We start from the raw sequence: 60,948 nt of genomic DNA on the forward strand, positions 1-60,948 counted from the left end.
CAAACTATAAGATTTCTTATACAAATATCTTGTCAATAAACTTCTCGACTTGTTGTTTACAGTTTCAAAGACTGCATACTGCCTTTCTGCAAATGATGAAACAACATACGTTAGACACGAAATGGTAAGAAATAAGTCTAATACATGTTGGCGAAATGAATGATTTAAACTATGCCGCCCTGATATTTCATTATTGTCAAAGGTCATGATTATAATAAATGACAATGTTCTGTTCAATTGAATGCGTTCAGATATTATTTTTATTGAAGACCTATTGACTACATGCCATGCATGGATGCACCATGTATCACGACCTGTATATGGTCAATCAGCAAGATGGCTTTGAAGGCAATACAAGGAATAGGAAAAATAGCCAAACTGTAGGTTAGAAACTTTTTTCCATAACATGTATGGGATTTCAAGGAATACGATATCTAGACCCATTTATTAATGTGGGGAGTGCAGTGCTTACTAATATAACTTCTGTCCACAGCCCTTCTGTGTGTTACGCAGACATCTGTCAAGATAGGAGCTTTGATCGACCAGAGAATTTAATGGAGATCATGAAGAATTATTCTCTAAAAACAGGTATTGTAAAGCTGATCAAATTCAAACACTGAACATGAGTTGCTTTTATTCCATTTGGGATGTTTTTAAGGTCTGTTATATTCATGCCTCTGTGAAACAAAAAGCACATATTTTTAACCTTGTGTGGAAAATAAAAATGTTTTATTCTATTCGTTTGTATTATTTTCTATTCTAATATACAGTATTGTATTTCATTTTGATTTACATAGCGTTATTCTATTCTATTACATTTAATAACTGTTTTGCCCTCCTTTTTACAACCAGGTATTCACATGGACGCTTTGAAAGTCTCCCTTGGTGAGGAGCTGTTCCAAACGTGCTTCGACGAGGACGGCCATATTCTGCGGGTAGTGGGGGGAGCCCTCAGCGACTTCCTGAACAGCTTCAATGTCCTGTTGAAACAGAGCTGCAGCCCAAACCCGCTAGCACCAGCCGCTCTGCAAGCCGAACCAGACAGGAGAACAGATTATGTCAACAATGAAGAAGCGTCGGTGTTGTGCCTGGACAAGGATCTGGGTCTGCTCACCGTCTACTACTTCAACCCTAGGCAGACCACGGAGCTCTTCTTCCCTGGGGTCATCAAGGCGGCCGCCCGCCTGCTCTACGACACCACAGTGGAGGTGTTGATGGACATGGAGATGGACCTTCAAGGAGGCACCAAGGAGAGCGTAGGCCCCTTGCAGTTTCAGGCTGGGCCCCGGCAGCCCAGCCTGCTCTACTCGGTGGTGGTGAAGAACGCCAAGAGCCTGAGCCCCAGTCCCATGAGGGCCACGTCAGCTGGGACCATGCCCACCTCGCTCTTCTCCTCCACCTTCCCCTTCCACCTCTTTCTGGATCAGGACCTGGGCCTGTTGCAAATCGGGGATGGCCTCCGGAAGAGACTTAGCCGGAAGGACGGCCCGAGGCGGCCCACTGCCTTCCTGGAGCACTTTGCCATCGTCACGCCCCAGATCAGGTGCACCTTCCAAGGCATCTTGACTATGCTGAACACACAGTTCATCATTCGGATAAAGCACCAAGGTGGCTCCATGGCCGATGACACAGGGAGGGTATGACCCTATTTCGACTGAATATCAGACCTGTGTTCAAATGGTATTTGAAGTCCTGAGTGATGCTTCATTGAGCTCACCTGGTTCAATGGAACAGTCCCAAAGGTGCAAACCTGCCCATTTGGCAGTACAGTCATGTTTAAGCTAACCTAACGTAGCAGCCGTAGAAAGACGACTGAGCGGAGTTCCCACTATCGTTTTTCAGTGGAAAGTTAGGTGGAAAAGACTATATCCTTGAAACATCTACTTTCTGTCTGGCTCAAGCTAAGACTCAGTCTTTGATTTCCAAAACCATTTGAACTCAGGTCTGCTGGATATGATCCTTTGGAGTTGAGACGAATGACTCACATGGAATCGAAGGTTGTCTAAATGTAGATTTAGAAAGATTCAGAAAGGCAAAATGCCACATTGTTAATTCTTATGTGCTAATTAGCGGAATGCTCCCCCTGAGGTAGAGAACAACATAAGCCCAGGATGGAATTGGACAGCCGGGTCTCATAGACTAGATTTAATATAGTAAATTGAAATCCGGGACACTCAAATTAGTATGATTTGGTTACATAAGACATATGGTTACTTAAGGCAAAAAAACAAAAGTAGGGTGGTTGGTCAGGCATATAAAGCAAATGTCTAGCAACCCAAAGGTTGCGAGTTCGTATCTCATTACAGACGTTAGCTAATTAGCAACTTTTCAACTAGTTACTACTTTGCAACTACTTAGAATGTTAGATAACACTTCCCTTAACCCCTTTAGCTAACCCTAATCATTTTAGCTAACCCTAATCATAACCATTTAACCTAACACCTAAACTTAACTCTAACCTTAACCTCCAACCCTAACCCCTAGCCTAGTTAATGTTAGACAGCTAGCAAATGTTAGCCAGCTCGCTGGAATTCGTCACACCTCATACGTTTTGAAAATTTGTAACATATTGTACATTTACAAATTCGTAACATAACATCAATTGGAGAATTTTGTTCACTTTGTGCTATCTAGCTACATAAACTACAACGCTTTCGGCAAACTCACCCTTGATTAGTAATTTGGGCAATTATATGCCATTCAATGACAGATGATTTAATCAGATCTGTTTTCTTTGTGTACCTTGTAGTAGTGTCCAGAGCCTGAACAACTAAAGACAATACTTACAGTCATGACCAAAATGATTGGCACCCTGGACAAAGATGAGCAAAATTGTATAAAGTAAATACACTGAAAAAAATATAATAGCAACATGCAAAAATTTCAAAGCTTTTACTGAGTTTATACATTTTTTTACCATTATTTTACCAGGTAAGTTGACTGAGAACACATTGTCATTTACAACAATGACCTGGGGAATAGTTATGATGATGATCATGCTGTTTAATCAGCTTCTTCCCACACCTGTCAAGTGGATGGATTACGTTGGCAAAGAGAAATGCTCACTAACAGTGTAACGCACTCTATGTGTAGTGGGTGCTGAGTCAGGCGCAGGAAGCAGAGGGTAAAGAACAATGTTTTATTCCGGCGCAGGTAAAATGGTCACGCCAAAACACCAGGCGCAATAACAAGACCGATCCAAAACCAGAGGACCCAACCAGTTCGGAGAAAAACAAAGGAGATCGCACAACCACTAACATGAACAGAGGGGGGGATAAGCCCGCACAAAGAGCAGGCAGGCATTACCGGCTTAAATAGCCCAACTAAAACCTAAACAAGAAACGGGTGTAACCAATAAGACAAAACCAAGAGAAAAGGGAAAAGGGACCTCCGAGCCCCGCCCGAACAGGAAGACGAGCCAACTTCGGTGGGAGTCGTGACAAACAGGGATGGAAATAAATTTGTACACAAAATCTGAGAGAAATAATACTTAGCTATATTGTATGCATATTTTTTTTGTGAAAATCATATTATTTTATACTAATACAATTGCTCAGAGAAATAATTTTTGTTTAACAAGTAATACAAACAAATCATAAAAAGATAGGGGTCCAAGTTATTGGCACCACTGTTTTCCATACTCCGCCACCCTCCCCTTGCGAGGATAATGGCTACTGAGACTTCTTCTTACATGTTTTATGAGATTGAACACATTGGGAGGGACCTCAGACCATTCCTCCATATAGAATATTTCTAGACCATTCAAATCCTTTGTCTGCGCTTATGTACAGGTTTTCAATGGGGTTTATGTCCTGAGATGGCCATTGCAAAAGACTGAGATGGCTATTGCAACATTTTAATTTTGTGGTCAATCAACCTTTTTTTTGTGTGGATTTTGATGTGTGCTAGGTGTTATTGTCTTGCTGGAAGATCCACTTGAGGCCAAGTTTCAGCCTCCTGGCAGAGGCAACCAGGTTTTTGGCTAAAATGTCCTGGCACTTGGTAGTTCATGATGCCGTTGACCTTGACAATGGCCCCAGGACCAGTGGAAGCAAAATATCCCCAGTATCCATACTACAGTACAGGTACCATTGGAAACCTGTGGAAGGAATTGAAGGCAGTCCATAAGAGCAGATGAAGGTGTCACGATCGTCGTATGGAGGGGACCAAAGCGCAGTGTGAATACATTATTCTTTATTGAAATGAAGAACAAGAACACTTAAACAAAAAAACAATTACAACGACCGTGACCACTTTATAAACAATGTGCAAACGTGCAACATAACATAGACAATAACCCACAAAATACCCAAAGAAGATGGCTGCCTAAATATGGTTCCCAATCAGAGACAACGATAAACACCTGCCTCTAATTGAGAACCAATCTAGGCAACCATAGACCAACATAAACACCTAGATGAAAACAACCCCATAAATCTACAAAAACCCCTAGATAGTCCAAACACCATAGAAAGAGACAAAAACACACATATCACCTATGTCACACCCTGACCTAACCAAAATAATAAAGAAAACAAAGAATACTAAGGTCATGGCGTGACAGAAGGATATCAAGGATCTGGAAAGATTCTGTAAGGAGTAATGGTTTAAGATCCCTCCCAACAAGTTCTCCAATCTCATTAAACATTTTAGAAAAAGGCTTTAAATGACTTGTTAAACCAAATCTCTTTCTCTGAGCAATTGAATTTGAGAATACAAAATAGCTCAGTATTTGTATTATTTATTTTATATAGTCTTTTTTGCTCAACTTTATCAAGTGTGCCAATAATTTTGGACCTGACTGTGTATGTACCATTTAGCATGGAGAACCTAGACAAAGACATTTATCTAATGCCTTGTTTCCCTCTCTTCTAGCTCATGGACCTGAAAGGCCAGATGATCTACATCTCAGAGTCCAATGTCATCCTCTTCCTGGGCTCCCCATGCGTAGACAAGCTGGAGGAGCTGACTGGCCGGGGCCTCTACCTGTCTGACATCCCCATTCACAACGCCCTGCGCGACGTAGTCCTGGTGGGCGAGCAGGCCAAGGCTCAGGACGGCTTGAAGAAGCGCCTAGGCAAGGCCAAGGCGGCCCTGGAGCACGCTCACCTCGCCCTGGAGGAAGAGAAAAAGAGGACAGTGGATCTGCTTTTCACCATTTTCCCGGGGACGGTTGCCCAGGAACTTTGGCAAGGCCACACGGTGGATGCCAGGGAGTTTGAGAATGTCACCATGCTGTTCTCTGACATCGTGGGCTTCACGGCCGTGTGTTCACGCTGCACCCCTATGCAGGTGGTCACTATGCTCAATGAGCTGTACACACGCTTTGACCACCACTGCGGGGAGCTGGATGTATACAAGGTGTGTGTTACAGCAAGGCCCAAGGAAACTCAGGGAACTTCTTAATCAAAACTGGATTTACCAGATAAAACTAAACATTGTTTAGTGGTTACGCTTTATTTTGCAAAGTGCCTGGTAATTACTTGGACTGATAAAGGTGAAACTAAATTCAGAATAATAACCACTGAATGTATTTTTTATGGGGATCGATTGAATTAATTGAAACACTACGCAACATTTGGTACAATGCAGTTATCAATTGTGTGGAATTAAGTACCAGAAAGTAACAGGATATAATATAATTTCTCAGTAAAACACCAGTTAAACAGCAGTTGAAATGAAACAGCAAAAAGTGCCTTAGAGTTTAATAGCTAAAATGAACATTATTGGGAAAATGGACTCCAAATGTGCCCAAAATGTTTCTTTAGTCTTATTCCACATCCCCTGTTACGGGATTAAATAGGTAAGGCAGTCTATATAATATTATGTTTATATCAACAGATTATTTTTAGAACAACAATTTATGTTGTTGACTGCAGACCCTTGCTGGCATTCCCATATTATGTTCATCCCATCATGAATATGGCTTAATTTGAATGAATTTAGCCATGGAGGTAATAAGGTTAGATATGCCTTATGTTACTCTTCGATAGCATTTTATAAGAATGTGTTAACTGATATTAATAATTTGAGAGTGGAGGCTTGTTTACTTCTTTCTTTTGCATAATTTCGCAATAATTCATCAATGTATTAATATAGACAATACTTAGCAGTTATGTCTTGACCAAAGCAATTTAGAGAGAATAATAGTTGTGCATTCTTAACAGTCCATCAATAATTAAAAGGTCTACTCCAAAATAAGAGTCTGCAATATAAAAGAGATGCACATTCTCCAAAAAGGGGAAAGACCATGGTTGCTTTTGACCTCGTCAGGATAAGACTGTTATGTGATTTAGGCACAAAAGTACTTTAAATTCATGGTAGAAAGTTATTTCCGCTGCGTTCTCTCATAGATTACACAAGTCTTGGGCAAAAATGACACAATTCCACCATTTTATCTAGGTTTAATATTTCTTCAAGAACAGACTGTACTTGTCTCATGGCCAAACTTGCTTGCTCTCAGCCAACTGTCCTGTAATCTGCGGGGAGTTTGGCTAATGTAATCAGTGTGTCACTGAAGTATAACAGAGGAGAGCAGCATGTCTGACGGATCATTCGTAAAGTACTGGGAAGTCAGAGGTTCCTTTAGGACCTCTGTTTCCATTCCCGGTCCAAAAATAGATTTGGCTGCTTTCCAAATGGCACTCTATTCCCTTAATTGTGCACTACAATTCACTATATGGAGTGCCATTTGGAACATCAAATTTGACCTCACATTGTTCACTGTCGAGTGCTCTCCTGCTCCGGAGTAAAACATAAACAAACACCTCCCAGAAGAACTATTTTGATGCTAATTCACACTGATTAAATTGGCCCTGATGATTGTTTTAATGTGTTTGTGTTTGAATGTGTCAACATCTACCTGTAGGGGAAGACTGTGTGACAAATTAAAATTGGTACAGTAGTTTTTGCTCACTTGACGTGTTTTCCATTATTTGTGCTTTTCATTAGGAGTATATGAATTGGAATGGTCTAACGCACAAATAAAGGAATTAAGAGGGCTAGAAAAACAATCCTCCAACTTAAAGTCCTATGCATACATCATACAACTATTCTCTCTCTGTACAGTCAATGTAGAAATTAAGATCAGAGGGTCTGTAGACAATGGGGGCACATCTTTAAAAAAAAAAGTTGAATGGTTCCCCCTCTCTGATCTATGCTATCTCATATTATACAAATCTTGTGATGAAGTTAACTGTATGCCATGTAGTTTGTCTATGGGATATTAAACTATTCTTTTCGACTGTATCTAGGTGGAGACTATCGGTGATGCGTACTGTGTGGCCGGTGGCTTGCACAAGGAGAGCGAGACTCATGCAGTGCAGATTGCCCTCATGGCGCTGAAGATGATGGAGCTGTCCGATGAGGTCAGGACGCCCACTGGAGAGCCAATCAAAGTGAGTGTTACAGCTTACCTTCTTCACAGTGTGAAACCATCAATGGAAAGCCCTTTTCAGAATGGCACTGAGTAGCACAGGAAGTTGCCTGACAAGAGAGTTTTGTACACAAAACTGATTTTCAGGCTTTTCTACTGTTACGCCATTTGCTCAAGATGTAGACAAAGTTGTTCCCTGGTAGCTGGTTTTTGTTTATATCTAGAATGACAATATTGTTCATCTGAAAGAGAGTGACTCTCCGTTTGTGCTGATCTATGACACACTAGCACCTCCCCCGTTAAGAGGGGGATGAGGCAACCTCAAGAGTTACACACAAGGAATTTTATTCACACACACAGACGGAGATGTACATGGGGATAAAGAATGGTAATGGTTCTGAAACAGGAGAAACAGAGGTAATGAATACACTGTACACAATGCAATAAGGGTTCCCAACATTTTCCCCCAGGGCCCCCCTTTTCACATTTGATTAATTCATGTTTATTGAGATAGCCTATATTAAATACAGCTTTTATAATTGATTTTGTTTAACTTGACGGACCTAGGACAATGTTGTAGTTTTGAAGCTCATTTCCTGTAATTCTACGTAGTTTAACAAAACCCATTACATCTTTTCGGTAGGCTAAATAATAATACTACTAATAATAATGGATATGGAACTCTAGACCCGATTTACCCAAATGTTTTTCCGCTACCAAATATGTTTTATTTATAAAACCCTCAATTTAATGATACATGTTCTTTTTCAGAAAGTGAATAGATCAATTGGTAGCGACAGTCACACATCGTATAGGATTACTTCCCAAGCAAAGTCCAATTTCTTTGACTCCTCGACTTTAGAAGGTTGTAGCTCAACTTCTGAATATCATAGAGACGAACAAAATATATTCCCATTGGCATCAGAGTCGTGTCTTCCTCTGGCATTTCACAGCTTGTTTCTTGCCAAAAGCATCGAAGACTTATGCATAATCTTCGATTGGTATAAACAATCGTGAATTGTAAATGATTATTATTACTATTGTTATTTGTAGTAATTTCTTTTACCCCCCGCAAAACGCGTTGGTGCCCCCCAGGTTGGGAACCCCTGCAAAAAGTGATAGCACAAGTAGAGTAACAAGGTTATTAACAAAGGAAGGACCGTATGAATGTATATGCTACCTGCACATATTATAATACAGCTATAGACAAAGGCAGCATATAACAACTATAAGAACATCAAGCAGGAATTATATACATGTCACAGTATATGAATGTCACACTCACTTTGGTCATGCACACCAACCCACAAGTCCAGAGATATAGTATGAATGAGTCCAGTTGTTGCTGAGCAGAGACAGAGATGTTGTGGGAGACTGTGTATTGTGTGACCTGCAGAGTCAAGAGGATGGGCAGATGTTAGGTCAGCTAGTAACCTCCCTAGCAACCTGACAGTGTCTCATCAACATCTCAAATTTGGAGATTATAATGAGAAAGCTTCAGCTGTTCCTGTCTTTATTTGTATATATTAATTGACATTTGACATTATATTGAAAGCTTAGAGGTAGTTGACCCAATTTTATGAATACCTAGAACACAGATTATGGACCCAAACCATGATTTGGATTTGTTCACTTTTCTACAGTTTAGCATTAGCATCATTGAACACAAAACAAGGGGTATACTACAAAAGCAGGACCAAGGAGTTAGCCAGCTCTTTAGGAAGATAAGCTTTAAATGTGCACTGTCTTATATACTAAACAACCAAAAACACATCTAAGTTTAGCTTTCCTCTAATGAACTAGAAAATCTATAGTTATTTCAGGTTGATTTTCCAAAGTAGCTGGCTAACTCATAGATCCTGCTTTGTATACCCCTCTGGTTAAAATGCTCCAGAAAGCAGGCCTAAATCACATTCAAGTAACTTCTAAAATACAACTTTGTGTTCTGGGTGGTCAAGCGGTCTAAGCCGCTGCCTCTAGAATACACAGAGAACACACATATTATGTAATGTTGTGAGCAGGGGTTCAAATCCAACGCTCTCTGCTGTCAGTTATGCGGCTGCCCTACTCCTTCGGATAGGACGTTAAACGGATATCTTGACTCTGTGGTGACTCTGTGGTCATTACAATTTCATGGCACTTATCGTAAGAGTAGGGGTGTTCTGGCCCCATTTCCATCATGGCCACCTAATCATCCCTATCATTCCTAATTGGCATATATCACTCTTCACCTCTACACCATGCTACCTGATGGTTGCCTTGCATGACCAAAGTGGGTGCCACACATTGATGGTGGTGGATGAGGTGAGTGTCCTCCCTACTATGAAAGCAGCATCTGGAAAATTGATATATAAATTCAATCAATAAATCAAAGTAATAATTTGGCTAAGTAATCCATTCAGAACTAGAACATGTGGATAAGGTTCTATCACATAACATTTAAGACATTTACATTTAAGTCATTTAGCAGACGCTCTTATCCAGAGCGACTTACAAATTGGTGCATTCACCTTATGACCTCCAGTGGAACAGTAGTGCATCTAAATCTTTTCAGGGGGAGGGGGGGTGAGAGGGATTACTTTATCCTATCCATAAAGCATCACAGTCGATAGCATGGGAAATGTTCTTGAATTATTGTCATCAAATTACATTTAAATTATATTTACTACAGTCAAAATGTGATTTCCCAAAAAAGATAGGAGTTGCAATGACTTGATTGTGATTTCCAAGACAGTCTTTGAAGAACAATCACAATTTGTTGTTCCTTTAAGTCACCTTGGTGAACTTTACTTTTCGAATACACAAACATTTATATTTATATTGGATTAAAGATGATTTCACCTTATAGCTGTCACTTCAAAGGAAAACGTAATATAATCAATGAAGCTTTGATTTAATGTTGCAATTTTTTCCTTCAATGCAAGCTATCTTTTTTTATATTTACAGATGAGAATTGGCCTGCACACTGGCTCAGTTCTGGCCGGTGTTGTTGGCGTGATGATGCCGCGCTATTGTCTGTTTGGCAACAACGTCACATTGGCAAATAAGTTTGAGTCCTGTAGCGTACCTAGAAGAATCAACGTTAGCCCCACAACCCACAGGTGACTTAACACTTCTGCACTACCAAAATATTTTATAGTTAATTTCACTGCCAGATCTCCCTAAGCTCAGCCACTAGCTAATGTTTTATATTTAAAAAAAAATGTTTTGAAGAGTCTTGTGTTTACACTTTGCATTGATGATCACATGTATCATTATGATCTGGTTATAATGCATCGTTGGACATGTCATTAGCATGTATGTATTTATAATGTCTTTATTTGAACGTCTCATTCATTTGGATCACACTGTTTATCACAAAAGTCACACAGTAAATGATGTGTGGTGTTCTTCAAATGACAAGCTAACTATAACTCACCGTAATGATGAAAGATGCACTGGCATCCATCAGAAGAGAGACCATAAAACCCTATAGTGTCAACAGGTCTTGCCTGGATCTGTACTATTTAGTCTTGGTTCTTACACTACGTCCACTGTTGGGCATAGAATTAGAACCCTGATTTGGCTACCCAACATTTCTCATAGTCAATAAAGCCAAGGTCTTTTACGACACACATTCTAGGATGTTCAGTGTGGTCTCTTTAGGGGCACAGTTGAAAACAGTTTCACAAAACACTTGATTGGCCAGAAAGTTCACCCACCTGGTTTCCCAAGTCTAAATCTGTCCCTGATTGGAAGGAAAGAATGAAAACCAGAAGGGCTATGGCTGTTCTCTCGGACTGTAATAAGATAGCCCTGGTGTAGGGCCTCTGAAATGTGTGTCCAAAACATTTATGGGTATTTGGTAGCACTTTCAATAAAGTCCTTCTTGCACCTGTGTAATAACACTGTAATTACTACATTAACATTGTTACAAATTTCTGCGTTGCTCTTTATTATTAAAATGCAGTTACTAAAGTAAGATGTAAAAATAAGTTAATACATTGTTATTACTAGTGTAATTGCAGTGTACTGGTTGATTATGTTACTGTATATTTTTTGTAAGGAAGGCAAAACATTGTTTGTGTGTTTCAAGAGAACGTGCTTAACTTCCTATCCAGTTGTTGCTTTTTGGTTTCAGACAGTAACTGTGTTATACAATAAATTCATACACACATTCTCACAGTACAAGATAAATTGTTTATGTGGTCTTGCACAGGAAACGGGATCCAATGTTGATTGAATAGAGAGCCCCGTAGCCTCCATTTCTATCTGCAGCACATACTAAAACGTTGTATTTACATTCAAGATGGTTCATTTGTCCTTTTGGGTTTCCAGATTGCTGAAAGATTGTCCAGAGTTTGTCTTCATTCCCCGGACCAGACAGGATCTTCCGCCAAACTTCCCACCGGATATTCCTGGTGTTTGTTACTTCTTGGAGGCTTTTGATCAATGGTCGGGCAAAACCACAAGTGACTGTGAGACCGAAGACCCATGCTACAGCAATACAAACTTCATGGCTGAGCAAACATAGATGGTATGATGAGACACAGCAAAACCTGGGTTCAATTAATATTTTAAATCTTTGAGCGTTTGATTGAGCCTGCCTGGAGCACCAAATGGGCAGAGTTTGCACTTTTAGCAATATTCCATTGGATTCATTGCACAATGCAAGCTCAATCGAGCAGAGCTAAAGTATTTGAAAGAAAACTAATATTTGTACCCAGGTCTAAATACAGCTAGCACCCGTTGCTGTAGATTTCTTTAGGTGATGTAGAAATGTTGATTATTCTCTTACAAAATCGCTAGATGTACATTTTGTATGCTTTCACTGATTTATTCACCTCACCAGATTCACATAATTTCTTACACTGTAATTACTCTACAACTGCCTATGTAACTACCATGTAAATACATAGGAATTAATCACACATTGGGACTTAAAGGGATAGTCACCCAAATTATATATCGGTTTCCTTACCCTGTATGCAGTCTGTGGACAAGGTAAGAAAGCAATCCATACTTTCATTTTAATTAACTGCTCTCCAAATGCAAGTCAATATCCCCACATTTTTCCTCTCTCACCTTGTCCTTAGACTGCATACAGGCTAAGTGCCAAGCATATGTAATTTTGTAATTTGGTTAAACTATCCCTTTAAAGAGAATTACACAATAACTAATGTCACGGCATGGCTAGAACACAATGAATTCCATTACAATTAGCATTTATTACTGTGATTATTTTTGTATTGTCCAAGCGACAATAAATATTGTGATTAAACAGGTTTGTGTGTCTACACTTCTACTACTCTGATGTTTGGAATATATTTTCAGTTTTCCTGCGAGCATAGTCATAGTACATGTAACTGCCAAAATAAAGGAAACACCAACATAAAATGCCTTAATAGGGCATTAGGCCATCACGAGCCAGATGCACCCTGGCATAGATTCCACAAGTGTCTGGAAACTATCCAATGCGACACCTTTCTTTCACGATACATTTGATCATTTTATGTTATGTTGATGGTGGTGGAAAATGTTGTCTCAGGTGCCACTCCAGAATCTCCCGTAAGTGTTCAATTGGGTTGATATGTGGTGACTGAGCATATGGTTGACATAGGTTTCATGCTCATCAAACCATTCAGTGACCAGTCCTGCCTTGTGGATGGAGGCATTGTCATCCTACGGAGCATAGCCATGGTAGCCAAAATAATGGCCTGCCCCACATTTTTATACATGATGGGATGTTAATTGCTTTATTAACTCAGGGACCACGCTTGCATGGAAGCACCTGCTTTCAATATACTTTGTATCCCTTATTTGCTCAAGTGTTTCCATTATTTTAGAAGTTACCTGTAGATTGTGTCGTGGAAAATGTAATCAATAATGAGGAGAGACAAGGTCAATCACCAATCAGGATATTTCTTTATTCAAAACATATTAATAACATTGATTAATTATTGCAATAATGAAGCTGGTCGACGAACTACCCTTAGATGATTAATTGAGAGCCCAACGAGCTGATTTGAGCCACAGCATTTTATAGTAAAGTACATCCTCCTGAATGTTCATGACAACCAACAGCTGTGTGGAATGGGTCACAAGGTTAGGATTTATATGAAAGAAATGATTAATTCACAGCAAATATCTGCTGTAAAGACTGTTCTCATTTTGTGGAAACCAGGGTCTGCCCCCCAAAACAAAGTTCCTCTCATCATTATCCATACCCTAGCCATCTCCACCCCGGTACCTCCCAGCACACAAACACTAACTATGGAATGCGGTCTTTAGGTTTTATCACCAAAGGCATCGTAAATCCACTGTCAGCATTAAGCTCCCAGAGGCCCAACTCAGAAGACTATGCACAGATGAGTGTGTTCTAAGAACCCTATTCTATTCCATAAAACAACCATTTGATGCAATAACAGTATTATAACATAATCTTGCAATTTCACTCTCACAATTGATATTACACTGCAACAATGTGAGCTCAGGAAGGAGCTCAATTTTCACAGGAAGGAAATTGTGTCCAAAATGGCACTCTATTCCATCTCTGGACCTCAAAGCCAGGGACTGATTTAGGTGAGTGTAATTAATTATCTGCCTTATTTGACGATGACCAGTTGTTGTTGGGGGTCAACTGCCTTCCTCAAAGGCAGAACAGCAGATTTTCCCACCTTGCCAGATCAGGGATTCAAACTAGAGATCTTCCTGTCCAAACGCTCTGAACCGCTAGGCTACCTGCCACTAGTGGCCCTGGTCAAAAATAGTGCACTACAGTACACAGAGAATAGGATGCCATTTCAGACACAGATTTGGTTGTAACAGTTGTGATGGTAGGCCTAGAGGAGATCAGATGCAATTCGGCCTATGTTAATAGAGTGGATGGGGGTCGAGAAAAAGGTAAGGAAGAATACATTTATTGTGTTATTTTCTATTATTACAATCATGAAGCCCTTGGTCATTATAGGCTCCACAACTCGAAACATGGATCAGTAAACAGGAGGTAAAACCTGTCCACCCCTCAACATGAATAAAAAGCTACAGAAACACTGATAGCGTCCCAAACAGCACCCCATTACCTATATAGTGCATGAGTTTTGTGCACTGTCCTGAAACTACAAGGCCCATCCAAGTTTACCTGTGAGTCAAAACCAGTGCAACAGCACAGCAGCTTTGGCTAAATGAAGGGGATTATGTGTTCTTTGTTCTTTTTGGAACATCACAGAGATTCACAAGCTATCTCAAAACAGTAATAAAAGCTTTTATTAGTGGACATTTGATCAAATGTTTGATTCCAAAAGGACATGTGACATGATAAGAATGGGCTTATATCTAAACATTATACAAATATATATATACAGTATATATATATGTATATATATATATATACATACATACATACAGTTGAAGTCAGAAGTTTACAAACACCTCAGCCAAATATATTTAAACTTAGTTTTTCACAATTCCTGACATTTGATCCTAGTAAAAACTCCTTGTCTTAGGTCAGTTAGGATCACCACTTTATTTTAAGAATGTGAAATGTCAGAATAATGGTAGACAGAATTATTTATTTCAGCTTTAATTTCTTACATCACATCCCCAGTGGGTCAGAAGTTTACATACACTCAATTAGTATTTGGTAGCATTGCCTTTTAAATTGTTTAAGGTGGGTCAAATGTTTCGGGTAGCCTTCCACAAGCTTCCCACAATACGTTGGGTGAATTTTGGCCCATTCCTCCTGACAGAACTGGTGTAACTGAGTCAGGTTTGTAGGCCTCCTTGATCGCATATGCTTTTTTCAGTTCTGCCTACACATTTTCTATGGGATTGAGGTCAGGGCTATGTGATGGCCACTCCAATACCTTTACTTTCTTGTCCTTAAGTCATTTTGCCACAACTTTGGAAGTATGCTTGGTTTCATTGTCCATTTGGAAGATGAATTTGTGACCAAGCTTTAACTTCCTGACTGATGCTTGAGATGTTGCTTCAATATATCCACATAATTTTCCTGCCTCATGATGCCATCCATTTTGTGAAGTGCACCAGTTCCTCCTGCAGCAAAGCACCCCCAGAACATGATGCTGCCACCCCCGTGCTTCACAGTTGGGATGGTTTTCTTCGGCTTGCAAGCCTCCCCCTTTTTCCTCCAAACATAACGATGATCACTATGGCCAAACAGTTCCATTTTTGTTTCATCAGATCAGAGGACATTTCTCAAAAAAAAAATCCCCCATGTTGCAAACCTAATTGTGGCTTTTTTTATGGCAGATTTGGAACAGTGGCTTCTTCTTTGCTGAATGGCCTTTCAGGTTATGTCGATGTCGGACTCGTTTCTGTGGATATACAGTTTAAGTCAGAAGTTTACATACACTTAGGTTTGAATCATTAGAACTCGTTTTTCAACCACTCCACAAATTTCTTGTTAACAAACTGTAGTTTTGGCAAGTCGGTTAAGACATCTACTTTGTGCATGACAGATTATTTCACTTAATAAATCACTGTATCACAATTCCAGTGGGTCAGAAGTGTACATACGCTAAGTTGATGTCATGGCTTTAGAATCTTCTTATTTTGAAGATACTGATATTAATTGACATCATTGGAGTCAATTGGAGGTGTACCTGTGGATGTATTTCAAGGCCTACCTCCAAACTCAGCGCCTCATTGCTTGACATCATGGGAAAATCAAAAGAAATCAGCCAAGTCCTCAGAAAAAAATTACAGACCTCCACAAGTCTGGTTCATCCTTGGGAGCAATTTCCAAACGCCTGAAGGTACATCTTTAATCTGTACAAACAATGGTACGCAAGTATAAACACCATGGAACCACGCAGCAATCATATCGCTCAGGAAGGAGACGCGTTCTGTCTCCTAGAAATGAACGTACTTTGGTGCGAAAAGTGCAAATCAATCCCAGAACAACAGCAAATGACCTTGTGAAGATGCTGGAGGAAACAGGTACAAAAGTATCTATATCCACAGTGGGTGGAAGCATCATGTTGTGAGGGTGCTTTGTTGCAGGAGGGACTGGTGCACTTCACAAAATAGATGGCATCTTGAGGAAGTAAAATGATGTGGATATATTGAAGCAACATCTCAAGCATCAGTCAGGAAGTTAAAGCTTGGTTGCAAATTTGTCTTCCAAATGGACAATGACCCCAAGCATACTTCCAAAGTTGTGGCAAAATGGCTTAAGGACAACAAAGTCAATGTATTGGAGTGGCCATCACAAAGCCATGACCTCAATCGCATAGGAAATATGTGGGCAGAAGTGAAAAAGCGTGTGCGAGCAAGGAGGCCTACAAACCTGACTCAGTTACATCAGTTCTGTCAGGAGGAATTGGCCAAAATTCACCCAATTTATTGTGGGAAGCTTGTGGAAGGCTACCTGAAACGTTTGACCCAAGTTAAACAATTTAAAAGGCAATGCTACCAAATACTAATTGAGTGTATGTAAACTTCTGACCCACTGGGAATGTGACGAAAGAAATATAATCTGAAATAAATAATTCTGTCTACTATTATTCTGACATTTCACATTCTTAAAATAAAGTGGTGATCCTAACTGACCTAAGACAGGGAATGCTTACTAGGATTAAATGTCAGGAATTGTGAAAAACTGAGTTTAAATGTATTTGGCTAAGGTGTATGTAACCGTCCGACTTCAACTGTATATACACATACTAATCAGGGGGAATGGGAACCAGGTGTGCGTAATGAGACAAGACAGTCCGGGTTTGGTCGTAATGATCCAGTTCAGTGAAGCCTAGAAGGCCGGTGATGTAGACCTCCGGAGCTGGTGAACGGAATGAGCAGCAGTACCGGGGAAATCCGGGACAGCAACACTCCATCACACTCCTTCTTGGTCAAAAAGCCCTTACACAGCCTGGAGGTGTGTTTTGGGTCATTGTCCTGTTTAAAAACAAATGGTAGTCCCACTAAGCGCAAACCAGATGGGATGGCGTATGGCTGCAGAATGCTGTGGTAGCCATGCTGGTTAAGTGTGCCTTGAAATCTAAATAAATCACAGACAGTATCACCAGCAAAGCACCCCCACACATCAAACCTCCTCCTCCATGCTTCACGGTGGTAACCACATGTGCGGAGATCATCCATTCACCTACTCTGCGTCTCACAAAGACACAACGGCTGGAACCAAAAATCTCACATTTGGAATCATCGGACCAAATTACAGATTTCCACCGGTCTAACGTCCATTGCTCGTGTTTCTTTATCCAATCAAGTCTCTTCTTCTTATTGGTGTCCTTTAATAGTGGTTTCTTTGCAGCAATTAGAACATGAAGGCCTGATTCACGCAGTCTCCTCTGAACAGTTGATGCTGAGAAGTGTAATTTACACTGCAATTTCTGAGGCTGGTAACTCTAATGAATGTATCCTCTGCAGCAGAGCTAACTCTGGGTCTTCCTTTCTTGTGATGGTCCTCATGAGAGCCAGTTTCATCATAGCGCTTGATTGTTTTTGCGACTCCACTTGAAGAAACTTTCAAAGTTCTTTAAAATTTCCAGATTGACTGACCTTCATGATGGACTGTCATTTCTCTTTGCTTATTTGAACTGTTCTTGGCATAACATGGACTTGATCTTTTACCATATAGGGATATCTTCTGTATACCACCCCTACCTTGTCACAACACAGCCAATTGGCTCAAAAGCATAAAGAACTTTTAACAACGCACACCTGTTATTTGAAATGTATTCCAGGTGATGACCTCATGAATCTGGTTAAGAGAATGCCAAGAGTGTGCAAAGCTGTCAAGAAAAAGGGTGGCTACTTTGAAGAATCTCAAATATAAAATATATTTCGATTTGTTTAACACTTTTTTGGATACTACATGATTCCATGTGTTATTTCATAGTTGTAATGTCTTCACTAAAAATAGTAAAAATAAAGAAAAAAAAACATTGAATGAGCAGGTGTGCCCAAACTTTTTACTTAAGTCGTTTTTGTGTTTGTGTGTGTGGGGGGTACTTTACTTTACTATTTATATTTTTGACTAATTTTACTTCACTACATTCCCAAATAAAAATAATTGACTTTTTACTCCAAACATTTCCCTGACAACCAAAAGTACTAGTTACATTTTGAATGCTTAGCGGGGCAGGAAAATGCTCCAGTTCACGCACTTATCACGAGAACATCCCTGGCCATCTCTACAGCCTCTGATCTGATGGACTCTCTAAACACAAAATGCTTGTTTGTAAATTATGTCTGAGTGTTGGAGTATACCCCTGGCTATCTGTAAATACATTTTTAAAAATGGTGTCGGTTTGCTTAATATAAGGAGTTCAAAATTATTTATACTTTTACTTGCAATACTTAAGTATATTTAAAACCAAATATTTTTAGACTTTTACTCAAGCAGTATTTTACTGAGTGACTCAATTTTACGTGAGTAATTTTCTATTAAGGTATCTTAACCTTTTCTCAAGTATGACAATAGGACTTTTTCCACCACTGCCCATTCCATGATGGAGCTAGAAGCCACGTGAGTAAGTGTTAGCTAGCTACTGATCAGAACATTGAGCTAGCCAAAACCAACAACACAAACAAATGGACTATACAGCTTCAAGTAGTGAGTGGAGTTACAAACGGATTATACTAAACAAGTTAAATGTCTTACCTGTGATTAAATGTTTTCAACACACATATACACTCTCCCATGCCGAATAGCCTGAAGCCACAGGGCTCTTCTTGCGATCTCTATTCCCCTACTTGGGAGCATTGTGAACCATTGATCGTGATTTCTGACCTGGTTACATGTACATTGAACAACACAGTAGCTTTTTGGCATGTTTGTTATTTCTGTATAACTAAAAACCATTGTAAAATAGTAGGCTAAAACACGACGCAATGCGGAGTGCCTGGATACAGCACTTAGCCGTGGTATATTGGTAATATACCACAAACCCTTTAAGGTGCCTTATAGCTATTATAAACTGGTTACCAACGTAATTTGAGCAGTACAAATATTTTTTTTGTCATATATATAGTAAACGGTCAGATGTACCATGGCTTTCAGCCAATCAGCATTCAGGGCTCGAACCACCCAGTTTATAATCTATTCTACCAAATATTTGTTTCTATCATTTGATTGTGGAATTTAAATAGGTTGGTTTCGTTCTGTAGTCTTTCTTTTGCAGTGGATAAATAAAACGTTTGATGGGACTGTTTTCATAAACAACGCTGTCTTCAACGGTCAACCCTCACTTCTTCCTAGGTGGTCAGTTGCCGAGTGAGTATTTTTTTCCTTGAGCTCTCATTGGACATATTCGACGTCAATTTGGGGAATGTTTTCAGGAATGAAGACGCAACGTAAACATCTGCAAACTGTGAAGGTGCCGTGATAATTGAGACATAACAGTTTACTTACATTACAAGGGAATCGGGAAGAACTGGTCGTAAAAATGGTATGTAAACATCGACATATTAGATTCCACGGCGACATTTGATTGCCTTGGCTATTTTGATGTGTAGTGGTGTGTTTTCCGTATGAGAACGAGCTATCAGCCTATGGCTACAATATTCGTTCACCATGCTAACGTTACTTAATGTAAATTACCACTGAAATTCGTTATTCGACTGCGATTGTATCGTTCTAATAATCATGCTGCATCAATTAACGCATGATTTGCTGTTGTACAATTTAAGCATACTTTCCTTGCAATTGCAATGGAATCATAACACTATCATCACTCTAAGGCATTTATTTACATACTTGTTATTCCCAGTATTTTCAGATTTATGTTTCTCTATTCTTTCGGTATTCTGTTTTATTTCTGTTTTAGTATGGTTTTGTCAACCACGCCTTGGAACTACTTGTATTAAGAAATTATGGCGAAGAAGTGTGGGAAGACATCAAGTAAGTATTTTGATTTATTTTGTATTTGTGAATGACACAGGGAATTTGCATATCATAATTCAAGCAGAAAATGAGAATAAAAACTCAATGTGGCCATGTTGCAAAAGCAAAACAAAGAATTAGCAGATATGGTCATTACATAGATATGTTATTAATGCTTCACATTAAGTTGCTCCTATAACTGTGTATTAACACTGTAGTAACACGCATGACACAGGACACATTGATTGTGTATTGTGGATATGTGGTAGGAGAGTAGTGGCCTGAGGGGCAGACACTTAATGTGTTGTGAAAAGTGTTATGAAATGTAATGTCATGTAATATTTTAAATTGTATATAACTGCCTTAATTTTGCTTAATGAATACAAAAGTACAAAAAGCAAATTACACTACTGCCTATGTAATTACCATGTGATAACAATTGCTGTTACTTTACATTGCTATTACACTTTCATTTTGTTTACTACATTGTCTTGACCACAACCGTATATAACCTACTAATATGACAGAAAAATATGTCCTAAAATTATGTCCATTAATCATATTATAGTTTTGAAATCAATAATCTCCCCCTATTGCTAAACAGAGTGGATAACGAATGGCCATGTCAAGATATTCCACTGATGATACATGACCAGCAGATATAGTGGTAGTTGGCCAATCTGTAACTTAAAACATGTGACCATAAATCACCAGCAAACACAAAAGAAAACAATATATAATTAATCAATTCATTCTTAAATTACATCACCCTTATGCGAAGGCGAGCCATATTTTTACTCCATCATTCATTTTCATTAGCCTTATAATAGTGGTGATAATGAGAGGTTGTGAATGTTGTTGCATTATGATAACAATCCCCTCTTTTCAAAGTGCTCAAATATTTGGCAAGATCCACATGTATTTTTCTTCCTCGGTCTTCGCTTTCCAGGACCCAGACTTTCATCCCATCCTATAAGAACAGATGCACAGCTGCCTCTCCGAAAAACATGTTTTGAGGAATCTCCCAAGAAATATTGCAGCAAAATGTTATCTTAATGTTATCTCAACCTTATCTTGGCCAACGTTATTCAACATTATTACATGCCTAATTATTCAAGCTATGTTATACTTTCAGATCTTGCAGCTCAGGGCAATTGAAAAATGAAATCTTATTTTCACTACATTTTTACATTACTTGGTGTGTTTGTTCAGCTGATTACATGCTCAGAAAAAGTGGTTGCTAGCCAGCACAGCAAATCAGTATTGTTTTCTCAGATCAACTCAGTAATCAGGTCAAATAGACCTCATTAGGATATATAACAGTCTTGTTTATTAGCATGCCAAATACATTTTCTCATTGTAACTTCTAAATATAGATAATCCTACAATGCAGTTAATGCTCAAAGGTAGTTTAATGGTACTGCAACATTCATGAAGGTGTCATGACTGGTTTCATAACGGTGTTATGAATGGCTTATGTATACCCCCCTACAGTAAAGTGTTACTGATTGTTTTTGTTTGGACCCAATAAGTGTAGGTATCACTTTACTGAATGCCCTTTATGTATGCATTCATTAAGCCTTTATAACAACTATATAAGACGCTAATACTGTCAGTCACAGGCAGAAACAACAGCCTACAATGTTATGAAGCTAGTTTTAATGGATACTATGGAGGACAACACATACGTTGTCATGTGCTCTTGGCAACAGCCTCTTTATTACATAGGTAATAATCACATTAATATGATATCTAATAATTATATTTTCTTCTTACTTGTTATCAGGAGGGAGGCGCAACTCGATGTAGAGGGTCAGTTCCTTGTCAGAATCATATATGAAGATGCCAAAACATACGACCTTGTTGCTGCTGCAAGCAAAGTTCTCAGTACGTTTTTTTTAATAATGTTTTGAGATACAAGATATATTATTTGAACCAGTTTATTCATAACATAATTGTACGGCAACAAATTTAAAATATGGTACCCTTTATAAAGGATAACTTATTGTAAAGTGTTACTAATGGGACTGAGATGGTGTATGCAACAAGTGGATACATTTTTTTTTTTATCTTGCAGAGATTGATGCAGGGTGTATCCTACAGATGTTTGGGAAGATGTTTTTTGAGTTTTGCCAAGAATCAGGGTATGACACCATCCTGCGTGTTTTAGGCTCCAATGTCCGTGAATTCTTGCAGGTAAGCATTCCAGTTCCCTTCTTAATCTTTCTTCAGTTAACAGAAACTAATGTAAAACAATGTACTCTTCAATGTCATGAATGCTTCAACGTAAGTTAAATATGACCTGTATTTTAATTGTACAGTGCCAAAAAAATTCTGTGACCGCCCTCTCATCTTTGGATTTGGGGGAGGTGACCTTGTAATTCAAATGTATTTATTTATTTTATTTAACTTTGATTTAACTAGGCAAGTCAGTTAAGAACACATTGTTATTTACAATGACGGGCTATAAAAGGCAAAAGACCTGCTGCGGGGACTGGGACTTGGGATAAATATAAAAAAAGATATATATAAAAACAGGACAAAACACACATCACAACAAGAGAGACAACACAACACGACATAGAGAGAGACTTAAGACAACAACATAGCAAGGAAGCAACACATAACAACACAGCATGGTAGCAACACAACATAACAACAACATGGTAGCAACACAACATGGTAGCAGCACAAAACATGGTACAAACATTATTGAGCACAGACACAGCACAAAGGTCAAGAAGGGGAAAAATACATCACACAAAGCAGTCACAACTGTCAGTAAGAGTGTCCATGATTGAGTCCTTGAATGAAGAGATTGAGATAAAACTGTCCAGTTTGACTGTTTGTTGCAGCTTGTTCCAGTCGCTAGCTGCAGAGAACTGAAAAGAGGAGCGACCCAGGGATGTGTGTGTGCTTTGGTGAACTTTAAAAGAATTTGACTGGCAGAATGTGTGTTGTATGTGGAGGATGAGGGCTGCAGTATATATCTCAGATAGGGGGGAGTGAGGCCTAAGAGGGTTTTGTAAATAATCATCAACCAGTGGGTCTTGTGACGGGTATACAGAAATGACCAGTTTACAGAGGAATATAGAGTGCAGTGATGTGTCCTATAAGGAGCTTTGGTGGCAAATCTGATGGCTGAATGGTAAAGAACATCTAGCCGCTCGAGAGCACCCTTACCTGCCGATCTATGAATTATGTCTCTGTAATCTAGCATGGGTAGGATGGTCATCTGAATCAGGGTTAGTTTGGCAGCTGGGGTGAAAGAGGAGCGATTACGATAGAGAAAACCAAGTCTAGATTTAACTTTATCCTGCAGCTTTGATATGTGCTGAGAGAAGGACAGTGCACCGTATAGCCATACTTCCAAGTATTTGTATGAGGTGACTACCTCAAGCTCTAAACCCTCAGAGGTAGTAATAACAGTTGTGGGAAAAAGGGCATTCTTCTTACCAAACCACATGACCTTTGTTTGGGAGGTGTTCAGAGCAAGGTTACATTCTTGAGGTGGAGTAACTCTGCAAGATCACGGTCGAACCAGGGGCTGAACCTGTTTTTAATTCTCATTTTCTTTATGGGGGCTTGTTTGTGAACAATACCTTTGAAAATATCAAAAAAGAAGGTCCAAGCGTCTTCGACAGAGATCAAGCTCATTCTATACCATTTTATAGAGGCCAGTTCATGAAGGAAGTTTGATGAAGGTTTTTTAGCAAGCGTCTATGACAAATCAGGACAGGACATTTCACTGAGCAGCCATTACGAACACAGGCTGTAAAACAGTGATCACTATGGTCATTACAGAAAACACCAGACTGGCTTCTAAAACAGCTTTTACCCCCAAGCCATAAGACTCCTGAACATCTAGTCAAATGGCTACCCAGACTGTTTGCATTGCCCCCCCTCCCTCCCCTCTCCACACCACTGCCACTCTCTGTTGTCATCTATGCATAGTCACTTTAATAACTCTACCTACATGTACATACTACCTCAACTAACATTTACATTACATTTAAGTCATTTAGCAGACGCTCTTATCCAGAGCGACTTACAAATTGGTGCATTCACCTTATGACCTCCAGTGGAACAGTAGTGCATCTAAATCTTTTCAGGGGGAGGGGGGGTGAGAGGGATTACTTTATCCTATCCTAGGTATTCCTTAAAGAGGTGGGGTTTCAGGTGTCTCCGGAAGGTGGTGATTGACTCCGCTGTCCTGGCGTCGTGAGGGAGTTTGTTCCACCATTGGGGGCCAGAGCAGCGAACAGTTTTGACTGGGCTGAGCGGGAACTGTACTTCCTCAGTGGTAGGGAGGCGAGCAGGCCAGAGGTGGATGAACGCAGTGCCCTTGTTTGGGTGTAGGGCCTGATCAGAGCCTGGAGGTACTGAGGTGCCGTTCCCCTCACAGCTCCGTAGGCAAGCACCATGGTCTTGTAGCGGATGCGAGCTTCAACTGGAAGCCAGTGGAGGGAGCGGAGGAGCGGGGTGACGTGAGAGAACTTGGGAAGGTTGAACACCAGACGGGCTGCGGCGTTCTGGATGAGTTGTAGGGGTTTAATGGCACAGGCAGGAGCCCAGCCAACAGCGAGTTGCAGTAATCCAGACGGGAGATGACAAGTGCCTGGATTAGGACCTGCGCCGCTTCCTGTGTGAGGCAGGGTCGTACTCTGCGGATGTTGTAGAGCATGAACCTACAGGAACGGGCCACCGCCTTGATGTTAGTTGAGAACGACAGGGTGTTGTCCAGGATCACGCCAAGGTTCTTAGCGCTCTGGGAGGAGGACACAATGGAGTTGTCAACCGTGATGGCGAGATCATGGAACGGGCAGTCCTTCCCCGGGAGGAAGAGCAGCTCCGTCTTGCCGAGGTTCAGCTTGAGGTGGTGATCCGTCATCCACACGGATATGTCTGCCAGACATGCAGAGATGCGATTCGCCACCTGGTCATCAGAAGGGGGAAAGGAGAAGATTAATTGTGTGTCGTCTGCATAGCAATGATAGGAGAGACCATGTGAGGTTATGACAGGGCCAAGTGACTTGGTGTATAGCGAGAATAGGAGAGGGCCTAGAACAGAGCCCTGGGGGACACCAGTGGTGAGAGCACGTGGTGTGGAGACGGATTCTCGCCACGCCACCTGGTAGGAGCGACCTGTCAGGTAGGACGCAATCCAAGCGTGGGCCGCGCCGGAGATGCCCAACTCGGAGAGGGTGGAGAGGAGGATCTGATGGTTCACAGTATCGAAGGCAGCCGATAGGTCTAGAAGGATGAGAGCAGAGGAGAGAGAGTTAGCTTTAGCAGTGCGGAGCGCCTCCGTGATACAGAGAAGAGCAGTCTCAGTTGAATGACTAGTCTTGAAACCTGACTGATTTGGATCAAGAAGGTCATTCTGAGAGAGATAGCGGGAGAGCTGGCCAAGGACGGCACGTTCAAGAGTTTTGGAGAGAAAAGAAAGAAGGGATACTGGTCTGTAGTTGTTGACATCGGAGGGATCGAGTGTAGGTTTTTTCAGAAGGGGTGCAACTCTCGCTCTCTTGAAGACGGAAGGGACGTAGCCAGCGGTCAGGGATGAGTTGATGAGCGAGGTGAGGTAAGGGAGGAGGTCTCCGGAAATGGTCTGGAGAAGAGAGGAGGGGATAGGGTCAAGCGGGCAGGTTGTAGGGCGGCCGGCCGTCACAAGACGCGAGATTTCATCTGGAGAGAGAGGGGAGAAAGAGGTCAGAGCACAGGGTAGGGCAGTGTGAGCAGAACCAGCGGTGTCGTTTGACTTAGCAAACGAGGATCGGATGTCGTCGACCTTCTTTTCAAAATGGTTGACGAAGTCATCTGCAGAGAGGGAGGAGGGGGAGGGGGAGGAGGATTCAGGAGGGAGGAGAAGGTTGCAAAGAGCTTCCTAGGGTTAGAGGCAGATGCTTGGAATTTAGAGTGGTAGAAAGTGGCTTTAGCAGCAGAGAGAGAAGAGGAAAATGTAGAGAGGAGGGAGTGAAAGGATGTCAGGTCCGCAGGGAGGCGGGTTTTCCTCCATTTCCGCTCGGCTGCCCGGAGCCCTGTTCTGTGAGCTCGCAATGAGTCGTCGAGCCACGGAGCGGGAGGGGAGGACCGAGCCGGCCTGGAGGATAGGGGACATAGAGAGTCAAAGGATGCAGAAAGGGAGGAGAGGAGGGTTGAGGAGGCAGAATCAGGAGATAGGTTGGAGAAGGTTTGAGCAGAGGGAAGAGATGATAGGATGGAAGAGGAGAGAGTAGCGGGGGAGAGAGAGCGAAGGTTGGGACGGCGCGATACCATCCGAGTAGGGGCAGTGTGGGAAGTGTTGGATGAGAGCGAGAGGGAAAAGGATACAAGGTAGTGGTCGGAGACTTGGAGGGGAGTTGCAACGAGGTTAGTGGAAGAACAGCATCTAGTAAAGATGAGGTCGAGCGTATTTCCTGCCTTGTGAGTAGGGGGGGAAGGTGAGAGGGTGAGGTCAAAAGAGGAGAGGAGTGGAAAGAAGGAGGCAGAGAGGAATGAGTCAAAGGTAGGCGTGGGGAGGTTAAAGTCGCCCAGAACTGTGCCCCCGCACATTGACTCTGTCCCGGCACCCCCCTGTAAATATTGTTATTTTTTTTACTGCTGCTCTTTAATTACTTGTTACTTTTATATTTTATTCTTATCCATATTTTTGAAACTGCACTGTTGGTTAGGGGCTCGTAAGTAAGCATTTCACTGTAAGGTGTTGTATTCAGCGCATGTGACTAATACAATTTGATTTGATATCTATCACGATTATTTGTGAAGATAATATCGAGGAGAGTAGCCTTTTCTGGGTGTTTGGAGTCATACCTTGTTGGATTGGTCATAATCTGAGAAATATTTAGGGAATCCCATTGCTTTAGGACCTGGTCAGGTGGTTTAACCGCATAGTCCACCAATACCGTATGCGGGTTCGTGACTAGGGCTCAAGCTCATTAGCATAACGCACAATGCGAAAAAATATTCCTAAAAATATTTAACCTCCACACATTAACAAGTAAAATAGCTCAAATGAAAGATAAACAAGTTGTTTATCTACCCAGCAAGTCAGATTTCTAAAATGTTTTACGGCGAAAACATAGCACATATTTATATTAGATCACCACCGAAATAAAAGGCAAGCGGCGGCCATTTTGTCCCAGAAAAAAATAAAATTTAAAAGTAGGATTAAAAAATAAATAATTCACTAACCTTTTGAAAATCTTCATCAGATGACAGTAATATTACATGTTACACAGTAATTTTTTTTCAATAATATGCTATATAATATCCATAAATCTCGGTTGACAACATTTAAAAAAAAACATGCTACTCAAATGTCAGGAGAAATGATGATAGCTCCGACAGATAACGTCAGATAACAAGCAATAAACATGACTAAATATACATGTTCTACATATAGTTACAAAGATACACTTCTTCTTAATGCAACCGCTGTATTACATTTATTTTTAACGTTACAGACATCGTTCACTTGGCTATACTAGGAGTCGGCGCTCCGATATAAGCAGTATGTTTGGAGTCCACAGAAACCCAAAATAACCACATAAATATTCCCTTACCTTTGATGTTCTTCCATCAGAAGACGTAGAAGGAGTCATACTTACCCAATACATCGTTTGGTTTCACGTTGTGTGTCCCTGTATTAGCATATGCTAACAGCTTCAGCTGGAATGCATCAAAAATGACTTCTGGTCCAGCACTCTGCGCATTAAAACTTCCAATTTACATATTATATGTCGATTAAACTGGTCAAACGATGTGCAAAATCGAGCTTTATGATGTTTTTAGCATGTAGAACAAAGGACAGCGCTAACAGACACACCGGCTTCGAATGCTGCATGTTGGAAAAAGACGTATCCCAAATCGGCCGCGCGCAATAGAGTGCCCGGTTTTGAGAGGGACACGCGGAATTTCGCGCGCCAAAGGTGCAGGGCTCGTGCGATTCTCACAGTGAACGCGCCATTTGAATAGAAAACACTCTAAAGTTTCTAAAACCGTTTAAATTATGTCTGTATGTAAAGCAGAACTCTCAGGAGAGCCATTCTCCCTAACACTCTGTCAACAATGGAAAAGTTGGGTCTACTTTGACGTCATCGCCAACACCCTTCCCAGGCAGGATCCGTAGCTGCCTGGGAAGGGTGTTGGCGATGACGTCAAAGTATTTTATTTATTTTATATGCATATATTAGCAATTTTGGGTAAAAATATTTTCAGTTTACTATGGGTACGCACTTTCTCCAACAGGGGCAGTATAGAGCAGGAGTTCTAAGAGGTTAAGCATGTCCCAGTTTAAGTCACCTAGCAAGGACAAATTCAGATTTAGGGGCTAGGAGAGAGCTTAGGGCAGGTAGGGTACAGGCCGGTGCTGATGGAGGACGATGGCACCCAGCAACAGTCAAAAAATAGCTATTTGAAAGTTTAATGCTTAGATTTGCCAAGACCGAACGCTCTGTTTACAAACACAAAAAGTAGGGGTTCGCTTTGGGTTGAAACTGAGATAAAGGAGTGAGGACTGGAGTTATGCAACCTTATTCTAAAGGAACTTTTCCTGCTCCCAGATCGGTTTATGCTGTGTAGCCAACTCCTATGGTGTTTGGCATGACAATGACCACATGAGTTGGCTATAAAGCACAAACTGATATGTGACCAGTCTAAGTGGAATCTTAATGGAGAGAAACTCCCCTTTCAATCATTTATGCGACCCCCCATACAGAATCTGGATGCCCTCCACGACCACCTAGGTACCATCTACCCTGGGATGAGGGCTCCATCCTTCCGCTGCACGGATGCGGAGAAGGGCAACAATCTGATCCTGCACTACTACTCGGAGAGGGAGGGGCTCCAAGACATCGTGATCGGCATCATCAAGACAGTGGCCCAACAGATCCACGGCACCGAAATAGAAATGAAGGTATGCTGTTTAAAGAAAATAAGTATGTTATTACTTAAAGGGATAGTTCAGGATTTTGGCAATGAGGCCCTTTATCTACTTCCCCAGAATCAGATGAACTTGTGGATACCATTTCTATGTCTCTGTGTTCAGTATGAATGAAGTTAAGAGTTAGTTCTGCAAGCCAATGCTAACTACACCTAGACCTAACTCTGGCACTGTTTTTTTGGGTGCCTTGGTGGGGGGATCTTGCCTTCAGTCCATAAATGGGACAGTGGTCGACTATTAAAATTCAGGAGTTGTTTGGGTCTTAGCAACTGCTAGGTGTTTGTCACCCACAGTGAGCATTTGTTGAGATGCTGGTGGGTTCTCTGTCGACTTGGGTCAGATGTCTATGGAAGGGGCAGAATGTTAGTACACCCAGAAGGTGACATAATGCAATTAACAAATAGCTAGTAGTTATAGTGTACGATAGTGTATTTTAAAGTGTCTAACCATTATTGGACTGATATGTGTGATGACAGTTTTAAGGCTAGGAGTATGTGAACAAGTTATTGATATCTGTCATTCTAATTTTCAAGCTAGGGATGTGTGAATAAGTTATGCACATTCTTAATAGCAAAGTTGTCCATGCAGCAAACACTAGGTGGAATTAGTATACACCATTGGTATCGACTTGGATAGTCCTTTCAAAAATCTTGTCTCTGAGCACTTACGATACCTCCTCATTTTCAGAGAAAGCCAACTCTACTATCAAACCTAATCATAATGCAGAGATAGAGATGTCAGTATGTATTTTTTCTCTTCCAGGCTCAGCGTAAAATTAAATGGGGGAGCTGAATTGACAGACCCTCCAAATGTGACACCAGCTTTTCTGGAAATGTTATCCGCCATTGCCACGGCAACCGTGTGCGTCAGAGTCAAGCCATTGACGTCAGTGTATAGACTTAAAAGGACTTGTTGTGGCCAGGCAGTAAACCTCACCAGAACATCACTGTGTTTAAAACCATCACACCAAACCTTAGATATTCATATAAAGACATACAGTATTTCGATGCCTATGTGTTTACCAACCACCCACCGGTATCTCTTACATTATCTCTTGCCATAATGGGTGGACGGACTGGTGGCCATTTTGAGTGTCCCCATAAAGTAAAGCAGGATATAAACACAGGAGCATGCACTCTGTGTTTATATCCTGCTTTACTTTATGGGGACACTCAAAATGGCCACCAGTCCACCCATTATGGCAAGAGATAATGTAAGAGATACCGGTGGGTGGTTGGTAAACAAATAGGCATCGAAATACTGTAGCATGCACTCATTCTAATTTTATGGTTGTACCTTCCTCCCTTTATGAAATCCATTCTTCCTTCACCAGGTGATCCAGCACAAGAGTGAGGAGTGTGACCACATTAAGTTCCTGATCGAGGAGAAGGACTCGGAGGAGGAGGCCTTCTATGAGGATCTGGACGGCTTCGAGGAGAATGGCACGCAGGAGACCCGGATCAGCCCCTACACCTTCTGCAAGGCCTTCCCCTTCCACCTCATGTTCGACAGGGACCTGATGCTCACTCAGTGCGGCAATGCCATCTTCCGTGTGCTGCCGCAGGTTTATGTCTATTTAGTTATAGGACGTTATGAGATTTTACGTGTGTAAGTAACTACTCTTATACTGCATTATGACTGCATTATAACTCAGTATGAGTGTGTTTATAATGCATTGCAGATATGGGCTTCACAGGTAGCCTGCAGTTATAATGCATTATGATGTGGTTGTAATATATTGTAAGACTTGTCATTAGCATGTATGACCCACTTATGAAGTGTTTTGCTGGTGTATTCCTTAGCTCCAGCCGGGCATCTGTAACCTGCCCTCCGTGTTCTCTCTGGTGCGTCCACACATAGACTTCAGCTTCCAAGGCATGCTCTCCCACATCAACACTGTCTTCGTTCTGCGAAGCAAGGTACGCCAAGAATACTCACTAATTAAACATTTAGCTTTTTAATTTAACGTTAAAATTACATCAGAAAAATAATAATACAAAATAAAATAGAAAAACTGGATAGAAAGCTGCATTTAAATTTTCTGTGTCCTGGCTGCTTGTGTGTTTGTCTGTGCTTGCATGTGCATGCATACATACATGTGCGTGTGATTCTGTCTGTTTGTGTGTGCATGTGTATTACGTCCTTCCAGGAGGGCCTCTTGAACGTGGAGACTTCAGAGAACGAGGACGAGCTGACTGGTGCTGAGATCAGCTGTCTGAGGCTGAAGGGACAGATGATCTACCTGCCCGAGGCGGAGAACATCCTCTTCCTCTGTTCTCCCAGGTTCTGCCGCTGTGGAATTAGAAAACTATGTGCTGTCCGAAGGTTGTGTCCCAATCACAAATGGCACCCTTTTCCTTACATAGTGCACGGAAAGCTTAAAGATCATGTCGGTTTTCTGAGAGTGCGAAACGTCATTGGTTCCAGATCATTTGTCTGTTTCAGTCTGTCTCTCCCTTCCTGCTGCTGTGGCGTTAGACAAAGACTATGTGCTGTTCTAGGATGCGTCCCAAATGGGCACATGGAGCTCTGGTCAAAAGTAGTGCACTATGTAGGGAATAGGGTGCCATTTGGGATTTAGTCTTAGCTTTCGGGTGGATGGCTGTGCTGGATGGATGCCGTGGGGTGGATGTCTCTTGGTTGGTGTGTGAAACCTAATTGGATTCAAAACCACAGCTACTGTAGTGCAGCAGGTGGTCTGGCCTTAGAGGGCCAATCTACAGTTGAAACAATAACAAAGTGACACCCCGCCTTTGTTTTGGTAAAAAGCTGAGGGATGGGTCTGGAAAAATGTAACTACTCTCAGATTCATAGACAGAGCTATGGATGCAATGACTGACCAACCATTAAAGTAAAACAAGGTTCTATTTGGGTTCTGACAGGGTGTCACAGCTGAACTAAGCTCATTAGGAATGTATAAGTGATATTCTTCAAGAATCAATGGGTGTATGTCTCAAACAAGCTGTTACTGTATTTAGTCCACATCATAATGAGCATCTTATAAGACAGGCTAATGAAGTCTAACAATGCAGTACATTTAGTTTAAAAAAAACACATTTTCTGGTTGAAAACGGCCTGTTGGTAATAGTCATATACACCATTTCTAGTCCCAGAAGTGACTAAAAAGTGTAAATAGGATAACTTAAGTAATAAAGTCAGTATTTTCCCCCCAAAAATGTCAGAGGGTTGGGTTTGATTTTAAGTTATGCCCACAAACTGACCATGTTGGATATCTCTATGGGGCTAGTTACGGACCGTCAATAAATTACATCATTTATATGGGACAATATGTTGACATTTCAATAGTTCCACATTTTAGTGATGTAAAAACCTCAAACCAACTATAAATTGTACAAATTCATGTAAAATATTGAAAGCATTTAATAAGAAACCTAAAAGGTGTAACATGAAAATATTGTCCCATGCCAACCAGAAGCATTGGTTGGCATGGGTTAGATGTCCTTTCAAATCAATGAAGGGAAGTGAACAAGTTCACACAGATAATTGGAACACACACCATGTACCTGGTAAAACCTTATTTCTATCAAGTGATCATCTCGAGAAAGTAGTGTCCCTGCATGGTGCCAGCAGGTGGTGAAACAACATTGGTGTTGTCGTTTACAGAAGGAAAGACACTTGACTTTTTCACCAGTGACTATCAGTTTGGCCCTGTTCAGTCAGTCTTGCAAGTCATTACAGCTGAATATTATGTCTAGATCAGAGAGCGTGGCATCTAGAGTGCATTGTGTCTGTTCGACCTTTCATTGAAATGTGTTTGATTGAAGTTTATTGAAAGTGATTACGATGAGAGAATTGAGCTCTTGATACTGGACAAAGGGATAGAAAAATATAGTAACTTGCTCTCCTGCGTTCATAAGAGGACAAGCCTTTATGATGTGTCTTTATGTATAACATTCTCAATTGACCCAAATTACTTATTTAGTCAATCATTATAAGATGATAGTTATTATAAGTGGGGTAACATGCTAATCATAATGCATTATATGTTGTGCCCTGCTGATCACGGCCCCTGTTGAGTTGCGTTCAGCCACTGTTTAGTGTTCGGCCTCTGATGATGCGTCACCAACATTGTGTGTTCAGTGTGATGAACCTGGATGACCTGACGCGGAGAGGCCTGTACCTGAGCGATATCCCGTTGCACGATGCCACACGTGACCTGGTTCTGCTGGGAGAACAGTTCCGTGAGGAGTACAAGCTGACCCAGGAACTGGAGATCCTGACTGACCGTCTGCAGCACACCCTCCGGGCCCTGGAGGATGAGAAGAAGAAGACGGACAGGTTCGTAGACTCCCGACCCATCGCCCTGACCCTCATAATTTGATAGAGTCCTTCACCCATTTCCATTTTTTTACGTAAAGGGATGGTTCATTCCAAATAGAATTTCAGCTGTGTTGAAGTCTTTGGTGTAGCGGTCTAAACTCCCGACTCCGACCACATACTCATTTTACATTAGAGATTCTTCAAATTACCCACCCTTTGCCTTGATGACAGCTTTGCACAGTCTTGGCATTCTCTCAACCAGTGTTATTTTATAGTTTTTATGTCTTTACTATTATGCTACAATGTAGAACATAGTACAAATAAAGAAAAACCCTGGAATGAGTAGGTGTGTCCAAACTTTTGACTGGTACTGTATGTCAAATCCAAAGTCCAATTTTATTAACCATTTAGGTAAAAAAAACTGGATCCATGAAATTCTAATCTGACACCAACAGAACCCGGCCATAACTTTTTAAAATTTTTATTCCCGGTCCAATACGGATCAGAGGTGGACCAGATCCGACCCACAATATGTCCGAAATGAGGGAGAATCTGATCCAAATTGGTTAATGTCGGTATCAAACCCAAATGGATCCAAAAGAGAAAAAAAATGCAGCTTTATTGATGTGCAAGCTAGTAGAATTGTTTTGACTTGTGTGGCGGGCAGTGAACGTTAATGTATATCATGCATTTTCTGTTGTAGGCCTATCTAAAATAATTTAGTTATTTAGTATTTTCATAAATGACATCCCTAATTTAAAATGTCAACACAAGAAGAAGGGAAGGGGTGTGTGACGAAGACGCGCTATAGGAGCGTCTCTCTCCAGAATGCGCTTTCTGTCTCCTGCTAGTTTGTGCACATTCATTGTTTCATGGTGTGAATTGTTTGCCCTTTGTTTGTTCATGTTTATTTTGCTTGAGCACTCATAGAAGTACCTGGCCTGATGTGCACAAGTGTAGGCCTATAAAAGTTTGCCTTTGAGAATATCTGATATTATTTTTTTCCATCACCTCACACAGTCAACAGAGTGTTTTACATCCATTGCGAATGACAATAGTTCATCTCTGTATTTGTAACATCTTTCCAAAATCTTCCTGATAGGCCTAAGTAACCACTGCACCTCGGTGGGCTATAGCAACATTTTGCTGTGTCTGTTCCGAGCTCCTTGGCATGGGAAACAGTGAGTGCCCAGTTGAAACAATGTTGCAAGTTTACAATAGGGAGAGCTCAAACCAGACCGAGAGAAGCAGACAGGCGGAGCATTAAGAGATTAATGCTATTGACTGAACCAACTGCCATGTGTAGCAAATGTTATTTATAGAGGATATTTATTTTCCTCAGGATACTTTTTTCTTCAAATATAATTTAGGAATTTTCAGGCAGATCCGAGCTCAGTAGCCACCTAGTTTGATCCAATCCGGCTTCCAAGGGTCAACTACAGAATTTTGGATCCGACATGTTTGCATACCAGATCGGATCTCAGGTTATCGGGTTTGTGTATATCGGTGAAGACCTCTATGTCAAACCACAAACAAATGTCATATTTGTACCTACTAGGCTACTTCTCCGCAGTGGACGTTCTGTCTGGTAGTTGTATGATTTGCCTCTGTCTACTCGGTGGCTCAACAACCTTTCACTGTAACCCAAACACAGCTTCCTCGGTGGCAGCTGTTTACAAAGGGCCCATATATTATTGTTCACCCATCCCCCACACCACTATTTCTCCCAGAGAGAGAGAGAGAATGCCTCCAGCAGCTTTGACTGCGATTTAAAGTGCTTTGTGAGGAGGGTGAAAGGTCAAAAGAACAGAGGTCAGGAACGTCGACCACAGTCAGACAGACAACCGCGCGTCCGTACAGTAAACACTGGCAGGTTTTTGTGCTAGCGAACCGAACCGTACTTAAAGTTCCCTTGGTTGGAGTGAGGTTTCGCACAGACGCACGTGCACATTGACAAACACACCTACGGTCACGGCCTCTAACACACATATACACATGTGCTTACACACACACACACACACACACACACACATCTTTATTTTAGTGACATTTCTGTAGTTTTTGTAGAGTAAGAATTTTGACCATTCAAAATCCTATTTTCCCTAACCATAACCTTAAAACTAAACCTAACCCTTAGCCTAAACCTAACCTTAACTCCCCCCAAAAAATGACCACTAAACATTAACCATGACCTTAACCCCTAAACCATACACCTAACCCTTAAGCTTAACTATACTGTACAAACACACACATACACACACTGTTAAGCCTGCTCTAGATGTAGGGCCGGACTATGGCATTTGCGGTCTGGGGTCCCCCTCCCAAGAGAAAATGTTGCAGTCTTAAAGCAAATTTCCTGCAATTCTATACTTTTTGCCATGGGGCATTGAAAATAATTGCTGTTTTATAGTTAATCTCATGCTTTGGTTCACATTTTGCCATGAGGCTCAGAGAACATTTAGCAATTTTCAAGCTAATGTCCTGTTATTCTACACATTTTGCTATCATATGCTTTCTGGATGTCGGGGGTACGTGCCCTGCGTGCGAGTTTGGTAATCCGGCCCTGTGTAGCACCCTATCTTCTTATTGGGAAATGCTTTCTCTCTTGGCCATGGTGGGGTTTCATTAATATTCTTCATGTAGTTCTGAGGTCTGAGTATGCCTCAGGAGAGGACTCAGGTCCACTACGTTTGATTGGAATTCAAAGCTCTCTCATTTTGGTAGACTGTATTGTAATGTACACTGATCGCTTTCTCAAAGCACATTTTAGAGGTATGCAATTGGGTGGTGATGAAAGTATAAGACGTGTAATTTGGCCTTTGAAATATGTTGCAAACAATGTCTTATTAGACTACTGTATATAATAGAAAGACGATTTAAGACGATTTGTCTAGGTAAAATAAAAAATAACAACGACGAAAAATCTAAAATGACGGAAGGAGATTTTGCAGATTTTTACAGCATTAGAAAGATATCAGATATAGCAAAACATGATAGATGAATACATTTCCCACTCTACTTTTCATGGCACGGCACAGCAGTGGGTCAGCAACTTGGTGAAGACCGAATGTGGCTCCAGGGCTAAATTAGTTTGACACCCCTGCTTCAGACATATCCCTGGGTTGTGTTACTTTCTTTGTGGTGTTTCAGAGAATACTTTTAGAGTGCCAGTGTAGAGAGGTATTTGTATGCACCATGTGCCCTGCCATGCTGATACATCATTTATGACATTTCCCATTGGTAGACACAGATGGTAATGCTTTAGTCAGTTACCATGGCTACCACACCCTGCCTGTTCGAGACCAGCTTGTGTAAAGACTTGAGTGAAAAGGGTGAGGTTACCAAAGGGTGTATGAGGTGATGTGTAATGGGAGACCATTAAAACATCGATGGGGTACTCATACCCTGTATATTATATACAATTATGCAGTATATTTATGTTTTTCATATACATACTGTTTATTTAATTTGTTAATTAATTAGTTACTTCATTATAAACAGTTACAGACCTAAACCAACAGAATATAGGCCTACTAAACTGATACAATTGTTTATATTTTCTTGCTCAACTACCAATGACCTAAAACACAACACACATTTAAAAGCATATTAATATACACTGAGTGTACAAACATTAAGAACACCTTCCTATTATTGATTTGCACCACCCCCTTTTGCACACTGAACAACCTTCAATCAAATCAAATTGTATTGTATTGGTGCAGTAATATCTAACAATACACAACAAAACACACATATCTAAAAGTAAAAGAATGGAATTAATAAATATAGAAATATTAGGACAAGCAATGTCAGAGTACAGAGTATGTGTGTGTGTGTGTGAGATGGGATGTATAGACATTATGGACAGTATATGGATAGGATATGTAGTATGATGGATAGGATTTGTAGTATATCTGAAAAATAAAATCTGGACCCTCTCTTTCTCAAATTATCAGCCGAAATTGTTGCAACCCTTATTTACTAGCCTGTTCAACCTCTCTTTCATATAGTCTGAGATCCCCAAAGATTGGAAAGCTGCCGTGGTCATCCCCCTCTTCAAAGGGGGAGACACTAGACCCAAACTGTTATAGACCTGTATTCATCCTGCCCTGCCTTCCTAAAATCTTTGAAAACCAAGTTAACAAACAGATCACCAACCATTTTGAATCTCACCGTACCTTCTCCACTATGCAATCTGGTTTCCGAGCTGGTTATGGGTGCAACTTAGCCACGCTCAAGGTCCTAAACGATATCATAACCGCCATCGATAAAAGACAATGCTGTGCAGCCGTCTTCATCGACCTGGCTAAGGCTTTCGACTCTGTTAATCACCGCATTCTTATCGGCAGACTCAATAGCCTTGGCATCTCAAATGACTGCCTCGCCTGTTTTCCGGACCTCTGGCAGTCTCTATAGGGGTGCCACAGGGTTCAATTCTCGGGGCGACTCTTTTCTCTGTATATATCAATGATGTCGCTCTTGCTGCTGGTGATTCTCTGATCCACCTCTATGCAGACGACACCATTCTGTATACATCTGGCCCTTTTTTGGACACTGTGCTAACAAACCTCCAAACGAGCTTCAATGCCATACAACACTCCTTCCGTGGCCTCCAACTGCTTTTAAATTCTAGTAAAACTAATGCATGTTCTTCAACCGATTGCTGCCCGCAACCTCCCGCCCGACTAGCATCACTACTTTGGACGGTTCTGACTTAGAATATGTGGACAACTACAAATACCTAGGTGTCTGGTTAGACTGTAAACTCTCCTTCTTCCAGACTCACATTAAGCATCTCCAATCCAAAATTAATTCTAGAATCGGCCTCCTATTTCACACAAAGCCTCCTTCACTCATGCTTCCAAACATACCCTCGTAACACTGACTATCCTGCCAATCCTTGACTTCGGCGATGTCATTTACAAAATCGCCTCCAACACTCTACTCAGCAAACTGGATTTAGTCAGTCACACTGCCATCCGGTTTGTCACCAAAGCCCCATATACTACCCACCACTGCGACCTGTATGCTCTCGTTGGCTGGCCGTCACTACATATCTGTCGCCAAAAACCCACTGGCTCCAGGTTATCTATAAGTCTTTGCAAGGTAAAGCCCTATCTCAGCTCACTGGTCACCATAGCAACACCCACCCGTAGCACGGGCTCCAGTAGGTATATTTCACTGGTCATCCCCAAAGGAAACACTTCCTTTTGCCGCCTTTCCTTCCAGTTCTCTGCTGCCAATGACTAGAACACATTTTAAAAATCACTGAAGCTGGAGTCTTATACAGTGGGGCAAAAAAGTATTTAGTCAGCCACCAATTTGTGCAAGTTCTCCCACTTAAGAAGATGAGAGAGGCCTGTCATTTTCATCATAGGTACACTTCAACTATGACAGACAAAATGAGAAAAAAAAATCCAGAAAATCACATTGTAGGATTTTTAAGGAATTTATTTGCAAATTATGGTGGAAAATTTGTATTTGGTAGCATTGCCTTTAAATTGTTTCACTTGGGTCAAACGTTTCAGCTAGCCTTCCACAAGCTTCCCACAATAAGTTGTTGTCACGCCCTGACCATAGAGAGCCCTCGGGGTTCTCTTGTTTTGGAAGTGCACCAGTCCCTCCTGCAGCAAAGCACCCCCACAACATGATGCTGCCACCCCCATGCTTCACGGTTGGGATGGTGTTCTTCGGCTTGCAAGCCTCCCCCTTTTTCCTCCAAACATAACAATGGTCATTATGGCCATACGGTTCTATTTTTGTTTCATCAGAACAGAGGACATTTCTCCAAAAAGTACAATCTTTGTCCCCATGTGCAGTTGCAAACTGGCTTTTATATAGCAGTTTTGGAGCAGTGGCTTCTTCCTTCATGAGCGACCTTTCAGGTTAACTGGCCATGGCTCGGGTGGCTGAGCTCCTTGATGATCTTCTTGGCCTTCTTGTGACACCGTTTGCTGTAGATGTCCTGGAGGGTAGGCATCGTACCTCGGGTAATCCGTTGGGCAGACCTCACTATCCTCTGGAGATCCCTGCGGTTGGGGACAGTGCAATTGCCGAACCAGGGAGTGATACAGCCCGACAGGATGCTCTCAAGGTGCATCTGTAAAAGTTTGTGAGGGTCTTAGGGGCCAAGCCAAATTTCTTCAGCTTCCTGAGGTTGAAGAGGCTCTGTTGCGCCTTCTTCACCACACTCTATGTGGGTGGACCATTTCAGATTGTCAGTGATGTGTATGCCGAGGGACTTTAAGCTTTTCACCTTCTCCGCTGCGGCTCTGTCTACGTGGATGGGGATGTGCACCTTCTGCTGTCTCCTGAAGTCCACAATCAGCTCCTTTATTTTGTTGACATTGAAGGAGAGGTTATTTTCCTGGCACCGCTCTGCCAGGGCCCTCACCTCCTCCCTGTAGGGTGTCTCGTCGTTGTTGGTAATCAGGCCTACAAACTTGATGATTGAGTTGGAGGCGTGCGTGGCCACTCAGTCTTGGGTGAACAGGGAGTACAGGAGGGGGCTGAGCACACACCATTGTGGGGCCCCGATGTTGAGGATCAGCGTAGTGGAGGTGTTGTTGCCTACCTTCACCACCTGGGAGCAGTACATCAGGAAGTCCAGGACCCAGTAGCACAGGGCAAGGTTCAGACCCAGGACCCCTAGCTTAATGATGAGCTTAGAGTGTACTATGGCATTGAAGGCTGAGCTATAGTCAATGAAAAGCATTCTTACATAGCTATTCCTCTTGTCCAGATGTGATAGGGCAGTGTGCAGCGTGATGGCGATTGCATCATCCTTGGATTTATTGGGGCGGTATGCAAATTGCAGTGGGTCTAGGGTGTCGGGTAGGGTGGAGGTGACATGATCCTTAACAAGGCTCTCATTGAAGCAAGTGGGGACAGCAGACTGGGATAGGGAGAGATTGAATATGTCAGCAAACACTACAGCCAGCTGGTATGTCCATGTTGACTCCAATGCTTCCCATAGCGGTGTCAAGTTGGCTGGATGTCCTTGGGTGGTGGACCATTCTTGATACACACAGGAAACTGTTGAGCGTGAACAACCCAGTAGCGTTACTGTTCTTGACACAAACCGGTGCGCCTACCATACCCCGTTCAAAGGCACTCTTTTGTCTTTCCCATTCTGGATGTCACAAACACAAGAATCATTCTGGAATCTGTATCCTCCCCTTCATCTACACTGATTGAAGTGGATTTAACAGGCGACATCAATAAAGGATCATAGCTTTCACCTGGTCAGTCTATGTCATGGAAATGCAGGTGCTCATAATGTTTTTTACACTCAGTGTATATGCAATTTAGCAGACACTTTTATCCAAGCGACGTACAGTCGTGTATACATGTACCTATGGGAGCCCTCTTGAATCGAACCCACAATCCGGGCATTGCAAGCACCATACTCAACCAATTGAGCCATACAGGACCACAATCAGTATTACAGGGGATTTTGGGGGGGGGAATAAAAACAATAATCTATACGAGATGTTTTCTTTTCACTTTTCTTTAGATTGCTCTACTCAGTCCTGCCACCATCGGTGGCCAATGAGTTGCGCCACAAGCGTCCAGTCCCTGCCAAACGCTACGACAATGTGACCATCCTCTTCAGCGGCATTGTGGGATTCAACGCCTTCTGCAGCAAACACGCATCAGCTGAGGGTGCCATCAAGATAGTCAACCTGCTCAACGACGTCTACACCCGATTTGACATCCTGACCGACTCGAGAAAGAACCCCTACGTGTACAAGGTTTGAAGGGATATTTTCTTATTTTTATTTACAGATAAAATTGAAACATTGACACATTGAATGTGCAACAGTCAGATGCATTGCACCATTATCACACCTTATACCATGGCATTGTTAGTTGAATACTCCTTTCTGATTGATTTGAAGGGCATTCTAGAGCATTATTTCCCTATAACGCACAATATATTTGCACGGTAGAATTCAATGGCTATAGTTGAATTCGATTTTCATAATAGCAAGCTAGGACTGATGGTTTGGTTAGCTAAACTATTAACTATGTTTGGTTACCCTGGCAACTAGTGTAGCTATATGGTAAACTTGCTAGCTACTTCAGTGGATGTTGAACACATTTCTACCACCAACTGAACACATTTCTAGACATAATCAACTCGTGGCTCTATGCATTCTCTGGATAATATTGTGGAAGGTCCGTGGAAGGTCAGTGGAAGGTCAGTTCCACTCCGCTAGTGCGTCGTTGAACACACCTTCCATGTCGTTCATTATTTTCCATAGAACGCATAGCCCCTCGTTGTTTATCCTTTACTTAGCTTAGGCTAATTTTGTCACTAGGTGCTTGACCTTTCGCTACCCTCACATAAATGAATTGGACAACACACTACTGAAAACCAACAGGTATAAGACATTATGAGGACTTATAACATGCTTATGTAAAAACATTTATAAAGAATTATACCAATTGGCTTTATGTAAAACATATCTTCTGATATGTACCGCACATAAAAATCTTGTAACCCTCTACTCTAAGCCCTGACTAAGGGGGGGGGGTGAAACATTGCATTTTGCAGTACTTCTATTAGCCAATACAAACACTTTGAATAACAGATTCACTACATGGAACAATAGATAGTCCCACAAAAAAGCAAAAGGAAGTTTGTTCTGAAGTGTCTGTCCTATATTTGAAAGATCAGGAAATTATATAAAATAAAATGACATGTATTTATCCCCTTATTTTAGGCACTAAACTGTCTCCATATACAGTGAGCACCATAATTCATTGGACAGTGACCATTTTTTTTGTTATTTTGGTTCTGTTCTCTAGCAGTTTGAGTTTGAAAGGATACAATGAGGGTGAAGTGCTGACTGTCCACTTTAATTTGAGGGTATTTTCATACATATCGGATGAACCGTTTAGAAATTATATAAACTTTTGTCCATAGTCCCCCCCCATTTTCGGGCATCAAAAAACATTGGACAGTAACATAATGTAGAATAAAGTAATCATTGTTAATATTTGTCGCATATCCTTTGCATGCAATGACTGCTTGAAGTCTGCGAAAAAATGGTAACTGTCCGATTAATTATGGTGCTCACTGTATACTTCCATAATTTGTTTCAACGGGTACCGGGGACCTTCAGATGAGTCTTGCGTCCTAGAGAACAACATCGTGTTCGTGAGAGTCTCAGCTTTCATATTAGTGTGTAGCCCAAACCATTCTAATGCTACATATGTTTTCGTGAGAATACTGATTTTTGGGATGTCTCATGGTCTTACAAACACCGTCTAGCTCTTTCACCTTTCACCGCAGATACAGAAGAGTGATATTAGCGGATGCAGTGGATTGAGGCGCAGCCCATGCAAAAAACAGGATTTTGATGGAGATTGTTTTAATTGTTAATGTTAATTGATGTTAATTCAATTTCCATGGCGGCGTGGAAATTGTAGGCTAAGGGTTCAATTACTTTTAGATACTAATCAGTGTAATCAATGTACAGTATAAGGCTGTATGAAAAATAGCATGTTCTATAAACATTTAGATTAAAGATATGCTTTCATTATGTAAATCAAGTCCATTTTAAGCTTCAGTTTATGTTGCAGAATGGTTGGTTGAGATTAATCGGAATCTGTGGTATACAGTATTTTCTCAACTAAACAGGGCAATCTGCAGTTGTTGCATCCATTTTTAGACTTTTTATTTTAATGGTATATACCCATTGATTCTTGAAGAATTTTACTTACAGATTCCTCAGGAGCTTAGTTCAACTGTCGTACCCTATCAGAATCCAAAATATAAGTTTGTTTTATCTCCTTTGTTTGTAAACAATGTTAATGTGAAAAAAATACTGTATAGCCTTAAAACATGGTTAAAACTATAATGTTGCTATAATGGATAGTCAGTCCTTGTATCCATAGCTCTGTCCATGAGTGTGAGAGTGGTTACATTTCTCCAGCCCCATCCCTCAGCTGTTTACCAAATCAGTGGCTGTGTGTTTTTGTTCGAACTGCAGATTTCTCCTTTAATAGTAGCACCAATTCAACCTTTTTCGAATGTCGTATTGTCACACAAGTGTGATGTACTGTAGAATTGATTCATTTGAATGTTTCTCTATTCAAAAGCCTCACTGGGTAAACTTCACTTTAAAACCCCATTTTGTTTTTGAGCAAAATGTTATAGTCGTCGTCACTGGGCACTTTAGGCTTTCAGACAAGAATGCACTTTAAGAAGTCAAACAAACCTTACTACATCCAAGGGAAGGACTTCAGCACTGGGTCACCAAAAGAAGTAATATTTACGCTACCAACCTCAATGACTAGGTGGTCCAAGTTGTTATCTGGCTCCGAAGAGCCTTGAATGTCTATAAGCTGACGTAAGTGTTTAAGTGTTTGTGTCGAGATGTTTCAACTGCAGGGCATTTGCCTGAAGTTAAAAGAACTGCCATTATCACGGTCTGCTCCTGAAGGGGTCTGAGTTGGGCTAGATGAGCCCAAAAGGGTAGTATCTTAAAGAAATACTACTGTAAATTGCACTATCATGATAGTTTTTTGCTCTGTACTGTGCTTTATCTTGAACACTTGACTATTGACATGCACACTTGAGGATTGTATTAACAGTGGACTTACTAAAAGATTACAATAATGCGTGTAGTATTATTTTAAACACCTCACATCCTTTTAACACAAATACCCACTAACATACAGGTAACTGCCAAAATAAGGAAACACCAACATAAAGTGTCTTAATAGGGCGTTGGGCCGCCACTAGTCGCCAGAACAGCTTCAATGCGCTTTGGCATAGATTCTACAAGTGTCTGGAACTCTATTGGAGGGATGTGACACCATTCTTCCATGAGAAATTCCATCTTTTGATGGTGGTGGAAAACGCTGTCTCAGGCGCCACTCCAGAATCTCCCATAAGTGTTCAATTGGTTTGAGATATATACAGTGCCTTTAGAAATTATTCACACCCCTTTACTTTTTCCACATTTTGTTGTGTCACAGTCTGAATTTAAAATGGATTAAAGTGAGGGTTTCTTGTCACTGGCCTAGACCCTATAATTTAAAAGTGTAATTTTCTTTTCAAACTTTGGCAAATTAATAAAAAATGAAAAGCTGAAATATCTTGAGTCAATAACTCTTTTGCTATGGCAAGTCTAAATAAGTTCAGGAGTAAAAATGTTCTTATGTTGCATGGACTCACTCTTTGTGAATAATAGTGTTTAACATGATTTGTGAATATCTCTGTACCTCACACAAACAATTATCTGTAAGGTCCCTCAGTCGAGCAGTGAATTTCAGACACAGATTCAACCACAAAGACCAGGGAGGTTTTCCAATGCCTCGCAAATAAGAGCACCTATTGGTAGATGGGTAAAAAAAAGCAGACATTGAATATTCCTTTGAGCATGGTGAAGTTATTAATTATACATTGGATGGTGTATTAATACACCCAGTCACTACAAAAATACAGGCATCCTTCTTAACCTCTCCAGGATTTCACCATGAGGCCAACGGTGATTTTAAAACAGTTACAGAATGGAAGCAGAAGTGGAAGCAGAAGTGCGGAGGTGTGTGTTTCCTGATTAACGACTCATGGTGTAATTGTAGTAACATACAGGAACTCAAGTCCTTAACCTCTTAAGTCGACCCTCTACTTTTTTGAACATTCTGTTAAAAATCGCGCAACATTTCAGTGCCCTGCTACTCATGCCAGGAATATAGTATATGTATTTGCTTAGTCTGTGTGGATAGAAAACACTCAGACGTTTAAAAAACTGGTTAAATCACTGCTGTGGCTTTACCAGAACGGCATTTACATCGAAAAGCACAGGAAAAACTGATCACTGAAAATGGGAAAATATATCCATGCGCTACTTGAACCCATTGATAAAGGTGAACCACAATTAATTGACTGAGGTTGCAGTACCTACAGCTTCCACACGGTGTCTAGAGTCTTGTCATTTCCCTTCGAGTTTTTTCTTGGTCAAACACATGCAGGACACCGTATCTCCTCCGGTCTAGGACCGGACATTTTCGTTGAGTTTCTAGCCGGACATTTTTCCAGACGGACAGCTAATGATCTTTACATCGCCTCCTGATGAATTTTATCGCTTATTAACGTTTACTAATACCTAAAGTTGCATTACAAACGTATTTCGAAGTGTTTTGTGAAAGTTTATCGTCGACTTTTTGAATTTTAAAAAATGACGTTACGTTTTGAAACGATGTTTTTTTCGTTTATCACACAGTCTACATATAACGATATCTAGGCTTTATATGGACCGATTTAATCGAAATAAAGACCCAAATAGTGTTTATGGGACATCTAGGAGTGCCAACAAAGAAGATGGTGAAAGGTAATGAATGTTTTCTATTTTATTGTGCGGTTTGTGTAACGCCGAAATGCTAATTATTTTGTTTACGTCCCCTGTGGGTCTTTTGGGGTGTTGCATGCTATCAGATAATAGCTTCTCATGCTTTCGCCGAAAAGCATTTTAAAAATCTGACTTGTTGCCTGGATTCACAACGAGTGTAGCTTTAATTCGATACCCTGCATGTGTATTTTAATGAACTTTTGAGTTTTAACTAATACTATTAGCATTTAGCGTAGCGCATTTGCATTTCCAGAGCTCTAGTTGGGACGCAAGCGTCCCGAGTAGAAGCAACAGGTTAAAATAACTTCACTGGACTTTATGCGAACTGGAAAGCATATATCCTGAGGCTGCATTTATTGTAGCTGGGGATTTTAACAAAGCAAATTTGAGGACAAGGCTCCCGAAGATCTGTCAACATATTGACTGGAGGGCAGGTAAAACACTCAACCACTGCTATTAAAACTTCTGGGATGCTTACAAGGCCCTCCCCCGCCCTCCCTTTGGCAAATCTGACCACGACTCCATTTTGCTCCTCCCTTCCTATAGGCAGAAACTCAAACAGGAAGTACCCGCGCTAAGGACTATTCAACGATGGTCTGACCAATTGGAATCCACGTTTCAGGATTGTTTTGATCACGGGGATTGGGACATGTTCCTGGTAGCTTGCGAAAATAATTTAGATGAATACACTGAAACGGTGACTGAGTTTATCAGGAAGTGTATAGGAGATGTCGTACCCACTGTGACTATTAAAACCTACCTTAACCAGAAATCGTGGATAGATGGCAGCATTCACGCGAAACTGAAAGTGCGAACCACCAACAGTGTTGTTATTCACTAAGCAAGGCAATCAAACAGGCAAAACACCAGTATAGAGACAAGGTGGAGTCGCAATTCAACGGCTCGGACATAAGACGTAAGTGGCAGGCTCTATAGACATTCACGCACTACAAAATGAAAACCAGCCACCGCCGACACTGACGTCTTGCTTCCAGATGAGCTAAACACCTTCTTCACCCGCTTTGAGGATAACACAGTGCCACTGACGCAGCCCGTTACCAAGGACTGTGGGCTTTCCTTCTCCGTGGCCGACGTGAGTTAAACATGTTAACCCTAGCAAGGCTGTCCAGATGGCATCCCTAGCCGCGTCCTCAGAGCATGCGCAGACCATCTGGCTGGTGTGTTTACGGGCATATTCAATCTCCCTATCCCAGTATGCTGTCCCCACATGCTTCAAGATGGCCATAATTTTTCCTGTACCCAAGAAAGCAAAGGTAACTGAACTAAATGACTATTGCCCCCTAGTACTCACCTCTGTCATCATGAAGTGCTATGAGAGACTAGTCAAGGATCATATCACCTCTACCTTACCTGCCACCCTAGACCCACTTCAATTTGCTTTCCGCCTCAATAGATCCACAGACGATGCAATCGCCATCACTCTGCACACTGCCCTATCCCATCTGGACAAGAGGAATACCTTGGTGTTGGTGTTTTGCGACGTGTACTATTTAATGAAGCTGCCATTTGAGGACGTGAACTAGACACTCTAATGTACTTGTCTTCTTGCTCAGTTGTGAACCGGGGCCTCCCGCTTAGGGCTGGGCAATATGGACAAAATATCATATTATGGTATTTTCCAAATTTTTGACAGTATTTGACAGTATTTTATGTTTTTGATTAAAAATAAGTTCTAAATTTGTGTGTGGTGCGTGACCCTAGGGTGGTAACGCATATATTCTAAATTATTTCAATGAAGATACTGTTGCACAAACAACATGCTGATTTAGGCCTCCACCAGCACTATTATCAGGCTGAATTAGCTAGCTACGCTTGCTCTGACTCAGTATTTTTATTAGCTAGTTAGCTAGCCAGTCAACTAGCTAGCCAGCTAACTAGCGATTAGCATTAGTGGCTAACACGATTTGGCTTAACTTGCTAAAATAATACAAACTAGCTGTTTGCAGAAATAAGAAACACAAACTAATATTGTAATTATAGAACGCTTGTGGATTTATATTAAGATCAAATTGGGAACAACATTGTTGTCATCAACATTGTTGCATGTGCTACATTGACCATGGAGACTAAATGGAAGTGTCTCGTGGTGTTACATGTGCTGCATTGACCATGCAGACTAAACGGAAGTGTCTCGTGGTCAAGCAACAACAAATGCGCTCCTTGAGTGACAGGGGGTGGGACTAGGTCTGTGTGGAATGTGGTGTGGAGAGAGAGAGAGAGCAGAGATGATTGACTCAAGTAGCGGTGTAAACTATAAAAATGGACGTTACACACGGCGTATCACATTTAACAAACCAAACATTCAAATACCGTTATAGAAGGTAAAGTAAAAACCCAAACCGGTCTGTGCATCAATACCGGTATATAGTAAAATACTGTATACTGTCCAGCCCTACTCCCACTCCTCTTTCTATTCTGGTTAGAGACCGTTTGTGTTTTTCTGTGACTGGAGAAGTACGCAGCGTTGAACGAGATCTTCCGTTTCTTGGCAATTTCTCGCATTTCTCAGAACAAGAACAGACTGACGAGTTTCAGAAGAAAGGTCTTTGTTTCTGGCCATTTTGAGCCTGTAAACAAACCCACAAATGTGGATGCTCCAGATACTCAACTAGTCGAAAGAAGGCCAGTTTTATTGCTTCTTTAATCACCATCACAGTTTTCAGCTGTGCTAACATAAGTGCAAAAGGGTTTCCTAATGATCAATTAGCCTTTTAAAATGATAAACTTGGATTAGCTAACACAACGTGCCATTGGAACACAGGAGTGATGGTTGCTGATTATGGGCCTCTGTACACCTATGTAGATTATCCATAAACAAAATCTGCCGTTTCCAGCTACAATAGTCATTTACAACATTAACAATGTCTACACTGTATTTATGATCAATTTGATGTTATTTTAATGGAGAAAAAATTTGCTTTTCTTTCAAAAACACTGACATTTTTAAGTGACCCCAAACTTTTGAACAGTAGTGTGTGTGTATGTATACACACACACATACACACACACACACACACACACATACATTTACATTTACATTTAAGTCATTTAGCAGACGCTCTTATCCAGAGCGACATACACACACCCTTTAACCCCCTAAGATCCTTTTTAGACCCCTCTTTCAGAGTCACTGAGATCTCTTCTTCTAGCCATGGTAGCCAAAGTAATAGGCAACTAGGCATTTGTATACAAGGCCCTAAGCATGATGGGACATTGTAATTGCTTAATTAAGTCAGGAACCACACCTACAGTGGGGAGAACAAGTATTTGACACACTGCCGATTGTGCAGGTTTTCCTACTTACAAAACATGTAGAGGTCTGTCATTTTTATCATAGGTACACTTCAACTGTGAGAGACGGAATCTAAAACAAAAATCCAGAAAATCACATTGTATGATTTGTAAGTAATTAATATGCATTGATAACCATACTAGGTCGAACACAAAAACCAACATAGAAAACCAACATAGACTGCCTATCCCAACTCTGTGAGGGGAACGGCACCTCAGTACCTCCAGGCTCTGATCAGGCCCTACACCCAAACAAGGGCACTGCGTTCATCCACCTCTGGCCTGCTCGCCTCCCTACCACTGAGGAAGTACAGTTCCCGCGCAGCCCAGTCAAAACTGTTCGCTGCTCTGGCCCCCCAATGGTGGAACAAACTCCCTCACGACGCCAGGACAGCGGAGTCAATCACCACCTTCCGGAGACACCTGAAACCCCACCTCTTTCAGGAATACCTAGGATAGGATAAAGTAATCCTTCTCACCCCCCCTTAAAAGATTTAGATGCACTATTGTAAAGTGGCTGTTCCACTGGATGTCTTAAGGTGAACGCACCAATTTGTAAGTCGCTCTGGATAAGAGCGTCTGCTAAATGACTTAAATGTAAATGTAAATGTAACTCACGCCCTGACCATACTAAAACAAAGACAAAACAAAGGAACTAAGGTCAGAACGTGACAAATACTGAATGAACACTTATTTTAACTTAATATAATACATCAATAAAATCAATTTAGCCTCAATTAAACAATGAAACATGTTCATTTTGGTTTAAATAATGCAAAAACAAAGTGTTGGAGAAGAAAGTAAAAGTGAAATATGTGCCATGTAAGAAAGCTGACGTTTAAGTTCCATGCTCAGAACATGAGAACATATGAAAGCTGGTGGTTCCTTTTAACATGAGTCTTCAATATTCCCAGGTAAGAAGTTTTACGTTGTAGTTATTATAGGAATTATAGGACTGTTTCTCTCTATACCATTTGTATTTCATATACCTTTGACTATTGGATGTTCTTATAGGCACTTTAGTATTGCCAGTGTGACAGTATAGCTTCCGTTCCTCTCCTCGCTACTACCTGGCATCGAACAAGGAAAACATCGACAACAGCCACCCTCGAAGCAGCGTTACCCATGCAGAGCAAGGGGAACGTTTGAAACGCTATTAGTACACACCCCGCTAACTAGCTAGCCATTTCACATTGGTTACACAAGCCTAATCTCGGAAGTTGATAGGCTTGAAGTCATAAACAATGCTTGACGCACAACGAAGAGCTGCTGGCAAAACGCACGAATGAATGCTTACGAGCCTGTTGCTGCCTACCACCGCTCAGTCAGACTGCTCTATCAAATCATAGACTTAGTTATAACATAATACCACACAGAAATACGAGCCTTAGGGCATTAATATGGTCGAATCCGGAAACTATCATCTCGAAAACAATACGTTTATTCTTTCAGTGAAATACGGAACCGTTCCTTATTTTATCTAAGGTGTGGCATCCATTAGTCTAAATATTCCTGTTTCATTGCAAAACCTTCAATGTTATGTCATAATTACGTATAATTCTGGCAAATTAGGCGGCCCAAACTGTTGCATATACACTGACTCTGCGTGCAATGAACGCAAGAGAAGTGACACAATTTCACCTGGTTAATATTGCCTACTAACCTGGATTTCTTTTAGCTAAATATGCAGGTTTAAAATATATATACTTCTGTGTATTGATTTTAAGAAAGGCATTGATGTTTATGGTTAGGTACACATTGGAACAACGATACGCACCACATCGATTATATGCAACGCAGGACACGCTAGATAAACTAGTAATATCATCAACCATGTGTAGTTAACTAGTGATTATGATTGATTAATTGATTGTTTTTTATAAGATAAGTTTAATTCTAGCTAGCAACTTACCTTGACTTACTGCATTCGCGTAACAGGCAGTCTCCTCGTGGAGTGCAATGAGAGGCAGGTGGTTAGAGCGTTGGACTAGTTAACTGTAAAGTTTCAAGATTGAATCCCCCGAGCTGATAGGGTGAAAATCTCTCATTCTGCCCCTGAACGAGGCAGTTAACCCACCGTTCCTAGGCCGTTATTGAAAATAAGAATGTTCTTAACTGACTTGCCTAGTTAAATAAAGATTAAATAAAGGTGTAAAAAAATATAACGTTATGCCTAGTAACCAAAATGTCTCTCTTTCTATAGGTGGAGACAGTGGGTGATAAGTACATGACGGTCAGTGGGCTGCCAGAACCATGTACCCACCACGCTCAATCTATCTGCCACCTGGCCCTAGACATGATGGAGATTGCTGGACAGGTCAAAGTGGATGAAGATCCAGTACAGGTGAGGATGGGATATATTTATTTTTTCCAACATTTTGACCAAAATCAATTGAGAAATGGAGCAAACGTGAAATGCTAGTGCTGGCTGAACCATATCAGCAGCCTTGTCCAGAAACAACAAAGTGCTAGACGAGGGGTGGGCAATAATTTTGGCTCGAGGGCCACATGGGGATTTCAAAATTCAACTGAGGGACACATTTTTGGGGGGACCGATTTGTTCATATCTATTGAGGTATCTGAAAAATTGCAGTTATTTCAGTATACAGTGTTTCGGAAAGTATTCAGACCGCTTGACTTTTTCAAATTTTGCTAGGTTACAGCCTTATTCTAAAGTTGATTAAAAACAGGTTTTTAGAATTGTTTTCTAATTTATAAACAAATATAAAAAAATATCACATTTACATAAGTATTCAGACCTTTTACTCAGAACTTTGTTGAAGAACCTTTGGCAGCGATTACAGCCTCGAGTCTTCTTGGGTATGACGGTACAAGCTTGGCACACCTGTAGTCTTCTCTGCAGATCCTCTCCAGCTCTTTCAGGGTGGATGGGGAACGTTGCTGCACAGCTATTTTCAGGTCTCTCCAGGTATGTTAGATCGGGTTCATGTCCGGGCTCTTGGCTGGGCTACTCAAGGACATTCAGACACTTATCACAAAGCCCTGCATACATTGTCTTTGCTGTGTGCTTAGGGTTGATGTCATGTTGGAAGGTGAACCTTCATCTCAATCTGAGGGCCTGACCGCTCTGGAACATGTTTTCGTCAAGGATCTCTCTGTACTTTGCTCTGTTCATCTTTGCCTTGATCCTGACTCCCAGTCCCTGCTGCTGAAAAACATCCCCACAGCATGATGCTGCCACCACCATGCTTCACCGTAGGGATGGTGCCAGGTTTCCTCCAGACGTGACTCTTGAAATTTAGGCCAAAGAGTTTCATCAGACCAGAGAATCTTGTTTCTCATGGTCTGAGAGTCTTTAGGTACCTTTTGTCAAACTCCAAGCGGGCTGTCATGTGCCTTTTACTGAGGAGTGGCTTCCGTCTGGCCACTCTACCATAAAGGGTGCAGAGATGATTGTCCTTCTGAAAGTTTCTCCCATCTCCACAGAGGAACTCTAGAGCTCTGTCAGAGTGACCATTAGGTTCTTGGTCACCTCCCTGACCAAGGCCCTTCTCCCCCAATTTCCGGGCGGCCAGCTCTAGGAAAAGTCTTAGTGGTTCCAAACTTCTTCCATTTAAGAATGATAGAGGCCACTGTGTTCTTGAGGACCTTCAATGCTGCAGACATTTTTTGGTACCCTTCCCCAGATCTGTGCCTTGACACAATCCTGTCTCGGAGCTCTACAGACAATTCCTTCGACCTCATGGCTTGGTTTTTGCTCTGTCATGCACTGTCAACTGTGGGACCCAATGTAGACAGGTGTGTGCCTTTCCAAATAATGTCCAATCAATTGAAATTACCACAGGTGGACTCAAATGAAATTGTTTGTAAAAATGCGTAAAAAACTGTTTTTGCTTTGTCCTGTATTGTGTGTAGATTGCTGAGGATTTTTTATTTAATCAATTTTATATTAAGGGAGTAATGTAACAAAATGTGGAAAAGTCAAGGGGTCTGAATACTTTCCGAAGGCACTGTATGTTAGAATTTTAATAATTCTACTTGGGAAGGCAGATCAAGTACTTTTTCTTTTTTTACCAAGAGCAAACAACAATTTGCATGTGAACACTCTGAATCCTAAATTATTACTTCACATTCAAATTATTACTCCACCAGGTTGCGCCTGGGAGGCAACCTGGTTTTCAAAACAATCACTTTTCTCCTGGTGCAATCTCCGCCCATCCGGGCCAGTTTAATCAAATTCCCTCATTGTAACATTGCTGTAGCCCTCACTTACAGGAATAGGCGTATAGGTGGTTGAGAGAGCACATGAGGGCCACATCCCAATTCTCTTATGGTGTGCACTTGCCAACTCCTCATCTTGGGAGTATGCAAGTGCACACTTCGGGCGAAGGGAAGAGTATCGGGACACAACTCAGCAACATGACAGCAACAAGTCCAACACATTTTGAGTACTGCATATGAGAATAAAGGATGCTCCACACACAGTTTGTTCGCAGTGTGTGATACAATGTGTCTTTGGGTGGCACAATCACTGCCAAGTAATGACTTGTAATGACTTGCAAACATACAGTATGCAGTATCTTACCTTTGTTTCCAAACTCTGCCTCCTATCTATCCAAGTAGTAGTACCTAATATGGGATACTTACTTGTACATATCCTACATTACCCTTTGTTCCACGTTGTTCATCTGTTCCATTACATTACACATAAGAGTAATTGGACGAGGGCGTCTTCTGTACGGGGGAGTTTTGTTAAGATGCTCGGTCTGAACATTAACATGGATCACTTGCGGTACGGTTTTGGAAGCATAAGGACCTCATCTTTCATATCAGCGAGAGATAAAATAAAATTTAAACGAAAGGTTCAATTGATACACACCTTGCTAGAGCTAGTGTTCCCACACAGCCACATCTCCATGTTACAGCGTGTGTTTACGGAAGACAGAGGGACCACCTGTGCTAATTAGCTATCTAGCATGCTCTGAACACCTGTGTGTAATGGAAGAGGGCCACCAGAAAAGTACTGTTGACTGTACCTGTGATAAAGCCAGTTAAATCAGTGTACAGTAACTGTACATTTTGCATTTGTGAAATTATTTTGATGTGAAATGAAAGTAAAGGGCCTTGTGTTTCTAGAACCGTATCGCAATTGATAATCAATTTGATAATCAATGTTGTGCTCCATAGAAATTAATAGTAAATAATATAGTCATTTTGGAGTCACTTTTATTGTAAATAAGAATAGAATAGGTTTCTAAACACTTTGCATTAATATGGATGCTACCATGACTACGGATAGTCCTGGATGAATCATGAATAATGATGAGTGAGAAAGTTACAGATGCACAATATCATACCCCCAAAACATGTTAACCTCTTACCATTATAATAACAGGGGAGGTTAGCATTTTGGGGGTGGTATGATATTTGTGTTGTACAACAAAAATATATTTATAATGGTATCAAATATCATATCTTATAAATACATTTTCATCATGTAATTCTCAACATATTCCTAACAACAAAATAAAATGTTTCCCTCTGTTTTGAACATTTATTGTCGCCATGACTATGACAGGCTATCTTGACTGGCACTAACTTTAGCTGACATTAGCTTCTATGCTAATGGTCTTTTATACATGAATTAAACTAACATTATAAAAAATAACAATTATATCATTACACTCCGCTTAACTTGGTGTTTCATATCCTATGCTTTATAACTCACTCACCGTGATGATAACGTTAATAATTTGTTTATCTGGTGCTTTTCTCTTCCGTTTTCAGTTCAACTCATTCAACTGACTCACTGACTTGGCAGGCTAGCGCGAGATTGTGTGAAGCAACCACTAGAGCAGGCCGAAACAAGCTACAGTTGTCAGGGCTACAGTTGTAATGTGGAGATGTGCAAGTTTGTAGATGTATATCTATGTTTGGTTTTGTTAGAACTATTAATAATAAAGTGAGATAAGTAAATAGTAAGGATATGATGCAATGTACTTGATATTTGAGCTTTATGAGCTTTATCTTGGCCAGATTGCAGTTGTAAATGAGAACTTGTTCTCAACTTGCCTACCTGGTTAAATAAAGGTAAAATAAAAATAAATAAATATCACAAATCATAAACCCAGGAAATTATAATCATAAGCATAGTTAATTCATGAAATATGTATCGTATTACATTAAACAAATTATAAGAGTATTGCGATATACAGTATTGACTCTTATTTAGTAATCTCTTTTTTATCGTCCCGTCTCAGAAATTAGTGAATGATTTGTTTTCGTCGCTTTACCCCTTAGTATTTTTTAGCATAAAGTATTTATAAACTCTTCTTGAAAAAAGCCACTGTCCACATAAGACATTGTAAGAGCTGTAACTTGGATGTTAAACAGCAGACTTTTTGTTTAACTGATGGATTGAGTTTGTTATTGTATCAGTGACTCTTGGAGACTTGGCATTGGAAAATCACATCTGGCTAACAAAACATTGTTTATCAGACACATGGCATGGGGTGGAGAGGATCCCAGTTTGGCAGTAGAAACAACCTCCAATCATCTCACTGCCCAAGGTACAAAAAAAATAGGTCCCCATTCCACGTTATCCTAAACATTTAGTGTTCAGCTTGTGTTCTGTTCTCACTGTTCAAGCACTGAAGGTCCTGAACCCGTAAGAGACCCAAATAGAGGATATGCTACATTCAATGGAATGTTTATGGATTTGTTATTTCATTTAGAGTCTAAATATTTCATCTCATTGTACGTGCGCTTTCTTTCACCTTACACATATGTAACAGTATAGCTTTAGACCGTCCCCTCGCCCATACCCGGGCGCAAAACAGGGACCCTCTGCACACATCAACAACAGTCACCCACGAAGCATCGTTACCCATCGCTCCACAAAAGCTGCGGCCTTTGCAGAGCAAGGGGAACCACTACTTCAAGGTCTCAGAGCAAGTGACGTCACCGATTGAAACGCTATTTAGTGCGCACCACCGCTAACTAGCTAGCAGTTTCACATCCGTTACACATAGTTTTAAATGACAAATACCATCATTACATTATGTAGGCATATGTAAACAAATTACCTGTATTTACGCCAGTGTAACAGTTCCAATCATGGCACCAGATATTGAAGGTATGTCTACTATAAACAGGAAATTGAGAGTCCAAAAATGACTGCATACTGCAAAACACTGCTCGCCCGTAGCAATTTCCCCAAAAACAAACCGTTATAACAGTCTTCATCTATCATGTTCTCTCTTTTCATGACCTCATTTAACAAGGCACACAGAGCCAGTGCCACATTTAAACAGTGTAAAGACTTCTTATTTGTCAAATGAAATGGATCCTCATGCAATAAGGGGTAGAAGGGGCTGGCACAGTCATATAAATATACTAACATACTCAGATCATGGCAATTTGACTGGTACACTCAATTCCTAATTCTATTGGCACAGTCCCTCAGGGCCGGATTACCTAATGGGCACACAGTGTTGGGGGCCCCCTAGATAGTATTTGAAAACGTAGGTTGTGAGCCCCCAGGAGGATGGGGCCACTGCAAACAGAATATTATGAACACGTAGGTTGTGAACCCGCCTGGAGGTTGCCCCCCCCCCCCCCCCCCAGATAGCATATGACCTCATCAGTTGAGGGCCCCCTGGAGGTCGGGCAAACACAGCCCTGAGTCCCATAGAGCTGTAAAGAACTGTAGAGATCCTGAGAAACCTTGACCTTGTAACACCTCCAAACTCATGTTCCAAAAACATGTTCGCAGTTGTTTCAACCGTGCTCACATTTAGACACATGGCAGAGATGTTATGAACAACAACACTGCAGCAGATACATTGTTAAACATTCCATGACCAATGACTAGTTATCTTGTCTCTGGTGTTTATCCATGTCTTTGTGGAACACAAATCATCAACCCTGTCTATTGTTTAACGTTGGCTTAACATTTGGTTACAAAGATGTAAACGTCATGGTGGGTGTTATGTAAACAGTACATTTACTATAGACAGTCGGTTCCAAAATGGTTAGCTATATGGAAGTTATAATGATAGGAATGTTGTGTGAATTATCTGATACAGTGGGGCAAAAAAGTATTAAGTCAGCCACCAATTGTGCAAGTTCTTCCACTTAAAAAGACGAGAGAGGCCTGTAATTTTCATCATACATACACTTCAACTATGACATACAAAATGAGGGGAAAAAATCCAGAAAATCACATTGTAGGATTTTTAATGAATTTATTTGCAAATTATGGTGGAAAATAAGTATTTGGTCATTAACAAAAGTTTATCTCAATACTTTGTTAAATACCCTTTGTTGGCAATGACAGAGGTCAAACGTTTTCTGTAAGTCTTCACAAGGTTTTCACACACTGTTGCTGGTATTTTGGCCCATTCCCCCATGCAGATCTCCTCTAGAGCAGTGATGTTTTGGGGCTGTTGCTGGGCAACACGGACTTTCAACTCCCTCCAAAGATTTTCAATGGGGTTGAGATCTGGAGACTGGCTAGGCCACTCCAGGACCTTGAAATTCTTCTTACGAAGCCACTCCTTCGTTGCCCGGGCGGTGTGTTTGGGATCATTGTCATGCTGAAAGACCCAGCCACGTTTCATCTTCAATGCCCTTTCTGATGGTAGGCTTTGTTACTTTGGTCCCAGCTCTCTGCAGGTCATTCACTAGATCCCCCCGTGTGGTTCTGGGATTTTTGCTCACCGTTCTTGTGATCATTTTGACCCCACGGGGTGAGATCTTGTGTGGAGCCCCACACAAGATGTCTTCCATTTCCTAATAATTGCTCCTACAGTTGATTTCTTCAAACCAAGCTGCTTACCTGTTGCAGATTCAGTCTTCCCAGCCTGGTGCAGGTCTACAATTTTGTTTCTGGTGTCCTTTGTCAGGTCTTTGGTCTTGGCCATAGTGGAGTTTGGAGTGTGACTGTTTGAGGTTGTGGACAGGTGTCTTTTATACTGATAACAAGTTCATACAGGTGCCATTAATACAGGTAACGAGTGGAGGACAGAGGAGCCTCTTAAAAAAGAAGTTACAGGTCTGTGAGAGACAGAAATCTTGCTTGTTTGTAGGTGACCAAATACTTATTTTCCACCATATTTGCAAATAAATTAATTAAAAATCCTACAATGTGATTTTCTGGATTTTTTTTCTCATTTTGTCTGTCATAGTTGAAGTGTACCTATGATGAAAATTACAGGCCTCTCTCATATTTTTAAGTGGGAGAACTTGCACAATTGGTGGCTGACTAAATACTTTTTTGCCCCACTGTATATACTGGGTTATTACATGGCAGGTGATCAGACACTGAAAAGTCCAAACAGCTTGATTAAGTCAATAGGTTCATGCACATTGTTCAGCATGTGCCAATATTGTGGGAATCGAGGGATTAAATCAACGTTTTTTTAAACCGAGTGTAATCCCGCTCCACCTTTAGTATGTTTCATGCTTTATTAGACAGACATAAAACAGGTGCTGGGACACAGGCAGGTAGGTTTGAAATGGGGATCAAACCCCGGTCTCCATTGGGGAGGCATGTACATATGTGTTACTTACTCGACCGTGACACAGTTTTCTTGACAATCCTCTTCTCTCCATAGATAACCATTGGGATCCACACAGGAGAGGTGGTAACTGGGGTCATAGGTCAAAGGATGCCCCGCTACTGCCTGTTTGGAAATACTGTCAACCTCACCAGCCGTACAGAAACCACAGGAGAGAAGGGAAAAATCAACATTTCAGAATATACTTACAGGTAAGGATAAATATGCCGTTATTTAGATGAATGAGACATTGCTGTGAAGTGCTCATCCATTGTTTGTAAGATCGTGCATGGCATGGTATATTACTGTTGCTGACCCTGTCCTTCAACCCTTCTGTATGTGTGTGTCTTGGGGGTTGGGCTAAAGGAGAAAAAAATCACTTATTTTGAAGCAGCCTTTGGAAACAACATATTGTTGAAATCTGTGAAAATGTGGGAAATACCTTTGATTTCAGGTGTTTGCAGTCGGCAGAGAATGCTGACCCTCAGTTTCATTTGGAGTACCGAGGACCCATCACCATGAAAGGCAAGAAGGAGCCCATGAATGTGTACTTTCTGTCTCGCAAAAGTACTGAAAGCGATGTTTGATCACAAAAGTATTTCCCTTTCCCCAGCCGGAAAAATGCATAAAAGTGTCATTTTTGGGTTCTAATTTGTTTTTACGGGTTGAAGAGACGTCAGATAACCGAATTAGAACCAAGAGAAGATGTCCTTTTCTGGCCGCTAAAAAAGATAAGTTAAAAAAACATTTTTACAATCAACATAAAACTGGACCATAACTCATGCCTGACCAGTTTTGCTCACTGGGTCACTTGTCAGTTTCAAGAACCTGCTGTATCTGAAGGCAATTTTAACGTCTAGAAATATACCTTGTTCTCTCCTTCACCAACAGTTATTCTTATTGGTAGTATATATGTTTGTTACAAGTGACAAAGGTAGATTATAAGTTTAAGTTAGTATGATGAAGATGAAGAACCTATTTTTATGGATATACTGTAGGTACTGGCACGTACTGTAATACAACGTCATGTATTTTCTTTCTCTATCCATTCCAGCATTTAAAGTAGTATTTTACCCTCAAGGTATTCTGTATTCTATGTATTTATTCACTAATGTTGTATCTGTGCACTGATTTTCTTTGTTATTTTTCTTTGTGGTATAATATACATGTATAAGCCAAATCATAATCTCAACTGTGAATTCCATATTCTGTAGGAGATACTGAACTTTTGGTATAATGTATTAATAAACACATTAAATATTTCACTTAACTGTCCAAATACATTTTAACACCAATAAGCAGTGTTGTGTAGTAGTGAACTACATGTAGTTCAACTAGTAAATGAACTAAATTATGCAGTATCTTGGTGGTAGTTGAACTACATTCAAATCTAGGTGGTGTTGTCATTAGTTAATTACTTTCTTTGCCATGTAGTGGTGTAGCTAACTACTGGAACTAAACACTACTCTTTTTGCAAAAATAAAATAAAATATGGGTGACGTAGGCAATCATTTCCTTTTTTTCCCGACCTCAGACCTGCCTAATTCTCACTTGAAACATCGTTTTTGTGTTTAATAGGCTAAATTACACATTCTGTTAACATATGACCCCAACTTGATCTATTCTTGCAATTTGTAGACTATGACATTTCAGATTTACATTTCATAATTTTCATGATTTGGATGTAGAGAACTACTTTTTCAAAGTGACTTTAGTTAAGTAAAATATATTTTTCTTAAGGGTAGATTTAGTAAAGCTTAACTTCTTCCAGTGTGAAGTAATTGGTAGCTTGATAAATTGTATTGTCAGAGTAGCTTCCCTAACACTGCCAATATGTTGTTCTGTAAGTGTGACATTTATTTTAAACTGCACTCACCCAAAAAAAACTTGTTCATGTGCAAGTGCCTCACAATGTGGCATGCTATTGTGAAGGAAAAGACTATTGTTTTTACATAAATTAATTCACTGTTTGTTTCATTGATGATTTTTGTTGAATAAAAAGAGGCTACCAGAGCTGTGGTATTATTTATTTGTTAGTTTTTTATTACATATTTCCATGCTGGCAATGTAATGGGGATTGTTCGTAGGCTGGTGGAACCAGCAGAGATCGGGCTGCTTCCACCAGGCTAGATAGTTGGGACAATAATAGGAGAAATGTATCAAATATTTGAAAAGGAGTGGACTGTCAAGGAGTAAGTGAGGCAAGAGGTAATTCTACTATACAATACTGTACCAAGTGAGCAGAGGAATTAGAAAACAGTTCATGCATTTTGAACAAAGTCACTGTTTGCAACTGAAATAGT

General features: G+C 40.9%; 2 protein-coding genes across 3 annotated transcripts in view; both read left to right on the plus strand.

The window, feature by feature from the left end:
* gucy1a1 (guanylate cyclase 1 soluble subunit alpha 1) overlaps window positions 1-12,639 on the plus strand; it is a 13,431-nt gene extending 792 nt beyond the window's left edge. The window contains exons 2-8 of the mRNA XM_029673417.2: window positions 63-124; window positions 494-588; window positions 853-1,637; window positions 4,876-5,361; window positions 7,254-7,397; window positions 10,322-10,476; window positions 11,693-12,639. Coding sequence (XP_029529277.1) covers window positions 63-124; window positions 494-588; window positions 853-1,637; window positions 4,876-5,361; window positions 7,254-7,397; window positions 10,322-10,476; window positions 11,693-11,888 — 1,923 coding nt within the window. The 3' untranslated portion in view covers window positions 11,889-12,639. The remainder of the gene's footprint in view (window positions 1-62; window positions 125-493; window positions 589-852; window positions 1,638-4,875; window positions 5,362-7,253; window positions 7,398-10,321; window positions 10,477-11,692) is intronic.
* A 6,859-nt stretch (window positions 12,640-19,498) lies between these two features.
* On the plus strand, window positions 19,499-60,658 carry gucy1b1 (guanylate cyclase 1 soluble subunit beta 1). 2 transcript variants are annotated; one of them, XM_029673418.2, is made up of 13 exons: window positions 19,507-19,785; window positions 20,164-20,237; window positions 22,006-22,106; window positions 22,297-22,415; window positions 28,939-29,136; window positions 30,497-30,727; window positions 30,966-31,082; window positions 31,313-31,446; window positions 33,265-33,462; window positions 40,964-41,201; window positions 51,328-51,468; window positions 58,703-58,857; window positions 59,100-60,658. In XM_029673418.2, the coding sequence occupies exons 1-13, from the start codon at window positions 19,783-19,785 to the stop codon at window positions 59,230-59,232; spliced, it is 1,842 nt and encodes a 613-aa protein (XP_029529278.1). In that variant the 5' UTR covers window positions 19,507-19,782; the 3' UTR covers window positions 59,233-60,658. The 2 variants fall into 2 exon arrangements, with proteins under 2 accessions (XP_029529279.1, XP_029529278.1); XM_029673419.2 differs by lacking the exons at window positions 58,703-58,857; window positions 59,100-60,658 and adding an exon at window positions 54,873-55,223 and having other exon boundaries at window positions 19,499-19,785.
* The last annotated feature ends 290 nt before the right edge of the window (window positions 60,659-60,948 follow it).

Source organism: Oncorhynchus nerka, linkage group LG11, assembly GCF_034236695.1.
Source record: "Oncorhynchus nerka isolate Pitt River linkage group LG11, Oner_Uvic_2.0, whole genome shotgun sequence".
In the NCBI taxonomy this organism is placed as follows: Eukaryota; Metazoa; Chordata; class Actinopteri; order Salmoniformes; family Salmonidae; genus Oncorhynchus; species Oncorhynchus nerka.

What these genes read in the sequence shown, in the direction of transcription:
- gucy1b1 (XM_029673418.2), top strand. An exon ending in TCTTCCGTGTGCTGCCGCAG is followed by an intron (nt 30,728 to 30,965) that starts GTTTATGTCTAT and finishes TGTATTCCTTAG; the next exon opens with CTCCAGCCGGGCATCTGTAA. An exon ending in ATTTCAGAATATACTTACAG is followed by an intron (nt 58,858 to 59,099) that starts GTAAGGATAAAT and finishes CTTTGATTTCAG; the next exon opens with GTGTTTGCAGTCGGCAGAGA.